The sequence below is a fragment of the Puma concolor genome, chromosome E1 (genome assembly GCF_028749965.1).
Source record: "Puma concolor isolate L17-30 chromosome E1, mPumCon1.1.hap2, whole genome shotgun sequence".
NCBI classification, from domain to species: Eukaryota; Metazoa; Chordata; class Mammalia; order Carnivora; family Felidae; genus Puma; species Puma concolor.
The window spans coordinates 12,270,994-12,331,941 of NC_141680.1; the positions used below are offsets into that span (position 1 = coordinate 12,270,994).

Sequence of the window (60,948 nt, forward strand, 5' to 3'; positions counted from 1 at the left end):
CTCTCTCTCTCTCTCTCTGCCCCTTCCCCCACTCTCAAAAATAAATAAATAAGCAAACAAAAAGAATTTCTGATTCCAGAGCTCTAGGGCTGGGCCTGAGAATATGAATTTCTAAAGCATCGCCAAGCGATGCCGATACTGCTGCTCCAGGGAACCCACTCTGAAAACCACTGCCTCTGGGGTTTAGGAAGGTGCACCTGCCAGTCTCCCAGGCCCATATGGGTGGCTAACCACACAAGAGAGCAGGGATAGGACGGGCCTTAGGTACTGCATGTGGAAGTACCCGGGGAACGTTTACTGTGCCCACTCTAGGGCGCCAATCCACACAAACTGACGAGAATCTCAGGGTGGGGCCCGGGCATCAGCATTTGGAAAACTCGCCTGGTGACTTCCGGGTGCAGCCAGGGGTGAGCTGCTCCGGTGCTGCCTAGAGGGGAGTGAGCAAAGGGAAAGGAACCCAAGGCACAGGGGAGTGATCAGTGTCCCACACTCATGCTTGATCCAGGCCTGGGCCCCGGACGGCCCCTTTCCCTGGACCAGGGATTACCAGGCCTGACCTCCCTGTGCACAGGCAGAGATGAAACTCAGCTCACTGTGCACCCTTTCTGGTTCCAAATATGTAAGAGACTGGGGGAAGGCAGAGGCCCTGGAACAGAGTGAAATAGAACAGGCTGAATTGAAATTGACGACCTCCTCCACTCTCCCTGCAGAGCTTTTCAAAGGCCCTGGCCCCCGCTGGTTCTCCAACCCACCTATTACCAACTCCCACTAGGAACTGCTCTGTTGCCTGGATTGTTGGGATTTTTTTTTCTCTTTACAGAACAATTTATACTAAGCTGCCTCTAAATAGAGCTCTTTAAGGTAGGATTTGGTTAAAGTCGTCCTGTGTTTAATGGGCTTGGGGCTGGATGGGGGCACTCTGGTGCTAATTGCCTATTATTCCCCCTCTGCGTCCAGGGTCAGTATTTCTGCAGCCGCCCACGACTGGTTTCTCCTGGGCCTGCCCACTCACTCACTGCTGTCTGCCCCCATTTATCCGGGAGATCAGTGGCTCTGGTGCTCAGGCTTACCAGAGACTTTCTTGGAAGCCCTGTCCCTGCCGGTTTCTGCAGGCCTCTCTCAAGCTAGAGTACTTCCTTGGGGAGCTGCTGGCTTCCTGGAAGGCAGAGAGGAACTAATGAAAAGAGAGGTACTCGAGGGGGCTGGGAGGCAGGACATAGGCAGGAGCATGGAGTATACTGTATGAATGAATAAAAACTGGGTTTGGGGGTAGAGCCTTAAGGAACCATTAACTCACACAGCCCCTTTGAGCAAATTAGGAAAAATACCTCTTTCTCTTGGAGCATAGCTTGGTGGGAAGGTCACGGACTGATCTGGGCTCCACTTGTTTCCTGGGCCAGGCAACTTCTGCAGTGCACAACCTGAACAACTGCACAAGGGAGCCTGTGGATACTCTTGCCTCTTCTCCTGGCACCAGGACCGTACTGCACACAGGCAAATAGGACCATTAATTCATCAAATGTTCATCAAATGTGCTGAACTCTGTGCTAAGCTCTGGGCACACAGCTGAGAAAGGCCTTTGCATTTCAGATCCAGTCTGTTCACAGAAACAGGGAAAAGTAATGAGTTGAAATGAGGCGAGCCAGGCACTGTGCTGAGAGTATCATCATGAGTCTTCTCATTTTATCCTCTCGACAGCTCTGGGCTATAGAAACAGAATTCACCCCTGGCTCCACAGAGACCTATTACAGAGTGACTACAGTGCCTTAGACAGAAATGGCCCAAGACAAGGAAGGGGCTAGGAAGCGACTCCCTGACGCCTCCGGCTCCGTTCTCTTGAGCTCAGATGGCACCTCCCACTGAAGTCAGGGGACAATGCAGCCTGAAGGGTGAGCTTAGGGCCGCAGACAGAGCAGAAAAGGGTGGAAGCTGAATCTGGAGTAGCAAATATCACTAACTGTATTTTGCAGATGAAGAAACAGGGACACTAAGGCCCAGACAGATTCAGTAACTTGCCCGAGGGCACATAGCTCAGAAGTGGCTAGGCATGAGCGGGGAACCAACCACGCAGAGCCTCCCAAAGCACAGGGGCTACAAAGGTCCAAGTGAGAGATGTCTCTCCCTGAGGGGAAGGCTCAAAAATGACTTCCCCAGGGGGCGCCTGGGTGCCTCAGACGGTTAAACGTTTGACTTCAGCTCAGGTCATGATCTCTCAGTTCGTGGGTTCGAGCCCTGCGCTGGGCTTCGCTGTTGTCAGCACAGAGCCTGCTTCGGATCCTGTCTCCCTCTTCTCTGCCCCTCCCCTGCCCTCGCTCTCATGCTCTCTCTCTCCCTCTCAAAAATAAATAAACATTTTTTTTTTAAATGACTCCCCCAGAAGCTAAGACTAAAGGCAAAGTCAGGGCAGGGGTTAGGAAAGGGTGGAATAAAGCTATTGGTAGATGAAGTGCATGTGCAACAGCCCTGGGTCTAGGAGAAGCGATCGTAGCTTCGAGAACGAGAGGGGCAGAGCCAGCACTGGGGTAGGAAAGCTTAGGGTGGTCCCCCGAGGAAAGGCTCCCCAGCAAAATTCACAAGCCGGGGAAACAGGCACCGGAGAGCTTCAGTGAGGGGCCATCTGACCTAGTCTGCCTCCCAGGAAGATCACTCCAGAGCGAGCGTGGGAACTTCAGGAACGGTCTAAAGCCGGCTGGCCATAGGAGTGGTGAACTGGACAGCCTCGAGCTTTGTAGGAAGCGGAATTGTCGGTAAGACCCAGGCACTGGGATGGAGGGGGAGGGAGGACACCAGGGTCGCTGCTGGACTGGAGGCATGGACAGCCGGAGGGGCCTTGTTGCCCTCTATTGTAAAGGGGGTCGGGGAGCGAGCCTGGGGAGGGGCGTGTTTCTCAGTTCCAGACGATAGAATCCAGCTCGCAGGCTCTTCGGGAGGGGCCGGAAGAACTCAGCACCTGTGCCCGGGCCAGACGGTTGCAGGTGGCACCAGACGTTACCACTGGTGCCACTAGCCCCTGGGCGTCCTGGTGGCCACCGTCACCAGAGTGGCTCCTAGACCCTCTGTAGCACCTCACCCAGGCTCGTGTGACTGGCCAAGCCCAGACCACATACGGATGCCTGGTTGCCAGGGCCTCTGGGAAGCATGCTTCTGTCTCACTGTGTGGGAAATTCCCCCAACCTAGGAAGGATGTGAGTCACCAAAAGGTATGACCAGTGTTGGCCAGACACAGGCAGATGTGAGTTCCATTTGGCTCATGCTGAGATCGAGGGGTCTGTGAGGCCTGCAGTGGGGGTTATCAGCAGTTTTGGGTGCCTATGCTGGCTGGAGCTCATGGGGAGGTGTGGGCCATGTCATTTAAGCCATTTTCCCCTCAGAGATTTTAAGCACCCTTGAAGTGTTGTTTACAAATTGTGTGATGACTTTTAACCCTCACTTAGGTTATAGTTAAAAAGTATTACGATACTCAGGTTCTATGGACTTAAGAAATTGTGTTTTCAGTTGATATATTGACTTGTTTACTTATAAAAGAAAAAGTCACTGGGGCGCCTGGGTGGCGCTGTCGGTTAAGTGTCTGACTTCAGCCAGGTCACGATCTCGCGGTCCGTGAGTTCGAGCCCCGCGTCAGGCTCTGGGCTGATGGCTCGGAGCCTGGAGCCTGTTTCCGATTCTGTGTCTCCCTCTCTCTCTGCCCCTCCCCCGTTCATGCTCTGTCTCTCTCTGTCCCAAAAATAAATAAAAAACGTTGAAAAAAAAATTAAAAAAAAAAAAAAAGAAAAGAAAAAGTCAGGATTCACTAATATTTGCACTAGGGTGGGGCTGGATAAATTCGAATCTTGAATTTGAATTTGGGAGTCGTAGAATTTCTTATCTGGAAAGATCCTCAGAGGGTTGCAGCCATAGGCACGGGTTTCCCCATGTCAGGTCTGGACCGAGAATGAAGCGGGTGCAGCTTGGCCTTCAGAGAGCCCTGGCCTCAGGCCTGGCTCCACCTCTGTAAAATGAGGATAAGATAGCCCTGTGTCCAAGGGCTGTTAAGGAGTAGATGGGAAAATATGAACGGTACTTGGTTCCAGGCCTGCCTGCACATACCAGGCAATAAATCAGTGACCAGCCCTCTGCTCTACCTAAAAGCCCTTCAGGTATTTGAAGACAAGTATCCAAATGAAAAAATTTTAACTATATCATAGCATCAAAAACAACAACAAAAACCCTTATGAATAAATCTACTGAAAGGCACATAAGACCTCTACACTAAAAATTATGAAATGTTATTGAGAGAAATTTTTTAAATAGAGAAATATACTATGTTTTTTGGAATGGAAGATTCAACGTTTTAAAGATGTCAGATCTACTCCAACTGCTCTGTAACTCAGCTCAACATAAACTCAATAAAAATCCCAACAGGTTTTTTTGTTTTGTTTTTTTAGAAACTGATAGGCAATTATAAATTCATACAAAAAATACAAACGGCCAAGAACAATCAAGGCAATGTTTAAAAAGAAGAACAGGGGGTGCCTAGATGGCTCATTCGGTTAAACGTCTGACTTCAGCTCAGGTCATGATCTCACTGTTTCCAAGTTCGAGCCCCGTGTCGGGCTCTGTGCTGACAGCTCAGAGCCTGGAGCCTGCTTCAGATTCTGTGTCTCCCTGTCTCTCTGCCCCCTCCCCCGCTCTCTCTCTCTCTCTCTGTCTCTCTCTCTTCAAAATAAACATTAAAAAAAAACTAAAAAGAAGAACAAAATGGGAGGACTTAGATAAGCTAATATCGAGACTTGCTGTAAAGTTCTATTCAGGGAGAATGCCGTGGGGTTGACATCAGGATGGCCAGATAGCCTGAAAGAATAGAACTGAGTCCAAAAAATACAAAACAAAACAAAACAACAAATAATTGAGTCCAGAAACAAGCACGCATGTAGGTTACCTAATTTATGATAGAGTGTAATGGGAAAAGGTCGTCTTTTCAGTGAATGGTGCTAAGTCAATTGGATATCCTTATGGAGGAGACACTATCTTGACCCCGACCTCATACCAGACCCAAAAGACAGCTTCCAGATGGACTGTAGATACTGACAGAAAGTAAAACATTAAAGCTTTAAAAAGAAACCATGGGAAACATATGTCTATGCAGAAATTTTTACATAAGTGTTCACAGAAGCACTACGTATAACACATACAAAGCAGAAGCAACCCAAGTGTCCATTGAATGACGAATGGATACGCAACATGTGGTGATGCAATGGCATATTATTTGGCCATTAATTTGGATGAGATTCTGACTCATGCTACCACATGGACGAACCTTGAAAACATTATGCTATGTCAAAGAAGCCAGATACAAAAGCCTGCATATTGTAGGATTCCATTTACATGTAATGTGCAGAATAGGGAAATCTATTGAGACAGAAAGTAGACGAGTGGTTGCTTAGGCCTGGGAGTCGGGGAGGGATGAGGATAAGGGTATGATAGCCAAAGGACACGGGATTTCTTTTTGAGGTGATGCAAATGTCCTTAGATTGCTGATGGTGGCACATCTCTGAATATCTTACCAGCATTGAATTGTACCCTTCCGATGGGTGGATTGTATGGTATGTGAATTATCTCTCAATAAAGCCGTTAAAAAAAAAAAAGGAGAGTATCTCATGATCTTGGTAGAGGTTTCTTAGGAAACTAAGAATGCTAACCATAAAGAGAAAAGTGATAAATTGAACTATGCTAAGTCAAGAACGTTTGTTCGTCAAAGACACTATTAAGAAAGCAAAAAGGTGACCCATGGACTGGGAGAAGATGCTGCAACCCATATCCAGAATGTAGAACGTCTACTAATTTTTAGGCTATTTTTTTAGTCCCTTCACCGAGTCCAGATATGTCTTGATTTTGAATCCCTTCACCACCCTGGTTGTTTGTGGGAGACACTGCTGATGGCTACCCCCAAAACCCACCATCACCCCCTCCTCCTTTGCAGCCTTCTACCGTAGAGCCTGGGAAGCCCCACGTTCGCTTCCCCAGCCCTCTTCCCGTTAGGGTGACCAGCTTATCTGGTTTGCCCAGGATTTGTCCAGTCTTAGCACCAAAAGTCCCCGGACCTCCCTCAGTCTCAGGCAAACCAAGATGGTTGGTCAGCCTATCTGCAAGTATGAGTGGCCATAGGACCCAGCTAAATGGGACGTAGACCTAAATGGACCCAGACCTAAATGAAAGTCTCTTCAGAAGCATCTGGACAGGCTCCGGCATCCCAATAAGAAGGATGATGTGGGAAGGGAGCCTGCAGATTTGATCTGTCCCCCATCCCCCTGCCTTGAACGCGGGTATTCTTTCTGGGGCTATGGCAGTCATCATGCGAGTAAAGAATAAAAGTGAGCACGCCAAGAGTGGAGAAGCGAGCGTGTGGATGGAGCCTGGCTCTTTGGGGGAACGATGCCGCCCAGTTCAATCAGTGCTGGCCACCGCGGAACCCCGGGCTTCTATTCATTTAACTCGTTGTTGGTTGCATTTTCTGTTGCAGCCAGAGGCACTTCTAATAACTATATCATTCTTTTCCAGTTGTTGTGATATCTCTTAACATTGAGCACTCAGAATTGATCTCAACATCCATTTCTCTCCTCTTCCTTCCCAGGAATCCCTGATTCCGACTGGGATCCCTACGGTTCTGGGGCATTTAATCCCACACCTGGAACCTGGAGTAAAGCTAATTACAGGACTCCGTCCAAGCTAATTAGAACATTCCATCCCTGGCCGGGGTCAGGTTTGTCTACTTGCAGTCGCTCTTCTGAGCCTGCGCGTGGGGCACGTATCCCTGGCAACTGCCAGCACCCACCCCAGGGCCAGGAGGATCGCCTCCCCAGGATAAGTCTCCACCGCAGAAGGAAGAGCAGAGAGACAGCGGGACCTCAGAGACCTCCCCGAGCCCGGAGCAAGTGCTGCCTGCAGCAACACTCTTTGGGAATTGTCTTTTTTAATTTTCAGATACCTGAGCCAATGAATTCCCTTTCTTGTTACTTGAAAGTAACACATCAGACACAGCAGCTCCACCGGCCTCGCTGCTATGGATAAAATACCTGTGATACCCAGCTACGGTTGCGTTAGAGTTTTAGCGGTTATGTTTCCTTGTTGCATTATCTCCTGGCGCTTCCCCCCGACTCCAGACCCCCGGTTCCTCCCGTGTGCAAGAAGGAGGCCGGATTAAGCCTTCCTCTCCAGCAAACTGCTCAGGGAGGCTCACCAGGGCCCCGAGCCCCAGGAGTGAGCAGGGAAGCCCGAGGATTGATGAGAGCAGGGGAGGCCCACCTTCCCCTGGATTGCCCTTCTCCCGGGTCCTGATACCAGTCACAGCAGACCCGGGACAGCCCTCACCTCCCTCCAGGACTTGCCTAGGCAGTGCATAGCCTGTAAGGCCCTCTCCACCCCGCCTTCCTGGGACGTCCAGCTCAAATGAAGCTTTCAGTCCCTCTGTGACAAGCATATCCTCCCCACCCCGGCTGCCCATGGCGTTTCGCTCAACCCCTCCTAGGACCACATTCATCAATACCTTGTCATGGTGTCGCTACAACTCATTACGGGTGTAAGATCTCCCCAACACCGCGGGCTCGTAGGTCACAGCTCGTTATTTTTATTTTACGAACTTTACGTATACGTTCTTACTGTGGAAAAGTACGCACAACACAAATTTTACTATTTTAACCATTTTTTACCTGCCGCACTTCCGACCTGGGGAGGTCCAGCCCTCCTGGCACAACCTGTTGCTTCTGGGCTCAAGCGATCCCCCCACCTCAGCCTCCTGAACTGCTGGGGCCACAGTTGTACGGAAGCGTGCTTAGCGTAACCGTTTTTAAGTGTACAGGTCAGTGGCATGACATATTTTCACATTTTTCTGCAACCGTTTTTATCATCCATCCATAGAACTTTTCCATCTTCCCAAACTGAAACTCTGTCCCCATTCAACACTCACTCTCGGGGCACCTGGGTGGCTCAGTCAGTTCGGTATCTGACTTCAGCTCAGGTCATGATCTCATGGTTCGTGGGTTCCAGCCCCACGGCGGGCTCTATGGTGACAGCTCAGAACCTGGAGCCCGCTTCGGATTCTGTATCTGCCTCTCTCTCTGTCCCTCCCCCACTGGCACTCTGTCTGTCTCTCTCAAAAATAAACGAACATTAGAACAAATCAAAAAACAAACGAACCCTAACTCTCCATCCCCTTTCCTTCTGCCTCTGGCGACCACCGTTCCGCTGTCTCCATGAAGTCGACGACTCCACGTGTCTCGTGTAAGTGGAGTCACACAGTATTTGTCTTTTTGTGACTGGCTTTTTTCACTTGGCCTAATGTCTTCAAGGTTCAGTCACGCTGTAGTGTGTCAGAATTTCCTTCCCTTTTTAAGGCTGACTAATATTCCGTTGGATGTGTAGACCATATTTTGTTGATCTGTTTCTCCATCAATGGAGGCTTACGTCGTTCCCACCTTTTGATTATTGTGCGCATGGGTGTACAAATATCCGTCTGAGTGCCTGCAAGCAATTCTTGTGGGATTTTTTTCCTTGGTCCCGTGAATGTGGTATATTAGGCGAACAGATGTTTGTATATCGAACCATCCTTGCTTTCCAGGAATACATCCCATTTGCTCATGGTGTACAATCCTTTTAATATGCTGCTAAATTGAGTTTGCTAGCATTTTGCTGAGGATTCTTGCATCAATATTCGTAAAGGGTATTGGTCTGTAGCTCCTTTTCTTGTAGTTTCTTCCTCTGCCTTTCGTTTCAGGGTAATGCCGGCCTTGTAGAATGAGTTGCAAAGTGTTGTCTTCAATTTTTTGGAAAGGTTTGGGCGAGATTGGTGTTAGTCTTTCTTTAAATTTTGGGGGAGAATTCACCAGTGAGGTCGTCAGGTTTAGGGCTTTTCTTTGTCAGAAGGTTTTTGATTACTGAATGAATCACCTATTCAGGTTTTCAGTGATTCAGTATCGATAGGTCGTGTGTTTCTAGAAGTTTGTCCATTTCAAGTAGGTTGTTGGTGTGCAACCTTCTTATAATCAGTTTTCTTCCTGTAGAATCAGTAGTGATGTCCTCACTTTCATTTCTGATTTTAATAACTTGAGTCCCCCGCCCCCTTATCCTGGTCTCTCTCAGTCCATCTAACTAATGGCTTATCGGTTTTGCTAACTTTGTCATGTTCTGAAGAGGCAAATGTGGTTTCACTGACTTTCTCCCTTGTTTCCTGTTTTCTATTTTATTGATCGCTGCTCTAATCTTATTTGCTTCTTTCTGCTAGCTTTGGGCTTAATTTATTCTTCTTTTTCTAGTTCCTTCAGTGGTAAAGGTAGGTTGATGATTTGGGATCGTCCTTCTTTTCGGTTTTTTTAAATGTTTATTTTACCTATTTTGAGAGAGAGAGAAAGAGTGGGAAAGGGACAGAAAGAGAGAGGGAGAGACAGAATCCCAAGCAGGCCCCGCATTTTCAGCGCAGAGCCCGACGTAGGGCTCAGTCTCACGAGTCATGAGATCGTGACCTGACCCGACATCAGAGTCGACACTCAACCAACTGAGCCACCCAGGCGCCCCCCTCCTTCTTTTGGAACGTGGTCTTTTACAGCTATGAGCTTCCCTGTTAGCACTGCTTTCGCTGCATCCTGTAAATTTTGGTCTGTTGTGTTTTTATTTACATTCACACATCTTTAAAGTCATTTGAAACTTCATTTGAGCAGCCGCTTGCCCACAGATGGGGAGAAGTCAGAACCAACTGATGCTGGGGTCTCTTCGCGCTCGGGCCCACGGGACAAACGAGAACTTGGCTACTCCAGGCAAGCCCTGACTGTCGGGGAGAGGGACTCCCCTTGGCATTACCCGTTGCTCAGGCCACACTGAATGTCTGGCAGCCTCACCTGTTCTTTTCCAGCCCTAGAATCCGAACATCTTTTGCTGCTCCTGGGAGTCAGAAGGGTGCAGACTCTTGTCCCAGGTGAGGTGTCCCCTTCTGGACGCAGGACCCGCCCTCTCTCCTTTGGGAGGCTTTTATAGCATGATACAATGCGGGAGCAATTTCTCAGTGTGGCGCCACACTCCAAAATTTCAATACGCCTCTGGGTCTTGAGTTACTTGTTTGCACATGTTTCACCCCAATTCAACTACACGTACCTTTGTCTTGAATCCTCCTTCTCCAGAGGCCTGGAAGTTGCTGAGTGTGTCCAAAGGATGGATGAGTAGATGATGGATGCCTGGAGTTGATTTTTTTTTTTTTTCTAATCAGAAGGGGGGTGGGAGTGGTGGAGCGTGTCCCCAGGGATCACCTGCCGGGAGGGGGGTCTATACTGTCCACGTCACGTTCTCCCCATGGATCGTAATGCTCACGGCCGATCCTCGTTCTTTCCTCATTGGCCCTCATCCCTCACATCACACCCAGCACCCCATCTGTCTGTGCAAATATCTGGGCAAAGCAGGGTCGGATACTACAACCAGAGAGGTCCCGTATTTTTCTCAGGGTCCCACAGCGAGGGCGGAAGACCTTCCCGGTTATCCGTGACGCTGAGAATACCGGGTGATACAGCGGCAGGTGTGACAGCTGGCCCGTGACCACCACGATCTGAGTCTTCCCAACAGACGAGGAAACTGGGGCTTGACGAGAGGCCGTCTCCCGCCCAAGATCAGGCAACCAGCAAGCAGCAGCCTCAGGATTTGCACCCGGGGTCTGGCAGGCTCCTTCGCCAGCCCCCCTAACACAAGACTCTCGCAGTTCGGTTCAGCCCAAGCCTGTCCTTTTAGAGACGAGAACTGAAGAGGTAAGCCTGAGCCGTGAAGTGTCCTGCCCGAGGTCACGCAGCTGAGGAAGGCAGAGCCGGGGTTAGAAGTTGCCTGCTGCTTCATCCAAAGCTCTTTCTGGACACCCACCCCCCCCAAGGTCCACGATGAGCAGTGTCAAGTTTCTTCTCCCATTTCCTGAAAAGCCGAAAGGGCCCCCCCCAGCCCCCCGCAAGGTGCAGGGCTGGTATGAGAAGCGGCCCCTCCGCCAGCCCCCCCCTCCCCCGGTGTCGCCGCCTCTCTCCGATCTCTCCGAGGCCGCCCTGCTCTCCCGCCCCCACGGGGCGGCAGGCAGCACGGGGGCGGCGGGACCCCCGTGCAGACCGGGCGGGCACCGCGGTGGAGGGAGGCTGGGCGGCCGGGCCGCAGGTGCGCACCCGGCTCGCTCGCAGTCCGCACGGTCACTCAGGCAGGTGCAGCGCCAATGCTCCCAGCACGCCAAGCTGTCCCTTCGGCGCAGAGCTCGGTTTTGGACGCCAGGGCCCACCCTGAGCGCGCACGGTCCAGGCCGGCCGGGAAGTCAGGGGACTGGGATCGAGCTTGGGTCTGGGAGAGCACCCAGCTGCCGGAGCCCCCCTCCTGGCTGCGAAAGCAGATGCCTCTCCACCCCCACCCCCCCATCCTGTGTGTAGGCACCGGCGCCCAGAGCAAGCTGGTGTTGGGCCCCGGGATTGGGAGCTAACTGCTCCCTCCCCCCACCAGCCGCCCTCAGCTCGAGACCCATGGGCGCTGAGGGGCAGATCTGCAGCTCCCTCACCTTCCGGGTGGGGACAACCTGGTGCATGCTGACCGCTGTCCCAGAGGTCCCCGGCAGAGCTGAACCCCAGCTGCCCACAGCAGTAACCGGGTCCTCCCTACACCCTACTACTGAACCTCCTTTTCTGCCCCACCTCGTTTTCACTCCCTTGTCCATGCTCCTTGGAATCGCTTTCTGGATACACTCCTTGCATTCAGAGCTTGGCCTCGGCATCTCTTTCCGGGGAAAACTCACCCGAGAAACGGGAATTGGCATTGTAATAAGAGCCAGGGCTTGATTGCCTGCGATCGCCCAGATGCTCAACAATTAGATGAGAAATCCGTAGTTGTGATTGTTTTCCGCATCGCATCACTCAGGCCAGTTATCTCAGGCTGCAGTAACAACCCCCAATCTCAGTGGCTTAATACCACAAAGGTTGGGTTTAGGGGGATGAGGCCTCTCTCCTCACAGATCTTCAGGAACCAGGCCACGGGGTGCTCAGTGCCTTGTGACACCATCTCAACGTGAGGCCTTAGCGGCTGCCAAGTCAAAGACAAGATCGTGGAGAACCAGCCATTGGCCTCTCTTCCAGGATGTAGCATCTACTAACTACTATGGTGTGGTTTCCCTGACGTCGAGTCACGGGTACCACGCCTCCTTGGGGGAGTGGGGGTGCGGGGCTGGGGGTGGGGGTGGGGTGAGAATGGAATGCATACCTCCTGGTGCCCAGCGGAGGGGAGGACTAGCAGCTCTGGGAGCACCAGTACAGCTGATCACTTGACATCATCCCATCCGTCACTTGACAGAAGAGGCTCCCAGGCCCAGAGGAGCCAGCTCAGCAAAGCGTCCATGGCTACCCTCTGTTAAAGCCGCCACTGCAGCTCTGGACCCCGGTCCTTGCCCGAGATTTCTGAAGGACCGCCCGCGCTCCACTCTTCACTCACCGGGTCTGCGCCGGCTACTGTCGTACCCCGAATCTTAGTGGCTAGGACAGCAACCCTACTGCTTCTCCCCCTTCCTCAGGAATTCTGGGAGCTCTCCTGGATGCAAGCGCAGTCCAGAGCCCCTCGGAGTCTCAGCTTGGCATGAGCTCAGGGCTTGTCCCTGGGCTTCCTCACAGCATGACAATGACCTCAGACATCAGCACTGCCTGAGGGACATCGCGGCAAACCAAGCGGAAACTGCATTGTCTTTTCTGTCCTAAGCCTCAGGGTGCTTTGCACGTGCTGTTGCCCCTGCGTGAGTTCACCTTCTCCCGGATTCCGGGGGCGAGGCGAGGTCACATTGCAGAGACCCTGCGGGACAGATATTGGTGTGGACACCGCATCATGGGGGTGCACCCGCGCCGCATCCTGGCGACTCTGCCCCCACACGGGGAACCGAGAGATACGGAAACTGAGAGCCGGAAGGTCACGGTAAAAGTGAGTTGCAGAGTCAAGACTAGGACTCAGGGATGCCGACCCCTGTCCCCACAACCTCCCAGCCCGCTGCAAGGGTCCTGGCCGGACCCTTCCTTCAGGTTAAAAAGTGGAGCTTTTTTAAAGGAATTAGTCAAAGGGATGGAGAAGGAGGGGGTGTTGAAACAGGGAAGGGAAGCGACCTCCTCCCGTCACACCCCTCTCCTGCATGGAGAAAGTTCTTGAACCACCCAAATTCAAACGCGAATCCACTTGTCCGAACTTCTCTTTGTCACATTGTGGAAACTGAGGCACAGGACAGGAAGAGGGTTGGGTAAGGTCACGCAGAGGGTGAGTGGCAAAGTGGGGGCTTGAGCCAGGTTTCCTAAGCCCCTGGGCCATCGGGTGGGGGGGGGTGGATGTGGGGACAGCATGCAGCTCAATGAGACAGAACACAGATGTCAGCCTGCTTTCCAAACAGAACAGCTGGCACCGGACTTTTAAATTTTTTAATTTTTGTGTCTTTTTAAATGTTTTCGTCAGCCCTCCCCGGGGCTGTAAAAATAGAGCAGCACAGACGCAGGCAGAGCTAAGCCAGGAGCCAGCCTGAATATGCAGCTGAAGGCTGCAGAGCTGCGGAAAGCAGCAAAGCCTGATGAATCAACCAGTGTCCTGAACAGGTCGTCTGCCTCCTTCCCCACTCCGTTGCTCCCTCCCTCCAGGCCTGCAAACCAGAGGAGAGGAGCCCCCTGCCGGAAAGGGAATGGGCGGGGCCTCTGGGTTCCAGGGACAGTGGGTCAGAAGCCCAGGGCGATGGGAGGAGCCGGCTGCCTTGGGATCACCTCTTCCAGGGAGCCTTCCAAGTTTTCAAGAAGGTGCTTCACCTCCCAGGAGAGGTGTGGAGACCTGTTTTCTCTTTCTCCCAGTCTGGCTTCTTTAAACACACCCTTTGCCTTCCGGAAGCCCCACCCGGGGGGCTGCCCCACCCCTCCCAGGAGTTCAGGGTTACCACACGGACACAGGTCCCTCAACCTCACCTAACCCCGGTTTCTATCTCTCTGTGAGATCGGTTTAATTCGAACATCTATTTATTTATGGGTCCCGCAGACACCCACCAGGCGCCGACCAGTCCCTGGGCCGGGTACAGATGAGGCTAAGACAGTCTGACCTAGAAGACATTTACAGTCACCCAGGAGGCTGGGGTGTGGGGAGGTCACTGTAACGGGAGGCTGATGGCTAAAGGTGCCATAACAAGCTAAGGCCACCAGGCAGGTGCAGAGTGGAGTCTCTGCCCACCTCTGTCTCCTCCCCTCACCCCTGCTTCCTGTCCCCATCTACGCTAGCAGCCACATGGGCTTGTTTCAGCCCCCCAAGGCCCTGTCCCTCCTACCCTGGGGTCTTCACACATTATCCCGTTGTGTATCACCCTTACCACCTCCCCTGCCTAGCTAATTCCCGCTCCTCCTTCTTGTCCCAGTTTAAATGCCCCTCTCTGCCATGGAATTCACAGAGCAGCGGGTACCTACGAGGTGTCCGCCATCAGGGACCCGATCCTCGGCTTCCTGGATCTGGAAATCGTTTTCCAGAGGCTCCAGGGAGAGGAGGCTCAGGGGGCTGGAACCGGGAGACCACCGTATCCACGGGAGAGCCGAGGTCCCCTAGCTAGCTGGATTGCCCAGGGGCGAGCTCCTGGCGTCCACTCGGTGCTGGCTCATGTGCCCGGGGCTCCCCGGGCCTCCTGAGGTGGCCACCCCTACTCGGAATCCCTGCAGGGGAGAGAGTGAGGGCGTCCTCATGGCTCACTGTCACCTTCTCCTTTGCTTGTGTGGCCTGTGCTCAGGAAGGCAACCACGGGGCCCGCCTTCCCCGGTGTGATCTTGCACCTAGGGCAGGGCCCCGCACGCTGATGACCGCCCCCCCTTTGCCTTTGGCCCTCAGGGATCAGCTGGAACCTGAGCGTGAGCCCAGGCTGGGGAGACAGCACGAGACCTGGCTCAGGTCTAATGCAGCCGCAGATGATCACCCAGACTTCCTGCCAAGACATTGCTGCAGAAGGAGGCCCACCTAGAGGCCAGTCGCTGCCCTAGGGGGTGGGGGCCACCCCTGCCAGGCCCTGGTGGCTGGCTCTTCATCTGGGGGAAGGGTCTGTGGAATGGCCCCCGGCTGGGGTGTTGTGCTCAGACTCTGGCACGTGGACGTGTGGGCACGTGGGCACCGCCACCCCCCCCCCGCCCCCGCCGCCTGCCGCCTGGGTTCTTGATGGAGCTGAGGGTTATGTTCCGCGTCGGCGCGTACTCACCCCTGCGCTCGCAGCCTGCCGGCAGTGACACAAACCATCTCACCGAAAAATCGCATGTTGTGTGCCGGTCGCACCGGAGCAAAATCATCATCTCTCAGCTACCTGTCACCTCCAACGTGCTTTCTGCCACGAGGTTCTGCCAACTCCCCAGGGCTCAGCGGGCCCTTGAGGGCCACAGTAGCTGGTAAACGCAGGACCTGATGACAGCCACCCCCGGGAGGACCCTCACTGTGACCTCAGCCCCCTGAGAGAGGCATGTCTCCCAAGAGCCACCCTCTCTCCCACATCTGTCTGTTATAGAGCCCATGTCCTAATCTCTGACCTTCTTCTCTGCAAGTCAGAGAGGTTTTCTGTTGTTCCCGGGAGCCCCGCGATCTGTCTCAACCCTGAGGAGACAGCCTGCCTGTTTCTTTTTTTTTTCTTTAATTTTTTTTTTCTCAACGTTTTAATTTATTTTTGGGACAGAGAGTGACAGAGCATGATAGGGGGAGGGGCAGAGAGAGAGGGAGACACAGAATCGGAAACAGGCTCCAGGCTCTGAGCCATCAGCCCAGAGCCTGACGCGGGGCTCGAACTCACGGACCGCGAGATCGTGACCTGGCTGAAGTCGGACGCTTAACCGACTGCGCCACCCAGGCGCCCCAAGCCTGCCTGTTTCAAGCCCACACGCCACCGCTTACTAGCTGTGTGGTCTTGGGCAAGTGGCTGAACCTCTCTGAGCCTTGGTTTCCACATCCACAAATGGAGACAATACTGGTATCTGCCTCAAGGGCTCGCTGTGAGGACCACATGGGAAAACAGGTATAGTTAGACCAGCAGCACACGGTAGGCACGCCACCCTTACCCCCGTGACCTACGGCTCACATGCCAGCCTGAGGCTGGGGCCTGTCACCTGCTGGGGCCCATGCTGCAGGGCCACTGGGCAGAGGGCATGTCAATGTCGGAGGAAAGGGGCAAGTGCCGGTGGAGCAGACTTGAGAAGGACAACGCACGGGGACGTCCGAGAGGTCGAGCAAGCATGGGCAGTGGGCCTGGAGCCCAGGAGCGCAGGGGGGCTGCAGGGGGTGGTGGGGAGCTGCCTGGGAAGGGGCGGGGGTTGCTGCATGCGGAGAGGAAGGGCCAGGGAAAATTCCAGCCTGTTGTGGAGATCGGTTTGTTGGTTCCTCAGCAAGCTAAGCATAGAATGACCATATGACTCAGCCGTTTCACTCCTAGGTATACACGCAAAAAAAAAACGGAGAGCAGGTGTTCAAACAAAACCTTGCACATCGCTGTTCACAGCAGCGCTATTCACGGTCGTCAAAAGATGGAAACAACCCAGGTGTCCTTCAACAGGCGAATGGTAAACATCAACGTGTAATCTACCCACACAAAGGAATACTATGTGGTCATAAAAAAGGAGGCCCTGATGCATGCCACAGCACGGATGGACCTTGGAGATACGGTAAGTGAAAGAAGACAGACACAGGAGGCCATTGTTTGGTTCTGTTCATACGAAATCTCCAGAGTAGGCAAATGCACAGACGGAGAGTGGACGGTGGTTTCCAGGGGCCGAGGGAGGGGAGAATGGAGAGTGACTGCAAATGGGTTTGGGGTGATGAGAAAGTTCTGGCACTAACTAGACAGTAGGGCCGGTCGCACAGCATGGCGAATGTACTTAATGCTATTGAATTGTGCATTTGTTAGTGGTTACAATGAGAAGTTTTATGCCATCTGTATTTTACCACAATTTAAAAAATAAATCAACGAAGTCACACCATTTGGCCACAGGCTGACGTCCTCTTCTGGTCTCTTTGTTGCCACATAGGCTCCCTGGAGAACTGGGCTCTTCCTTTGGCCCTGAACATCACACCGCGGGAGGAGAGGCTGGATCATCGAGGTCAGGGCAGTGAGATGGGAGGGTGCTGACCACTTCCTGGCTCTGGCCGTTGGCCACCAACCGGCTGTAGGACCATGGGTGACTGGGGCAACCTCTCTGGGCTCCAGGGGCCCTATCTGTGACCGCAGGGTTGGATTATCGCTGACGGCAGAGGTGATCTCAGAGAGTCTGTCTCTTCTTTCTCTAAGAGCCTGGATGGAACCACGTGTCCTGTACTGACTCATGGGAGCATCAGAACAGCCAGCACGGTCTATCCCAGGACCTCTTGTCCAGGCTTCCGATGGCCCCAGGGGCTGTGGGGGCCAGCACCCTCCCCCCTGCCAAGCTCTCAGAGTCCCTCCTTTCCAATTCTGGAAAGTAGCCCAACATGTGAGTCAGGGATTCTATTTTTTTTTAACTTTTTTATTATTTATTATTATTAATATTTTGAGAGAGAGAGAGTGAGGGAAGGGCAGAGAGAGAGGGAGAGAGAAAGTCTCAGGCAGGCTCCAAGCCCAGCGCAGAGCCCAACGTGGGGCTCCATCCCACAACCCCGAGATCATGACCTGAGCCAAAATCAAGAGTGGGACACTTAACAGACTGAGCCACCCCAGGGATTCTTAATATTTCCTGGATCAGTCTTCTTTGAGAGCCAGATAAAACTGATAGACTGTCTCCCTAGAGCGGTACCCAGAGTAGGGTTAAGAGCACCTGTTTATGGTGATTTATGTTCCTACGGTTTAGAGATTAATAGCAGCGTCGGCATCAGATGGACCCAAGTCCAAATTTCAAGCCTGCTATGATTCACTATCCCTGTGTACATCCGGGTTTTCCATCTGCAGAATGGATGTATTAATAGCACTCACTTCAAGGATCGGATGATTCATACAAAACACTTGGGAGATGCTTGGCACTCAGTAACTGTTGGCAAGCTCAGACTCAGCTGCGCTTGGAGACTATCACCTCCCAGCTCTCACCTCCTCAGCCAAAAGAGGTCTCCCTTTGTCATCTTGTCCTCACTCTCCCAGCCCTCTTGCCCTGCCTTCCAAATGTCATTTCTCACAGCTGTCCTGCTCTTCCCCGCCCCCAATGCCAGGGGAACAATGGTTCTTGCACTTGGTCTCACAATCCAACAGCTCTGCCATTGGCCTTTCTCCCTTTTCTAAGGAGATGATCCTATTGCTACAAAATAATTTCTCTCTTCATTTTCAAGACTCCAATCTCATGACCAGTCCATGTATCTTTGAAAGCAGTGTAATTTCTTTTTTGAACGGTATGTATAAATACAAGTATAATACACGTGTTTAAACACACATATATAATACGTGTGTTCCTTATTTTTGCTCCTTTGATCTGTCAGTTTCCGAGAAAAATCTATGAAAGGCTCCTGCTCTAATCGTGACACTGGCCACTTCTCCTTCTAGCTCTATCTATCAGTCTTTGTTACAAGCATCGTGAAACCATGTTGTCGGGGCATAAAATTTCATAACTCTCATTTTGTTGGTAAACTGTCTCTTTTAGCAACATGAATCCAACTCTGTCCTCTGTTAATGGTCTTTGGATTCTGTCTTGTCTGATATTGAGGTTTACTCACTGATATCCTTTTGCTAGGACTTACGTAGTACGTCTCTTTCTACTCTCCTATTTAGAAACTTCCTGGGTTGATACCATTTATATGTATCTCTTGAAGGCAGGATCTTATTCTTTGTGGAGATTTTTCTTGTGATTTTGACGCATTCACATTTATTGCAATTAATGGAAGGTTTGAACTTATTCCTGATATTATTTCTGTATCGTATTTCTTATGTTTTGTGTTTTTTCCCTCTTTCCGCGTACTTGTTAGATTGATTTCATTTCTTCCATTTCAGTGTTTCCTTCTAATAGTTTACAAGTGATACATTCTACTTCTACTTTTGTGCAGATTTCCCTTAACATTTTCACACACACACTTAGTCTTACCCTACAATTACTAGAATTAATCAGAATCTATATCCACCTTCCCACAAGTTTTAACATACGTTTATTCTCCTCTGTTCCACAAACTCTTTAACTCCTTTGTTGATTAATATCTGTGGTTTTAGCTTCAGACTGTTAATTCTTATGCAATAACACTTAGATTTAATAAATTTTATCGGTTCTCGGCTAGTCATTGTTTCTTGTATTTCATTTCTCCACTTAATTTTCCTTCTTGCTAGAGCACTTCGGTTAGTATTATTTTCAAAAGGGAATTTTTTTTCAATGCAAAACATTCCAAGAAATCATGTGTCTTCAGGATGTGGTTTTATTCTTACATTTAGCTGGGTATAGAATTCTGAGTCTGAAATTATTTTCCATTAGATTTTGAAGCTAATTACTTCATTTTCTTCTTGCTTCTAGCATTATGTTGTTTGCAGGTAGCCTGGTTTTTGTCTGGAAATATTTAGAAATGTTTATCCCCAGTGTTCTAAAATTTCAATACTCTTCCCAGTAGTGAATCTCTATTCATTCATCCTGCCTGGCACTGGTGACCTATTATAATCAGAGTTCTGAGACGGTGTCAGCCTCCACAACAAAACTCTGTTCTTTGTATCTCCCTCCTTTTATTTTGTACCTTCTATCTCTTCGTCCTTTTGTGCTGCATTTTAGGACTCCTTAATCTTCCAACTCACTGTTTGCTCTCCAGCTGTGCCCACTCTGCTATTCAGCTGATCGATGGAGGGCTTTTTTCCATGACTAGCTTTTAATTTTCCAAAATCTCTCGTTGGTCTTTTTGAGGGTCCAATATTCTACCACATCTAAGGATACTGATCACACTAGTTCTAAATCGTTGCTCTGGTTACGTAAGTCCCTGACCTTGGGCATCCATCCTCTTGTTTAGGAGTGGGACTTATCCTTGCGCCCGAGGTTTGCTCTAACTGCAAGCACCTCGTCGATTTCCTGCAGCCTGCCTTCATTCGTTCTAGGGGAATGGACGGTACCACCACCCAATCCTTAGTGTTCTGTGCTTAGGGCTCTCTAGTCTCCCTGGGTGTCACCATCTTTCTGGGACACTGCGTATCTCTCCAACTGTAGCACCCATGCTCCCTCCTCCCCACTCCTCCAAAACACAGATACCTGCATTCTCTGCCTGGCCCAGGTGTGTGTGTGTGTGTGTGTGTGTGTGTGTGCGTGCGCACACGCGTCACATGCATGTGGGTGGTAGGGAAGAAAGTTCAACTCACCCGGTGGCTTCCACGGAGGTACCCTAAACAGTTATTCTGCCAGGAGCCCAGGACCCTCTTGAGTCCCCATATCCACCCCTCCAGAACCTCTGGGCCCCCTCACGTTTTGCAGCAGCCACCCCTCCCCCATGGCTCCCTCCCTCCATCCGCCCCAGCCGCCTTCCCATGAAGGTGTTAGGCGCAGTTCCTGACCTCTGCATGCCTGCAGGTGTTTTCTCCCTACTGGGAGCAGCAGCTCTGGATGGCGGGAATGGCATGGCCTTTGGAGCTGGACGGAACCCAGGCATCACAGTCTCAGCTTCAATTTTCACAAAATCGAAACCAGATTATCCTTGCCTTACTTCATAAGCCATGTGGAGAGATTAGTGACGTGAGAAAGGGTCTGGAATATACTCAGTAAATGTTGGATCCTCTCCCCCTTCAGCCTCTTTCATCCACAAGACAGGAAATTCTTTCCCTAGAGCCCAAGTTTGAAGCCAGGGGTTCAGGCAGTTAGTGCTGAGGTCAGAAGAGGGAGGTGTCCCGGGAGACTGGGGCAGTCTGCGAGAACTTTCCTGGGGGTGGCAGGGGCAAGCAGGGGTGAGCTAAATGGGGAGGAGAAGGGGGCGCTTGCGGGTTGCGGGGGTGGGGCGGGATGGGAGAACAGAACAAGGTCGAGCGGGAAATGTTGAGCAAACAGTGGTAAGCCTTGTTTAGAGTCAGAGGCCAGGCGCTCAAATGCCACCAGGGCCCGGGAGATGACTGAAACATGTGGGCAGGCCGGGGTCATGGAGGGAGCGGAGACAAATCCCCCAGCACACGCGAAGGAGTGAGCACTCCTGCGCACCGGACAGGCTGGACACGGGCCCTCGGCGGGTCTGACAGCAGGGCCCCGCCTTGCAAAAGCCCCGCTCAGCACTGCCCCACCAGGAGAGCCACCAACTGTCCCAGCCAGACTCCAGGGCACGTGAGTGGCAGGGTGTAAAAGCTGCCCTGAGAAAACACTCTTGGCCGATAACACGAGCCTCAGGGCTCGGCACCTCTGGTTTGTGTGGACCATCTAGTGAAGGAGGGGAGACAGGAAGCATGGATGGAACCCTGCGACAGCGGAGTTTCCGTGAGGACAGGGACCCATAAGGTCTCTCAGCACCTACATTCTCCCCTAGCCGGGCCCACCCAGGACTACAGTCTCCCTCCTGGTGTCTCCCTGGAGCCTGAACTGCCCCCCACAGCCCTGGGCTGTTTTAGGGGAGGGTTACAGCAGGTGGGATTCATCCATCTACTTAGTCATCAGTGGCTGAGGTCCCCTCTGTGCGCAGATCAGGCTCCGCCCACAGGAGTTTCCAGAGCTTACACGGGGTCAGAAAGAGATGTTGGTGGTCGGGAACACCAGTATGGGACCAGAATATAGGGCAGATCGACTACCAGCTCCAGAGCCCCAGGGAGGCACCGAGCAGCCAGAGGTGGTCCTCTGGCGCCACCCTGTGGCCATAGTTGACAACTGCAGGTCCCGCGCTACAACCTGCGTCGCCAGTTCCCTGTCCTTTCACATAAGAGGATCCTAGCCTGGGAGGTCACGGCAGAATCAGGTAAGAACACTGTTCGCATCACAGGCTGGGTCTCCTTGGCCCCACTTCTCTCCGGCCTTCTAAGTTTTAATACCCGGATCATTTCTGGCCTCTTCTATGCCCCAGCCTATGCGTCTGACCCAGCTTCGTGCAATCTAATCAAGGATTTTAAAAATTTCAGCCAAATTGCGTTCATGGGACAGCCGATCGGGTTCCTGTTTCTATGCGTTTCAATCCTTGAGTCGGTTTGTCACAGCCCCAGCTTCGTCTATAAAGGGCTGGAGGCAAGGTTTCCTGCCCAGCAGCCAGGCTGGACACGGGCCATCGGCGAGTCTGACAGCAGGGCCCCACCTTGTCCACAGCAGCCCGGGAGGAAGGAGAAAGGGGCAAGAAGACCTGGTCCAGGGGGGCCAGAATGGAGCTTAGGGAATTTGCTCCTTCCTTCTTCTTTCCCTGCAGTTGCGTGTGCACTCACTCATCACTAGTGTCGCAGTCCGCCCCGCTCCTCACACACAAAACACACCCGCGATTTCAAGAATGCGCTGTGCTGCCACCTGCTGGCCAAGTCAGGACAAGCACCCCTGGTTCCCATCAGAGCCTCCAGAGGTCCCCCACCAAGCTGGTGGCAAGTCCACTCTCCAGACTCCCTGTTCCCAGTCCCTCCCATTGCCAGGCGGCCTCCTGGCTCTTCCCTGCAGGCTCTGGGGGCCCCACGTCTCCTCACTGGGTGGCCCAGGGCTTGTCAACTAACCTCTCGGTGCCCGAATTCCTGGGCAGGTTGTGGGAAAAACCAAATACATGTGAGTTAAAACGCTACAGATATGCAGATAGATGTCTGTTATTGACTATAACTGGTGACAATTTTTTTTTAATTGCCAGTTAAAGCTAACTCAGTCTCTTTCCACCTAAAATGGTCTTCTTTGGTCTCTCAGGCTCTTTCTAGAAGCATCTAACTCTTAAGTCCCCACTCATTGGAGGGGCTGCTATCCCCTCTTGCTCTTCATAGGGTCTCCCTCATTTCCTCCCCGGTGAGAGGACATCTGGATGCAGGAGCCGGCCTCTGCTTGGGGCACTGGCCACGTCTCATGTCTCCTGGTTTCAGGCCGTGAGCCTCACCCTACCTGCTTGCACTACTGAGCCCCTGCTTCAGGGGTAACAAGGGTCTGCTCTCGGCCCAGCCAGATTGGGTGGTCCCCCTGCAACCCTCAGCCCCAGGACCACCTTGCCCCTCCTTGGTGGCCACTAATGAGCTCCCAGGATGGTCCTTCTCATGCAGGGATTCTGAATTCGTTCCTTTCTGTGCTAAAGGGAGAGCCAGGATCTTGAGGACCATCTCGGTCCCACCTGCTCAGTAGCTCCTCTGCTTGTGAAACTGGCCTCCTCAACCAGCTGGGGTTGCTGCTGGAATTTCTATCATCTCTCTCACACCCCTGACACCCACGCTTTGGAGAGGATGGGGATCCTCCCGCCCAGGAACCTGCTCGTTCTCGCTCTAGCTGATTCACTCATCACAGTACCAGTGGGCCACTTTCTCCCTAGGGGGGACTTACCCAAGCCATCTCCCCCTTCTTGCTCACCCCGCGGGCCTCCTGTCCTAGACAACAGGTGCCTGCCAGGACACTGGTAAATCGAGGGGACAGGAGGTTGTATACCAAGTGTCACGCATGCTCTGTTACATTTGTCCCTCTGCCTGGCCTGCAGGAGAATCAGTGAGCTTCCCTCTCCTCCTTCTCCCTTTCACCTCCTCCTCCTCCCCCCTCCCCATACCCCTTTCCTCGGGCTTGTCACTGAGGGCCAACCCAGCCAACTCCTCTGGCTGCTAGGAATTGCAGTTCTGACCTGACCCTTATCTGCCCTCGGGCCTGCTGCAGGCCGAGTGCCTGAATACTCTCCTCTTCAGACGGAGGCCCATCCCTTGAGCACTGACTTGGCTTTAACCATGGACACCTGAGCCCTTAGGGAATTCTGGATTGGAGGACAGTGTTATGTAGAGGTCGCAAGCCCCAGAACATAGCTACGTGGGCTAAAATAGCTACGTGGGCTAAAATAGCTACGTGGGCTAAAATCTTGGTGGCACCACCGACCTGGCACACCCTCGGTCGGGACAGCTGGCTCTGCTGAGACCACAGCCCCATCAGTAAGTGGGAGTGACCACAAGAGGGTGGTTATGAGGCCACAGAACGTGCTCCTCAGCATCTGGAATGCAGAAGTACTAAGGAAATGACCATTAGTGAGGTTATGATGTCGGAATGGGTCCCAGTGGGGAAACCGTGACCCAGAAGAGTGGAATAACTATACTAAATCTTTCTGCCTCAGACCCCTGGCTAACCTGGAGGCCATGGCTCCCTCCAAGGGCTCTGGTCTTATTTCCAACATCATCAAAGGGGTAGATCTCCACTCCTGACAGGAGCTGAGCCTGTTGAGGCCAGCCAGTGAAGAAGGCAAGGGACCACGCTGATGGGCCACCTCATCTCGGGTCAGGACAAGCCTGGCTTTGCTACCAGGAGGTGGACTCCCTTTTCTGCAACTCATTAAACGGTGCTGAAGCCAAACACATACTTCGTGGGCTTTGAAGAAAGTCACCTTCATTTCACTTGTGTGTATCCTGTTGAAAGGAAGGAAGGAAGGAAGGAAGGAAGGGGGGAGAGAGGGGAGAGAGTATGGAAGGGAGGAAGGTTGGGAGGGAGGAAGGGAGGGAGGGAGGGAGGGAAGCAGGAAGGGAGGGAGGGAGAGAGGAAGGGAAGAAAATCATAAAGCCGAGAAGTCCTGGCCTCTGTCATCAACTGCTGCAGGTGTCCCTCCCTCCCAGCACAATGAGGGCAATGATGGGACCCGGCAAAGTGGGTGCCACAGGACAGGCAGCACCTCCATGCCGGTTCTCTGCCCAGGCTCCACCTCCGACCTGACCTCCCCATCTCTTGTCCAGGTTCGTTCTGCTGCTGCTTCCCTCCTACACTCTTCAGCAACCCCCTCCAGCCCCAGGCCCTCTGCACAGCCTTCCCTCAGCCAGGAGGGCTCTCCCCTCCTCTACCCAGACCTCAGCCAGTGCCGCCTGCTGGAAGGGGCCTGTCCGGGCCCGAGGCTGGCCACGGCCCCACTCCAGTTGCTTCCGCAGCCCCAGACCTCTCCTGTAGCTCAGGGAATCACAGTGAGTTCTGGATGGCTCGTCTGCTCGTCCGGTGGGGCCGCATTCCGAGGCACTGACTAAAACATCTTTGCCGCTACAATTCTTTTTTTTTCCTTTAAATGAATTAGGCGGCTGAGGCCGCTGCCGCCTCAGGGTGAGGGATCCTGGATGAGCAAAGAACAAGCTCAGCAATCCGTAGCTTCGGAGTTTGTACACTCAGGCTGCCAATCAGTCCCGAAGGAGAGGCTGTGGGAGAGCCAGCCTGCTGAAGCCAGCACAGCACCCACGCCGTAGGTCTGTAAGAAGCAGACCTAGAATCGGGCCCGCGCGGGCTGGGAGCGGACAGCAAGGGCTGGCAGAGACGAGGGACAGAGTGCCTGCGAGGGGGCTCTGTGTCCTGGCCCCCCCACCCCACCCCAGCTTTTGCCCGTGGCCCTGGCGCTCCCTGCGGGTCACCAGGGGCCAGGAGCATGGGGAGGAGGCAAGCAGGCAAAGGGGTCGCACCGCCCCCCAGCGGGGCACAGTCTGGAGCAACTCTCTCCCTGTGGCCAAAGGCCCCCCCCTGTCCACCAGACGTGGGGGGGAAAGGCTATCCCAGCAGTGTCGGCACCCACTGGTCCGGCGACACCAGCGTGAGGATGAGGAAGGGGGTTCCCTTCCCCAGGGCCGTCGACATGAAGAAAGGAGGCCCCTGCATCCGCACACCCCACCTCCCCACCACATATCCCAACACCCCTCCCACCCCGTGCTTGGGACACTCCCCGGGAGGAACCAGATGTGGCTGAGAAAAACCTGATGGGATTAAGTCTCCGTCAGGAGCAGAATGAGGCCCCAGGAGAGAAATGAGCTAAGTGGCTTGTTTTTTCAGAGAGCCAGGCTGGGTGGGTCTGGTTCACTGCTGTGGCCTTGGGCTAGCACCAACCCCTCGAGCAGCGGGTACTCCGTCCGTGGGCCCTCCTGCCGGCCAGAAGGTCAAGTCGGGCGAGGGTGCGGTTCTCACCAGGCCAGAGGCTGCGATGCCCTGCCAGTCCCAAGCTAGGGCGTCCCGGTGGATCTACACACCGTGACTACACAGGGCCGGCTCTAGGAAGAAGGCTTGCGGGCCCGGTGGGCAGGAAATGGGCCCAGGAAGAAAGTATATCATGCAGGTGAAATGGTCTCCTGGCCCTTAGACAGTGGCCATGTCCTCGAGTGGGCAGCCACAGAGGGTCTCTGGGGAGCAGCTGGGGGGCCAGCCCTCCAGGGTCTCACTTCGTCCAGAGCCACAGGCTGGGAGGGCCAGGACTCCTCTGGACACTGCCCTGCTTGGACCAGGTGACTCAACCCCAAATACACTCCCTGTCAGGACGGACGTACAGAGCCCCCACCCCAGCCCCGGAGGGATACAGCTGCCGAGGTGGGGACAGCACAGTGGAAAACTGCCCTTGCCTGAGCAGAGTCCTTCCTTCCTCATCTGGATGCCCGAGCTGGTGAGGCCCTGAGAGCCAGAAAGTCAAGAAGCTCAGGCTGGCTGAGCTTCAGCAACTTTCCCTCACCTTGTCTCCTACTTGACCGTACCTCCTGGGGCAGCCCTAGTGTACCTGTCACAGGGGGCCTGGCAGGAAGACCCCAGAGGTGGGACAATCAGGGGTTCCCTGCAAGGGCAGTGGAGGGGGGAGGCCTTCAAGAAAGCCTGGGGACGTGATGGCTGGTTCGCGTCACCCTTCCCAGCAGACCGAAAAGAACAAAAGTGGAGACTCTGACATCACCCCGCCCCCTCCCCACTTGGCTGCTGGGATCTCGGGGACGTGGGGTGAGAGCAGCACAGAGTGGGGGACACTGCTCTGAACTGTGCAGGACAGGAGGGGCTGGAGACCTGGGGGCACAAGGAGGGGACCAGTCAGCGCGGTGGAGGGTCTACTCAGGGGACCACTATGGCCGCCAGCTTCTCCACCTGCCCATCCCTCCTTGGTCCCACGTAGCACCTGCAGCACCCATGGCGATGAACGGGGAGGCTCCTCAGCCCCCCTCATCAGTGTGGGGGGCAACCCCCCAAGATGTGCAGCTGGGCTCCCAGGGGCCAGACGCCGGAGGACCTCAGGGCAAGGGCTAGAGGTGGCCACTCCTTGAGTGACACGTGAACAGCATTTATTTTCCAGGCCTTCAGCAGACGTTCCAGCCTGCTGACTGTGCTGTGCCCCGAGCAGGGCCCCAGGGCCGGAGGTACAAGAAATCTCGGAGCCGGTCACAGGCAGGATGGCGTGCGGTGCCTGGAGACGGGCGTGCCCTGGAATTCGGGGTGTCTGCTGAATCCATGGTGGGTCCCTAGGGGAGCGGGGACCAGGCGGGCAGGCAGGGAAGGGGCTGCAGCTCAGAATGAGGGCTCGGGGCCCTCTCACTCCAGAAGCACCTCACTGCTGGCACCCTCGCCGATGGGCCGCAGACCCGGGAGTGGGGACTTCCCTGAGGGGTGGGGGAGGCCTGCTGGACCCTCGGCTCCTTCCGGTCTGGAGCCCCAAGCCCTGAGCAGCCCGGCCGTGGCCTGAGGTCAGCCTGCATCCCCCGGGGGGGCACGTGTCTTGTCCAGGGCCCCTGGGCCAGCCCTGCCCCGAGATCAGTTTAAGGCCTGGCAGGGCTGGGGAAAGGGGGGAGACATGCAGTGGGCCCGGAACATCGGAGAGGGAGCCCCGGGCCAGAACACTAGCTCTCCCCGCCGCCACCCCTCACAGGCCCTGAGGTGGGAGCCCTGAGGCCAGGGGCCCTGCGGAGAAGCCCGGACGGAGCACAGTCCAGCTCAGCGGGGCCGCTTGCTGTCCAGAATGGCCTTCCAGTCGTCTGCCCACGAGTGCAGCCTGCGGCTGGGAGGCTGCAGCTGCAGGTGCCGATTGTGACAGGCCGTGAAGAGGATGTGCTCCCAGCTGGGGGTCGGCTCAGCCCCTGTGGGCAGGAAAGCAGCACTTGAGGCCGGCTCCAGGAGGCCTGGGGCGTCCTCAGCAACAGCGGGCCTCTCTGAGACCCGGCTTCCCCGTCGGTCAAGTGCTGACTGCGCCAGCACCGGCTCACTGGGGGGTTGCAAGGGTTAAATGAGATGGGCCACGAGGAGGAGCACCTGGGACGGCCCCCAGGGGACCCAAAGCAAACGGTGGCTTCCGTGGTGGTGGTGATGGTGGTGGTCGTTCTCACCACGGCCGCCCTCAGAGCTGAGCCCTGCTGACGCCCTGCCCTTCCCCTCCCTCGTGCTTGGCCTTCCCTCACTGGCCAGTGCCGGCTTCGCAGCTTCCCACCTGTTGACCGTGGATAACCTTCGATCCCTCAGGTCCACCTGCCCACACCAGCACTCTGGTGCCGATCCTGCCCCCCGGGTTACAGCCTGACTCCCCAGCTCCTCCTGCACAGGCCTCCCCCCTGCTCCCCGTGGTCGGAGACAGAAGCTGGGCGGGGCTCCATGCCCCCCATGTGCCCTGACTCTCCTGTGGAAGCACGTGGCTTGGGAGGTCAGGGGTGGGCACACGCATGAAGCCCACTCTCTGGACACACTGTGACCCGTGTGGAGATAGATGGGTGTGTTTCCCGAGCCAGCTCCAGAGGCCATTAGGGAAGCGATATTCTGTATTCTCCCACTGAGATGACCAAAAGAATAGGCGTTAACTCTGAAAGCCCCGATGGCTACCAATGGCTACCAGGGGAGCCTGACCGAGTACAAAGGCAAAGCAGAGCAGTCAGGAGATAAAAGAAACCGAATTCTGACTGGTGTTTGAGTTCCTAGATTTACCGCAGCAGAAGCCTTCCTACCCAGATAGGTGCACTGATGAATTTCCCCTCTCCCCTGGAAGGTGGTATAGGGTTTGTTTGTTTGGAGGGAGGGAGGGAGGGAGGGAGGGAGTCACCCATCAGCAAAAGGGACAAATACAGCTCCTTCAACTAGACACATTATGCTCTTCTGTTTTCCAGCAGGTTCAGTCCACATTGCCCTTGGGGGAAAAAATGGCTTTGGTGCTAAAAACAAATGTTTGGAGGCCGGCCTGGTCCTCGTTTTACATGAGGTAAAAAGGGACTCATCCGACGAGTTACCCCAGGAGCTGAGACCTGCTTCTCCCGACTCCTAGGGGCACCCCTTCCAAGGCCAGATGCTGCCGGATGCTGAGAATAACCTTGCCTTCCCGGTAGGGGAGCATTGGAGGCTGAAGGCCTGATACACATCTGGTGATTAAGTGGGGACCACTCAGGACAGGGGCCGTGAGGCCAGCCCTGCATGCTGTCGGTCCCAGTGGCTCCCAGCTCTCCACACTTGCTCCTCACCTGCGGCAGGCCACTTGCCTGTGATGTCTGGCCGGTCATCTATGAGAAGGTCGGCAGAGACCACGGTCTTGTCTGTGGCCAGCACAATCTGATCCAGAAAGTCGGGGCCAAAGTGCTTCTCCACCCAGGCATACTGGAACACAAACAGGGAGGGGGAGAGGAAGGGACCGTCAGGCCTGGGCACAGACACGGCTGGGGCACAGCCAGGCTTCTTCCAGGAGGAAGGGCCGCCATCAAGATGTGATGATCCCAGTGGCAGCAGAGGAAACATACTCAAGGAGATGGTGGGACTTGTCCATGTCCCCATAGCTAGAAAGCGGCAGAACCCTGGCTCAAACCCAGGCCGCCCTCACCCCAGCTCCAAGCCCGCACATGCCTGGCCTACTCAACCCAACACGCATGCTATGAAGGCCTCCTGCACCTTTTATTTTTAATGTTTATTTATTTTTGAGGGGGCGGTGCAGAGAGAGAGGGAGACAGAGGATTCGAAGCAGGCTCTGTGCTGACAGCAGGGAGCCCAACGCAGGGCTCGAACTCATGAACCATGAGATCATGACCTGAGCCGAAGTCGGACACTCAACCGACTGAGTCACCCAGACGGCCTGTCACCACCCATCATCTTTTAAAAAAAAATTTTTTTAATGTTTATTTATTTCTGAGAGAGAGAGCATGAGCAGGGGAGATGGGAAACTCCTTTGGGGATTAAATGGGACAATGTATGTAAAAGTCTTAGCACAGTGCCTGGCACACAGAAAGTGCTCGTACAAGGCCGCTGGACAAAGGGTGCCACTGCTGGTCTCATCTCTCCTCTCCTGTGGTTCTGATGTGTCTGAGCTGCGGGACTTAAACCATTTAACCTTCTAAGACCTGTGTCTTTGCAGTGTGGTTATGATCACATTAAATCTGCGTAGGACACAGAGTAATGCCTGACACGTAGTAAGTAGTTAATAGATGTTACTTTAGTTAAACGTTGAGAGCCCTGCATTATATGTAAAAAAAGCTACTAGAATAAAGAAGTTTAGCAAGATGGCAGGATACTAGGTCAACACGCAAAAATCACTTGTATTTCTATACCTTTGGATATTGAAACAAAAGAAACAATACCTTTACAATAGCGCCAAAAAGAAACATGAAACAGATTGACTCTACTCTTAGAAATAGTTTAGATGGTAAATTTTTTTTTAATTTTTTTTTTTTTAATTTTTGAGACAGAGAGAGACGGAGCACGAGCAGGGGAGGGGCAGAGAGAGAGGGAGACACAGAATCAGAAGCAGGCTCCAGGCTTCGAGTTGTCAGCACAGAGCCTGACGCGGGGCTCGAACTCATGGACCGTGAGATCGTGACCTGAGCCGAAGTCGGACGCTTAACCGACTGAGCCACCCAGGCGCCCCTCAGATGGTAAATTTTATGTTATGTGCACTTTACCACAATCTCCAAACATTTTTATTTTATTTTTTTTATTATTTTTTTTTTCAACGTTTATTTATTTTGGGGACAGAGAGAGACAGAGCATGAACGGGGGAGGGGCAGAGAGAGAGGGAGACACAGAATTGGAAACAGGCTCCAGGCTCCGAGCCATCAGCCCAGAGCCTGACGCGGGGCTCGAACTCACGGACCGCGAGATCGTGACCTGGCTGAAGTCGGACGCTTAACCGACTGCGCCACCCAGGCGCCCCTCTCCAAACATTTTTAAAAAAATACTTTAAAAATAAGGACAGGCTTGGGCGCCTGGGTGGCTCAGTCGGTTAAGCGTCCGACTTCGGCTCAGGTCACGATCTCACGGTCCATGAGTTCGAGCCCCGTGTCAGGCTCTGTGCTGACAGCATGGAGCCTGGAGCCTGCTTCGGATTCTGTGTCTCCCTCTCTCTCTGCCCCTCCCCTGCTTGTGCTCTGTCTCTGTCTCTGTCTCTCTCAAAAATAAATAAACATTTAAAAAATCTTTAAAAAAATAAGGGCAGGCTTTATGCAAAAAAAAAAAAAAGCACAAAAACGAAAAAAGCAAAATAGGAATAAATTTAACAAAATGTGTGCAAGACCTATATGCTGAAAAAATACAAAATATTCCTGAAGGAAATTTCAAAGATCTAAAGAAATTGTCATTTTGTATGAATGACATAGGTATGAATGTTCATGGCTCAGCAGATTCAATGTCATTAGCCTTCACTGATAAGATGCAATTCAATCAAATTCCCACCAGGCTTTTTGTAGAAATTGACAGCTGGTTCTAAAATGTATAGAGAAACACAAAGGACCTAGAACAGCCGACAGTTTTTTAAATGAATAAAGTTGGAGAACTCACATCGTTTTCAAGAGTTACTCTAAAACGACAGTAACCAAGAGTGATATTCACATGAGGATAGACATTTAGATCAAAGAGACAGAATATATTTAAGAAACACACCCAAAGGTACCAGGGTAATTCAACAGAGGAACAGCTGGGCATCCACGGGCCAAAAAAAGAAAAAAACAAAACAAAAAACAACCCGACACACAAAAACTTTTATTTTTAACTCCTACCATATATAAAAAGTAACTTGACATGGGCCATAACCTAAATATAAAACCTAAAATTATAAACACTGCTCTTCCAAAGCCACAGTTAAGGAAAGGAAAAGACAAGCCACACACTGGCAGAAAATATTTGTAAAATCCGCTATCTGATAAAGGACTTGTATGTAGAATATACAAAGAATTTTCACAACTCAGACGAAGACACAAACAGCCCAAGAAAAATCAGTCACTTGGAGTGCCTGGGTGGCTCAGTTGGTTGAGTGTCCGACTTCGGCTCAGGTCATGATCTCACAGTCCGTGAGTTCGAGCCCCGTGTCGGGCTCTGTGCTGATGGCTCAGAGCCTGGAGCCTGCTTGGGATTCTGTGTCTCCCTCTGTCTGCCCCTCCCCCCTCATGCTCTGTCTCCCTCTCTCTCTCTGTCAAAAATAAATAAACATTAAAAAAATTTTTTTTAAATGTAGACACTTTATCAAAGAAGGTATACAGAGGTCAAATAAGCACAGAAGAGATGCTCAACATCGTTAGTCATTAGGGAAACACAGATCCAGACTGCAGAGACAGATAACTAGGAACCTACTAAAACAGCTGAAATTTAAAAATATTGAGGGGTTCCTGGGTGGCTTGGTCGGTTAAGCCTCTGACCCTTGGTTTCGGCTCAGGTCACGATCTCATGGTTTGTGGGTTCGAGCCCCACATTGGGCTCTGTGCTGACAGCACAGAGCCTGCTTGGGATTCTCTCTCTCCCTCTCTACCTGCCCCTCCCTGGCTCATGTTCATGTTCTTTAAATAAATAAGTAAACACACAAACTTTAAAGAAGTGAAACACACACCCACCATACAACCCAGCCAATCCTACTCTCGGTATCTGCCCTGGAGAAATGAAAGCATATGTCCACCCAAAGATGTGGACATGAATGTTTACAGGAAATTTATTCACAACAGCCAAAAGCTACGAATATCCCAAATGTCCATCAACTGGCACATGGATAAACAAATGACGATCCAGCCATAGAGCAGAAATATGTTCAGCAACAGACAGGAATAAAGTCCTGATGCATGCAACAGCATCAGTGAATCTCAGAAGTATTATGCCTTTACTTTTTTTAAATGTTTATTTTTGTTTTTGAGAGAGAGAGAGAGAGAGACAAAGTGTGAGTGGGGGAGGGCCAGAGAGAGAGGGAGACACAGAATCCCAAGCAGGCTCCAGGCTCCGAGCTGTTAGCACAGAACCCGAGGCGTGGCTCAAACTCATAAACCTCAAGATCACGACCTGAGCCGAAGTTGGATGCTTAACCAGCTGAGCCACCCAGGCGCCCTTCAAAAGTATTATGCCTTCAAATGAAAGCCAGACACAAACTGTATGAGTCCCTACTATACGACTTTCCATAAAAGGCAAAACTGTAGGAACGGACACATCAGTAGTTCACTCCTACCAACAATACCCAGAGAGGGAAAGGGCAGGGAAAAGGGACTGACTGAAAGGGACACAAAGACACACTATTTTTTTTTTTAATTTATTTTTTAGAGCACTTTTAGGTTCACGGAAAAATTGAGCACAAAGTACAGAGAGTTCCCATATAATTCCTGTCCCCAAATATGCACAACTTCCCCCATTGTTCACATCCTGCAACAGAGGGGGGCATTTGTTATATTCAGTGAACCTATGTTGACACATCGCTATCACCCAAAGTCCATATTTTATGTGAGGGTTCCCTCTTGGTGTTGTACATTGTATGGACTTGGACAGATATATAATGACCTGTACCTGCCATGAATAATTTCACTGCCTGAAAATCTGCTCTCCATCTATTCATCCCTCCCTCCCCACTGATCTTTTTACTGCTTCCATAATTGTGCCTTTTCCAGAATGTCATATAATTGGAATCCTCTGCTATTTCGGCCTCTTCAGATTGGCTTCTTTCACTCGTAACATGCATTTAGGTTCCTCCATGTCTTTTCATGGCTTGACGGTTCATTTCTTTTCAGGGCTGAAAATATTTCATTGCCTGGGTGTACCGTAGCTTATTATCCATTCACCTACTGTAGGATATCTTGGTGGCTTCCAAGTTTTGGCTATCACGGATAAGGCTTCTATACACATCTGCACACAGGTGTTTCCGTGGACTTAAGTTTTTAACTTGTTTAGACAAATACCGCAGAGTGTGATTAGTGGATCATACAGTGAGAGTGTGTTTACTTGTGTAAGGATGTGCCCGACTGTGTTCTCCAAGTGGCTGCCCCATTTTGTATTCCCACCAGCAATGAACGAGAGCTGCTGCTGTTCCACATCTCCTCCAGCATTTGGTGTTGTCAGCGTCCTGGATTTTGGCCATTCTAACAGGTGCATAGTAGCATCTCACTGTTGTTTTAATGTGCAGTTCCCTAATGGCAAAGGATATTGAGCACACTTTCATGTGCTTATTTGCTGAGTGTAAATCCTCTTTGATGTGGTGTCTGTTTAGGTCTTAAACCCATTTTTTAAAGTTTTCTTTTTTAAAAAAATGTTTATTTATTTATCTTGAGAGAGAGAGAGAGAGAGAGCGTGCTAGTGGGGGGAGAGGAGCGCAGAGAGGGGAACAGAAAATTCCAAGCAGGCTCCACGCTCAGCACAGAGTCAGATGCAGGGCTCGATCCCACAACCCTGGGATCATGACCTGAGCTGAAATCAAGAGTCAGATGCTTAACCGACTGAGCCACCCAGGTGCCCCAAGACCATTTTTTAATCAGGCTACCCACTTGCTTATTGTTGAGTTTTCAGAATGCTTTATGTATCTTAGAGAACAGACCCATATCAGTTATGTCTTCTGCAAATATTTTCTCTCAGTCTGTGGCCTGTCTTCTCATTCTCTTGACAATATCTTTTGCAGAGCAGAAGTCTTTCATTTTAACGAAGCTCAGCTTAACCAACCATTTCTTTCATGAATCGTTCCTTCGGTGTTGTATTTAAAAAGTCCAAGGTTGTATTTCAAAAGACCTATCCAAGGTCGTCTAGATTTTCTCCGAGGTTATTTATATTCCAAGAGTTTTGCAGATTTAAATTCTACATTTAGAGCTCTAATCTATTCTGATTTCTGTGAAGGGTGTAAAGTCTAGGTACAGCTTTCTTCCCCCTGTGGGTGTCCAGCTGTTCCCGCACCATTTGCTGAAACGTCTACCTTTGCACCACAGTACTGCCTTTGCTGTTTTGACAAAAATCAGTTGGCTACATTCATGGCTCTATTTCTGGGCTCTCCGTTCTGTTCCACTGATCTATGTGTCTCTCCTTCCATCAATACCATTTTGTCTCAATTCCTGTATCTTCATAGTAAATCTTTTAAAAATTTTTTTTAACGGGTATTCATTTTTGATGAGTGAGAGAGACAGAGCGGGAGTAGGGGAGGGGCAGAGAGAGAGGGAGACACAGGATCCAAAGCAGGCTCCAGGCTCTGAGCTGTCAGCGCAGGGCCTGACGCGGGGCTCGAACTCAGGAGTTCATGACCGGAGCTGAGGTCAGACACTTAACCAATGGAGCCACCCAGGAGCCCCCCTTTAAAAAAATTTTTTTTAAACATTAGCTTTTTAAATTTTATTTGTTTGCACTAAAACAAACAGTTCACCCATTTCTCCCATCCCCCACCTCTTACAACCACTGACTTGCTCTCTGCATTTATGAGCTTGGGTTGTTTTGTTTGTTTGTTTGTTTTCAGATTCCACATATGAGACAGATCATACAGTATTTGTTTCTGTCTGTCTGACTTATTTCTCTCAGCATAATGCCCCCAAGGTCCATCCATGTTGTCACAAATGGCAAGATTTTCTATGACTGAGTCATTTCATTGTGTATAATAACTAAATTTCTTTATCCGTTCATCCATCAACGGACACTTAGGTTGTTTCCACATCTCGGCTATTGTAAATAATACTGCAATGAACAAAGGGGTGCGTATATCTTTTCAAATTACTGTTTTTGTTTTCTCTGAATAAATACCCGGAAGTAAAATTGCAGGATCATTCGGTAGTTTTGTTTTTCATCTCTTGAGGAATCTTCATTCTGCTTTCCTGAGTGGTTGTACCAATTTGCATTCCCACCAACTGTGCACAAGGGCTCCCTTTTCTCCACATTTCTCGTCAACACTTACTATTGCTGGTCTTTTTGGCAACAGCCAATGTAGCAGGTGTGAGATGACACCTCATTGCGCTTTTGATTTGCATTCCCCTGATAATTAATCATGTTGAGCATCTTTGCACGTACCTGTTGGCCATGTGTGTATCTTCTTTGGAAAATGCCTTTTCAGATCTTTTGCCCATTTTTTAATCAGATTGTTTGGTTTGGGGGTTGTTTTTTCTTATGGAGTTGTATGAGTTCTTTATATATTTTAGATATCATTTTTGCAATTATTTTCTTTCATTCAGGAGGTTGCCTTTTCATTTTGTTGATGGTTTCCTTTGTTGTGCAGAAGCTTTTTAGTTTGATGTAGTTATCACTTGTTTATTTTTGCTTTTGTTGCCTTTGTCTTGGTGCCAGATTCAAATCACTGCCAAGATGTATGTCAAGGGGTTAACCGCCTATTTTTCTTCTGTTTTAAGGTTTCAAGTCATATAGTATGGTCTTTAATCCATTTTGAGTTAATTTTGTGTGTGCTGTAAGACAGTGGTCTAGTTTCATTCTTTTGCACGTGGCTGTCCAACTTTCCCACCATTTCTTGGAGGCTGTCCTTTCTCCATTATCTATCCTTGACTCCTTTGTCCTAAATTAATTGACCACACATGCATGGGTTTATTTCTGGGCTCTTTATTCTGTTTCATTGATCTAGGTGTCAGTTTTATGTCAAGACTATACTGTTTTGATTACTATAGCTTTGCAACATCGCTTGAAATCAGGGAGCGTGACACTTCCAGCTTTGTTCTTCTTTCTCAAGAGTGCCGTGGCCATTGGGGTCATTTGTGGGTCCAAATTTTTGGATTGTTTGTTCTAGTTCTGTGGAAAAATACCAATGGTTTTTTTTTTTTTTTTATAGCAATTGTACTGAATCTGTAGATTATTTTTGGATAGTTTGAATATATATTTTTTAAGTTTATTCATTTATTTTGAGAGAGATAGCATGAGTGGGGGAGGGGCAGAGAGAGAAGGAGAGAGAATGCCAAGTAGGCCCCACACTGCCAGCACAGAGCCTGCTGTAGGGCTCGAACACACAAAACCATGAGATCATGACCTAAAGGCCCAAACCAAGAGTCAGACGCTTAACCAACTGAGCCACCCAGTGCCCCTGGATAATATGAAAAAAAAATTTTTTTAAAGGAAATTCTTTTTTTTTTTTTAATGTTTATTTATTTTTGAGACAGAGAGAGACAGAATGCAAGTGGGGGAGGGGCAGAGAGAGAGGGAGACACAGAATCTGAAACAGGCTCCAGGCTCTGAGTGCTCAGCACAGAGCCTGACGCGGGGCTCTAACCCATGAACTGTGAGATCATGACCTGAGCCGAAGTCGGACGCTCAACCGACTGAGCCACCCAGGCGCCCCAATATGAAAATTTTTTAAATATGAATTCTTCCAATTCATGAGTACAAAATATCTTGACATTTATTTGTATCTTCTTCAATTTCTTTCATTAAGGTCTTATAGTTTTTAATATACAGGTCTTTCACCTCCTTGGATCAATTTATTCCAAGGTATTTTATTATTTTTGATGCAATTATGAATGAAATTTTCTTAATTTCTCTGACAGTTCATTACTAATGTAAAGAAATACAACAGACTTTTGTGTAGGATTTTGTATCCTGTAACTTTACTAAATTTGTTTATTAGTTCCAACAGTTTTTTGGTGGAGTCTTTAAGGTTTTCTATATATAATATCATGTCATCTACAAACAGTGACAGTTTTACTTCTTTCTTTCCAATTTTTTTTTCTTGCCTAATTGCTGTGGCTAGGACATCCAATATTATGTTGAATAAAAATCCTGTCTTGTTCCTGCTCTTAGAGGAAAAGCTTTCAGCTGTTCACCATTGAGTACAGTATTTGCCGTGAATTTGTCATAATGACCTTTATTATATTAAAGTACATTCCCTCTATATCTGCTTTGTTGAGAGTTTTTATTAAAATGGATATTGAATTTTGTCAAATGCTTTTCTGCATCTAGTGGGATGATCATATAATTTTTATCTATTTTGTTAATGTAGCACATCACTTAGTTGATTTGCATACATTGAGCCATCCTTACACTCCTGGAACAAATCCCACTTGATCATGGCATACGATCCTTTAAATGTATTGTTGAAATCAGTTTGCTAGTATTTTATTGAGGAATTCTGCATCTGCATTAATCAGGGATATTGACCTCAAATTTTCTTTTGTGTGGCATTCTTGTCTGGTTTTGGGATCAGCGTAATGCTGGTCTCATAAATGTGTTTCAGAGTCCCTCCACTCCCCTTCCATTTTGGGGAAGAATTTGAGAAGGGTTGGGATTAATTTTTCTTTGAATGTTCGGCAAGATTCACCAGTGAAGTCGTCTGGTCATGGACATTTGTTCACTGGCAGGTTTTTGGTTACTGACTCATTCTCCTTGGTAGTAACTGAGCTGTTCGGATTTTCTATTTCATCGTGATTTAGTCTTGGAAGGTTGTGTTTCTCAGAATCTATCCATTTCTTCTACTGTTGTCCAATTTGCTGGCATATAATCATTCTCAGTGGTCTCTTATCCTTTCTATTTCTGTGGTATCAGTTGTGACAACTCTTTCATTTCTGGTTTTATTTGAGACCTCTCTTTTTTCTAGCACATTATTTTCTGTATTGTAAAAGGCTGTGTCCTTTTTATTTTGCTTCACAGTCATTTTTATGTATAATTTACATACCATAAAATTCAGCAATTTTGAGTATACATTTCAGTGGGTTTGCTTTAGTAATCCACTATGTTGTGCGACCATTGCCCATGTAATTCCAGAATGTTTCCATCATCCTCCCAAAAAAACCCTATGCCAATTACCATGAACAGCCAATTTTTTTATAAATAGTAGCTGGGGCCAAAACATAGCATGAGCCCCAGTTTGAGACTCTCCTAGGTAGCACAGGAGGTGGGAGGTACCACCAGAGAAAGTTCCTGAAATGTTGGCAGTATGACTCTCACTGCTCCTAAAAGAAATTATGGTTTATTTTGGCGGCAAATGATGTGCTTTTAGTGTAAGTCTTACAGGAGGTTTAAGTTCTGGGAGCAGTTGGACAATTTTGGTGTGAAATATGTGAAGAAATTTCATTCATTACCTTCTGAAGTTCAAAACTTGGCCGACATTTTTTATTTGAGTTCAAGTGAAGAGGCTCACTTATGGGGTGGAAATGTTTAACATTTATTCTTAAAATCAAACACAGAATCTAGCAGACATATCAGCTGGAGACCAGACTTCACATGAAAAGCACGTGTCCCATTGTTACGTCCAAGCATCTCACTTAATCCCACTTGTGATCGGAATACGGAAAAGTAACAGTAAAATATCATGCTTGAGCATGAAGCATTTACCATAGATTGTTTTTAAATCTCTTCGGGGGGGAAAAAAAAACCCTAGTAATATCGTGCTAAGTTCTGAATCAGGTGGAATTAGAAAAGGGGGTCAGCATAGCACAGGTACAGAGCACAGGCCCTGGAGTCAGACTGCCCAAACCTGACTCGCCATTTCTCGATGCTGACCTTGGGCAGGTGACTTAACCTCTCTGTGCCTCAGTTCCCTCATCTGTAGAATGGGGATAATAACAATACCTACTTCAAAAGGCTATTATGAAGGTTAATGGGTATTGCAGGTGAAGCCCTTGCCTTGCATGTACATCTGGGTGTAAAATGTCAGCACGGTCGAGCCAGAAAGAAGGTTCTGGTTCTGATAACCTGAATGGCACCTAACTCTGACGCCCTAAGTATGATAAAGAAGCTGACCTCTTAGCAATTGGGTTTCCTTCCTTTGATTGGGTCTCGAGGGGAATCAACTAAGGAGAAAAACTCCCACTTCTGCTGCCAAAGGCTGATGCTGTCTGGGGGCAGGTGCGGAGGGAAAAACTCTGTGAGAGGTCCAGGTCGTGGGCACCCAGCGGGGCTGCCATGAGGGCAAAACATCCGTCCTCAGTTGACGTCCTGAGACAGGACATCACTCCACCGCAGGCACCAGCAGAAGAATCAGCAGCAGCCACCTGCCCCCAGCCTCAGCTGGCCAAGGACAGAGGGTCCGTCTACTAGGGATGGGAGGGCACACGGACGGTGGGAGGGGAGGTGGCTACAGCTACTTTCATCTCTTTGCAAGACACAGTCAGTCCGCCTTCCCCTCTGGCTTCCGGTGGGGGCGGGGCGGGGGGGGGGGAGGAGGTGACAATGTAGCTGAATGGTGACAGACGGCTGGGAGATGAGCTTGCACCCCAGCCTGATCCCAAGCCCACATCCCAGCCAGGCCCCAAGGCCACCAGCCAACACAACTCACCCAAAGTTCCTCAAACATACCCTGCATTTTCCTGTCTTCATGTCTTTGTTCAGTACTCCACTCCCTCCACTGACCGACCCTCTGTGGCCCGGCCTGGCCCCTGCCTGACACCAGCACAGCGCCAACCGTGTGACCCTCCCTCCCTGTAGTGCAGGTCATGGTAGACCCTCCTTGTGGGAGCCAGGAATTCTATCTCCTGGAATCTATCCTGTGGACACAATCATGTGAAGATTTATTTACAAGATGACTTTGGCTATTAGCAATCATGTTTTTCCAAGAATACTTGGTGACAGAACAAAGGCTAAAACTACATTAAGTGGAAAGAGGATGATAAACCACAGGAGATTTAAGTTTTGTTAAAATACATGTATTATATTTAATATGCATCAAAGAGAGGGCGCCTGGGTGGCTCAGTTGGTTAAGCATTTGACCTCGACTCAGGTCATGATCTCACGGTTTGTGGGTTCGAGCCCCGCGTCAGGCTCTGTGCTGATAGCTGGGAGCCTGGAGCCTGTTTTGGATTCTGTGTCTCCCTCTCTCTGCCCCACCCCTGCTCTCGCTCTCTCTCTCTCTCTCAAAAATAAACGTAAAAAAATTAATACGCATCAAAGAGAAACTAGAAAGAAACACCTCAACATATTAATAGTGTTTTTATCACAGGTAGCAGTTTTATAGCCAGGGTTTTGTTATTTTTTCCCTTTGTTTGGTCAGGGCATCCGCTGCCCACTATTACTGAGCCCCTTCCTCTGATAACAGCACCTCACTTTTTCTCTTCAAAGACCCCTGGCCTTGATGGGATGTCAGTCAGGATGCCCACCGTCCCCTGACCAAGGGCGGGGAGCGTGACCTGAGCTCAGCCGGTAAGCCTCCCTCCTGGGAACGTGAATCTTGGGCAAACACACCCACGGACGGAGAACGAATGGGGCTGTGGTCTTTGCGAGCACAACTGCTTGGAGAGACCCCCTGCTGGCTCTGGCTCCCCAGTGGCTTGTCGACGGGCTGCTCCTTCAGATCCTCCGGTGGTTCTCTGAGCAAAGCAACAGCCTCCTAATAAACCCTATTTTTCTTCAAGTTAGTGGCACACCGTTGATGTCACTTGCAACGAAGGAGCCCCAAGTGGTATCATCTGTGTTCACTGGACTCTGAGCCCTCTGCAGTGCGCAGGCGCTGCGGGTGGGAGCAGCTAAGGGCGCGGGCTCTGGGACGCACGGCTCTGGACCAAGCCCCGCTGCCTGTGCGATCACCAGGCTCAGGGACGAGCTGCCTCGCCTCTCTCAGCCTCCCTCTTTGTCCCTCACATCAGAGGAGCACCCTGTTTCACAGGGAGCTGCCGTACTGATAATAAAAGTACAGTGCCTGGCATAGCTAAGGCATCAGATAAATGGCAAACATGGTTACTGGAATGTGTTTGATGCCTGTTGAATCCATGCATCCGACAACAAACACTGAGTGCTGTCAGCGTGCCAGGCACTGGGACCAAAAGTGAGCAAGACAGACACGGTCGCTGCCCTCATGGGGCTTGCAGTCTAACGGGGAGACAGATAACAAGACACAGACGAAGACGTAAACCCCTTGCAAGTGTCTATACAGGAAACAAGGGGCTGAGGGACGGAACAGCAAGGCAGGGAAAGAACAAACTTTTAGATACGGGCAGGAAACGGGGTTGGGGGGGCGGCTGAGTGAGGCCTCAGGGAGGAGGAAGAACCAGGCACGCAGACGGCCCAGCATGTTTAAGGGCACGCGCCAAGAACACCGGGCCTGCTTGAGAAATAGGAACACGGAGCATCCATTGAGAACGGAGGATCAGGAACTTAGGATGGCAGGAGAGACGGCTCGGGGGGCCTTGCAGGTTATGATGAGGAGTTTGTGTGTGTGCGTGCGTGTATTTTAAAATTCCATTTTAAGTGCGGTGGAAAACTACTGAAAGGTTTTACCGCGTGGGACTCACGTGATCTACTTTGTAGAACCGGGTGGAACTGAAACGAGCAGGCAGTACGGACGGCTCTTTTGGCGGTTCTGGGAAGAGAAGCTAAGGTGGTGTGACGGAGAGAGAAGCAGGCGGATGCCAGGACCCCGAACAGGAAATGCAACTTGCTGATGCCCTGGGCGTGGGGGGTAAGAAGGGCATCACCAAGATGGCTCTGTGGCTCTCAGACTCAGAAGCTGGCGGACGATGCCAGTTTACTGAGAGGGACAGACAAACATGAAATGGGGACATCAGGAGCCCGGGGGCATCAGGTTTGAGTTATCCAGAGCTCAGAGGGCGGTCTTGGGCTGAAGCCGTAAGGTGGGAGGGTGGGCACCAAGATGGAGCTTGAGTCCACAGGAACGCAGGAATGGCTGCCATTTTCTCAGTCTTACTCCACTAAGCACCAGGCAATCACCCTGACCACCCACTACAAGCACAGTTGAAATAGTTACTCTGGCCCAGGGACTCACCCCCGCGGGTGCACCTGGTGGACTTGTTAAAACACCCTGGGTCCTCCCAGAGCTTCCGACTCAGAAGGTCACAGGAAGGGCTGGAAAACGTCCACTTCTACCAAACGTCTGGGGGATGCAGATCCCGCTGGTCTGGGGACCTGACTTCGGATCATTGCTCTGCTAGAAGCAGCGGGCCAGGCCTTCAGTCCTAACTCCACACTTACTGATGGCAGGTCCTTAGCTCCCTTGAGTTTAGCGCAACTCATGTTAAAAGTCGGAGGGTATGGGGCGCCTGGGTGGCGCAGTCGGTTAAGCGTCCGACTTCAGCCAGGTCACGATCTCGCGGTCCGTGAGTTCGAGCCCCGCGTCGGGCTCTGGGCTGATGGCTCAGAGCCTGGAGCCTGTTTCCGATTCTGTGTCTCCCTCTCTCTCTGCCCCTCCCCCGTTCATGCTCTGTCTCTCTCTGTCCCAAAAATAAATAAAAACGTTGAAAAAAAAAATTAAAAAAAAAAAAAAAAAGTCGGAGGGTAACCAGGGAATGGGTGAGGAGCACGGAATGCAATGGTGACCGCCAAGTGCCTCGCCTAATGCTACCGTTCCCTGCTCAGCAAGGGTGAGTTCCCATTGCACTTAACGCACACCCAAGGCACTCAATGTCGTGCGGACTGTGTATGTTTGGTTCCTAACACGGAGTTGGAGAGAGGAGAGACTGTGTGAGACACTTGAGAAAATTCCGTGCCGAGCAATCCCCCTGGGGGGGGGGGGCAGTGTTCTGGGCGCCCAGTCCCGCCTTCCTGGACTTGGGAGGCTGCCCCCACTTCCCGTGAACCCACCTGTGGGAGGAGTGCCCACCTCCCGGGCAACACACCTTTCCTGTGGGTTTGGTACCACAGGTTCTCAATTTCCAGAAAAGCCCCAGCGTTACGTCATTCCAGTTCTTTCCATTAAAGACGACATGAGCATGTGTAGCAAGACGCCATGTAACCGCCTCACCTTTGTAAGACTTTTGTGTGAACAGAGTCAGGCGCCCCAGTATTTGGGTGGGGGTTGCCTCCACGGCCTCCCCTGGCACGTTTCTCTCTCTCACCCTTCACAAATGATGCTTCCCTAACATGGGGGTGGTCGGCCTCCCCAGAGAACCTGGCACCCTCCCCAGGGTCCACGCAGAGAACGTGCTGGAATTTCAGACTGGTGCTAGAGAAGATCTTTGGGAGAGGAGACGCTGGCACGGACAGGAGGGAGGGATGGGAGAAGAGGCAGACACGAGGCCGCCCGAGCTCCCGAAGGCGGTGCGGTGAGGGCCGTGCCTTCCCCCGGGGGGTACTGAGTGCCAGCACCCCTTACCCGCGGCACCATGGGGTAAAGGTGAGAAGAGGCAAAGCACCAGGCCCTCCAAGCAAGCTGCACATCTTACCTTCTCGTAGGGACAGTACTTGTACATCTTGATGGGGCTCGTGCAGATGAAGACATCAGTGCTGCGACAAGAGGAAGGAGAGTCAGCCTGAGCACCCACGTCTCTGCGGCCTTTGTCACCCCCGCCCTCCTGCTCTGCGGGCGTCAGGCCCTCACGGGTCTGCACCCGTCACCTGGAACCGGAAAACCCACTGCCCTGCATTGCTGTCCAAGCCAGAGACATCTGCTCTGTCCCACAGCCCTGAACACCCACGTGCGACATCACCTCCGGCCCCGCGACCAGCTCGGGGACGGGCATCCCACGGACTGTGTATGTTTGGTTCCTAACACGGAGTTGGAGAGAGGAGAGACTGTGTGAGACACTTGAGAAAGCAGTTCTGCATGTGGCCGGAGCCAGTTAGCTGGTGAATCTCTTGCCCTCTCGGGGGATCTGAATGGGGAGATGCCGAGAGGAGGAAGCATGAGCGACGAGAGGCCTTAAAAGGATGCAGAGCAAGTTACCTGAGGGAGAATCAGGGCCTCATGCCATGCAAAGCAAAGAACCCCGTGAGGGAGGAGCCTTCCGAGGGAGTGTGCCCGCCAAGCCCTCCGTCAGAGGCGACAGAGAGCAGCGGCCCCATCCTCTGGGTCAGGCTAAGCGGCCGGACGATGGCAGGGAGGCCCCTCAAGACGGGCACGGGCTCTGCTGAGGAACACCGCCTCCCCACCGTCTGGCTCTGCTCTGGTGACAGTGGGGAACTGACAGGAAGGGCCTCGTCCCCACGGCCCAGGGGCCCCGACACAGCCATCTGGTCCCAAACAGCCACATAAAGCCGGCATCGAACGAGCCTGGGAAGACTAGGTTTCCTGGCTCCTTTTCTCTTTGGCAAATTAGTCCCCCGAGAGTCCGACCAACATCAGACTGCCAGGTCCCCAGGCAAGAATGCCTGTGCCGTCCAGCGACCCCCGAGGCTCGGCTCTCGTAGCGCTGCCCCTGCCACCCTCACTGTCCCCGCCCGCGTGCAGGGTCCGTCCCGTAGGCACTCAGCCTCTCCTCGAGGTGCGCTCTCACCCCCTGCCCGCACTGAAACCTGGCCTCCCGCGAGGAACCTGCCTCCCCTGCGTGCCTTGCAGCAAAAACTGTTTTTCCCTCACACCCCACGTGCTTCAGAGACACAAGATGAGGAGGCTCTTCCTCGCTTCCAGACCTTTCCTCCTGTTAGAGTGGATGGTCGGTCAGGTTCTAACAGGAGGCCTAGAGGCCAGCAGAGAGGAAGTGCCGGTCAACTGTGAGGAAAAGTCACAGGCGCCGTCCAGGCAGCACCCCGAAGCAAAACCACAAGAAACCGGATCAAACCAGACAGGCCCAAGATGGCTGACAGAGTATCACTAAAATCTCCTCCCTAAGGGAGCCTTGACAGGACCCCCCCCCACCCCCACCCCTGACCAAATCAGGAAGAAAAAGCAAGTAACCCACAGTCCTGGAAGGGACCGCCCCCTGCTTCCAAGAAATCCCCGACTCAAGGAATGACTATTCCACCCTGCTGCTAACACCTGCCGGTGAAAGGCAGAGACTCAAACCCCCGTGGGCACAGCTCTCTCTTGAGCTCGCCGGGCCTCACCCCTCGAGAGTGTACTTCCGCTTTAATACACCCCCTGGCCTGTACTGCTCATCCGTTGCGTTGTGTCTGTCCTTGAAATCTTTCGGGAGACCAAGAGCCTCCTGCGACACCTTTGGACAGGCTGGGCCGAGGCCTCGGGGCCCCGGGCCTCCCCCGTCCACACAGCAACACTCCTTCAAAATCCCTGACTCGGTGAAGCCTGTGCCCCACGCCTGCTGCCCTTCCCAGCTGCCGTCACCTGCCCAGGGGCCGTCCCTCATCCCCCCCCCACTGCCCGAGGGCTCACCGACGTGCCTCCATCCCGCCCCATCAGCCTCCTCAGTGGCCACAACGTGGACACGTGCACTGCGCACACACAGTGGACCCAACCCCACCTCCCAGGTCCAGCCTGCACGCCTCCAAAATCCTCCTCTGCCCCACCTCCGACACCCTTCCCACGGCCACACCTGGATTGTGTCCTCACTCTGCCCGCCCCCTGCTGTCCTCCTGGCGGAGGCATCTTCACTCAATGGCAAGACAACAACCCCGAGGCTCAGCACGCTTCTGTCATCCCTGGCCACCGCCCTCCCTCAGATCCCTGTGGCCCCCCTGCCATCTCCCCGCTCGTCCTTCTCTCTCTCCACCAAGGCCCTGAAAGAACCCAACTCTCCGGCTTCTACCTGCACCCAAGGAGCCCAATGTTGCACCTAATCAGTTTGGCCGTTTTAACCTTAAATTCATGACCACAACCCCAAGGCAGTGGTGCAGGAGCCTGGCAGCCTTTCCCCGCGAGGCCCCGCCGTGTGCTCGTGATTCCGCTCCCCAGGACAGCCATGGCACCACCCCCCTTTCCTCAGACTTCTCGGCCGCAAGACCCCCTGTCTTCCCATCGTGGATTCTAGAAACGTGCCTGTTCCTGAACTTCCTTCTCTCGCTCAACGGCACGGGAGGAACAGGCCTGCCTCCCTCCCTCCTCTCAAGGCAAGCCCTTCATTGGTGTCCTGGATTCCATCCCTTTATCTTCACAAGGAGATACTTGCAGGGGCGACACTTTGCAGGGGCCCTGCGACACCCCCTTTCCCTGCGCTCCTCTTCCATACAACTCATTCGAGCGTGTTCTGTTCTCTCCTGTCTTGTAACATACATACACACACACGCGACCTTGACCTCACACCCGCCCCTGTGACCTCCCATCTCTCTGACCCAATACATCTGCCAGGCGGCCTGCACTTGGTGACCCCACTTCCTCACCTCCGGAGCCTGCTTCAACCCACCCAGCCCGGAGCCCACCCCCTCTGCTCCACGGAAAGTGCCTGTTGTCACCAAGGACCCTCATGTCACCATACTCCACGCACACCCCACTCTCCTCTTGCTCACCAGCGTCCGAGCGGCCGTGCCCTCCTCTGTGACAGCTCCTGCATTGGCATGCCTGCCCCTCGCCGGCCGCCCCAGCATAATCTCCCAGCCTCTCTGCTGGTTCTGACCCTCAGGGGCTCTTTGCCTACACTCCCTGCTCAGTGACGTCATCCAAGGCTTTACACGCCATGTTTATGCTGGTGCCCCCCCACTTTAACTTCATAGTCCAGCCCTCTCCCCCGCGTGCCAGGCTCACATCCTTAATGGTCTACTGAATATCTCCATGTGGACATCTCGTCAGCATCGCAAACTCGGTTCTTCAAAATGGAACATGTGGTCCTCCCCGCTCCCCAGACCTGTTCCTTCCCTAGTTAATGGCACTATTATATTCATCTAGCTGCTCAAGAAAAAAATGAAAAATCACGCCTTTTCCTACCCTTCCCCCAGCTCCAATATCCATCCCCAGACCTATGGGGTCTACCTCCAACGCGTGTTTCATTCCACCGACTTCCCTCCACGGTCCTCACCCCAGTCCCGAGCCCCGACACCTCTTACTAAGTTACCACAACCACCTCTGATGGTTCCTCAGTTTCCAATTCTGCCCCTGCCAAGCCTTCCTACCCCCATGCCCCGGCCAAGCATCCAGACTGACCTTTTTTTTTCCCCCCCTGAGGGAGACTGTGAGCAGGGCAGGGGGCAGAGGGACGGAGACAGAATCTGAAGCAGGATCCAGTCAGCACAGAGCCCAACGCAGGGCTCAATCCCATGACCCTGGGATCATGACTTGAGTCAAAATCGAGTTGGACGCTTACCCCACTGAGCCATCCAGGTGCCCCCACAGTTAACATTTTGAGGAAACGTTTTCTCTAGTGTTTTCCACAGCAGCTGCACGCCTTTACAATCTGACCAGCGGTGATAAGCGTTCCAAATTCTCCACATCCTCGGCCACACTTATGATTGTCCTATTTTTTTTTTATTATTACGGTCATTCTCGTGGATACGAAGTGGTATCTCATTACGGTTTTGATTTGCATTTTCCTACAGACGAATGATGTCGGGGCCAATTTTCAGGCCCTCGTTGGCCATTTGCATATCTTCTTTGGAAAACTGCCTGTCCAAACTTAGCGCTCCAAGCCCATGTTTTTAAAATCTAAGTTAAATCCCATCATTGTCTCTTCGACCTGCTCCTCTGCCAGTGTGCCATCCCTCCCACCCACACCACGCTCCCTGAATTCTAGCCACACTGGTCTCCTCTGAGATGTCACTCAAATAAGCAGAATCCTTGCCCATCTCAGGGCCTTTGTACCCTGGCTCCTTACTAAGTAGCTCATTCTTACCACTTAACTCTGAAGTCAAATGTCACCTCCCCAGAGAAACCTTTCCACCCCACCTGAAGCAGTTCCTTCCCCATTTACTCTCAAATATATCGCCTGTTTATTGCCTTCACAAAGCTTATTGCAAACTGAAATTATTTTTCTTTATACTTGTCATCTTCCCCACCATACTGAAAACTCCTTGAGACCTGAGACCTTAGGTTGGGTGTCTTATTTCGTGCTGGCACGGTGCCAGGCACATATGAAGTGACACACAAAATACGTGTTTAGTGAGTGAATGAATACATTGCCTCCTATGCCGGGCTCCGCGATCGTAGGCATGCTCACAACACCGACTCCACCTTTGGTGTCCTCCATCTTGCTCGTGGGCAAGCAATGGCCTCCCTTGGGGGTACGTGTTCCAGGCCCCTTGGAGGTTAATGTATGCCCTAACCGGAATGTAGAAAGGCTTGCTCTCATCTCTGAGATGTTGAGATACCTAGTAGAGATAACATAGTTTCTTCCCCCGTCTTCTGGTACCCAGATGGCGCCATGAGGTCTGTCAAGCGTTAGTCCCTCTGACCTCACCACAGTGCTCTCTGCCATCTCTTCCCTCTAGAAAATCTACGGCCTCACGTCAGGACTTGGCAGAGAATGGTTGTGCAGTTCTGGATCACTGCTCACCTGATCGCCCCATCAGAGTCATCCTGAATTGAAACTGTGTAAACTGTACAGAGTCCCCAGAAAACTGTATGTTTTCTGGTCTCAAAGCGCCTTCTCAGTTTGGAGGACGCTTTACTGTCCCTCTTTCACCTTCTAACAATAGGTATTGAAAGTCATGGCTAAACACAGGCGCGAGCAGGGCACCTGGGTGGCTCAGTCGGTTAAGTGTCCGACTTCGGCTCAGGTCATAAGCTCATGGTTCATGGGTTCATGGGTTCGAGCCCCGCATCAGGCTCTGTGCTGACAGCTCGGAGCCTGGAGCCTGCTTCAGATTCTGTGTCTCCCTCTCTCTCTGCCCCTCCCCTGCTCGTGCTCTGTCTCTCTCTCTTTCTCAAAAATAAACATTAAAAAAAAAAAACACAGGTGTGAGCACAACTAAACTTATCCTTATAAATGAGTGGTGCTAAGTAGTCCCCCTAGGATGTCAAATACTTGTTTTGGCAAACACTGCTACCGTTTCATACATGTTTGAAGTTACACGTATTATAATGACAACTACGGGGAAAAGATCTGTATGCAAGAAAACTCCAGCAAAAACACCAAAATATAAGTGGTTGTTTCAATGTGATGAGGTTCTAAATGACTTTTTATCCTATATTTTAATTTTCCAAATTAACCATTGTTTTTTTTTTTTTAATTTTTTTTTTCAATGTTTTTAATTTATTTTTGGGACAGAGAGAGACAGAGCATGAACGGGGGAGGGGCAGAGAGAGAGGGAGACACAGAATCGGAAACAGGCTCCAGGCTCCGAGCCATCAGCCTAGAGCCTGACGCAGGGCTCGAACTCACAGACCGCGAGATCGTGACCTGGCTGAAGTCGGACGCTTAACCGACTGCGCCACCCAGGCGCCCCACCATTGTTTTTTTAAAACAAACATTTTTCAGCCTTCTCTTAGGGACTGACCTTTGAAGCCAATTATAATCCCGATAGAAAGTGCTCATTGCTTTAGACATCATGAGTTCCTTTTATTCATCACATACTAAAATCCATCATATTCTAGGGGTGCCTGGGTGGCTCAGTCAATTAAGCGTCCAGCTCTGGATTTCAGCTCAGGTCATGATCTCATGGGTTTGTGAGTTTGAGCCCCATGTTGGGCTCTGTGCTGGCAGCATGGAGCCTGCTTGGGATTCTCTCTCTCTCTCTCTCTCTCTCTCTCTCCCCGCCCCTCCCCTGCTCATTCTCTCTCTCTCTCAATAAATAAATAAACTTAAAGAAATCCATCATACTCTAAGCACTAGGGAGATTCAGCTATGACTCATTCATTTGCCGGCAGTGACTCCAAATCAGTTTTGGCTATTTTCACACGTCAAATGCCCCTTTCAAGGATAAGTCATGCTGACTAATGGCACTTTATATGGAATATACTGTGCTGGTTGTTCTGGGGGAACATCTGCAGGAAGAATAGCATTTAAGTATCACTTAGTGTGTATCAAATTTAAATACAGAGCACAGACAAGAGGTGGGTGGGGGGATGGCTGAAACAGATAAAGGAGATTAAGAGTGCACTCACTATGATCAGCACTGAGTAATGTACATGATTGTTGAATCATTATATGGTACACTTGAAACTAACGTAACACTGTATGCTAACTATATTTCAATAAAAATTGTTTTTAGATGCATATGGAGGGGCGCCTGGGTGGCTCAGTCTCTTGATTTTGGATCGGGTCATGATACCAGGATCGTGAGATCAAGCCCCATGTCGGGCTCAGCACTGAGGGTGGAACCTGCTTAAGATTCTCTCTGGGCGCCTGTGTGGCTCAGTCATTTAGGCGTCCAACTTCAGCTCAGGTCATGATCTCATGGTTTGTGAGTTCGAGCCCCCTGTCGGGCTCTGTGCTGACAGCTTGGACCCTGGAGTCTGTTTCGGATTCTGCATTTCCCTCTCTCTCTCTGCTCCTCCCCTGTTTGTGGTCTGTCTGTCTGTCTGTCTGTCTCTCTCTCTCAAAAATAAATAACCATTAAAATTTTTTGAAAAAAAGATTCTCTCTCTCCCTCTGCCCTTCCTCTGCTCGTGCTCTCTCTAAAATTAAAAAAATAATAATAAAATAAAAATGCATATGGCTTTGATCCAGCTGGTCCACTCTTGCACAGAAATACTTGCATGTGTACTCATTGTAGCCCTGATAAACAAGGAGCAATGAGAACCAACTTAAATGTCTATATGGAACGCATTAAATACATGATGGACTATGTATACAATAAAACACGATGCAGTAGTTACAAAGAATAAGATAGTTCGATAGTGTTGTTGGGGAAAGGTAGCTAACACACATTGTCAAGTACAAAAGAGAAAGCAATAGAATAATATAGAAGACCACATCCTATTTTATAAACAACAACTATTCTGTGAATGTTTATTCAGCAAATACCTCAGCCTGTACCCTGAGCCAGGTAGCACCCTAGGGACCAGGAATATAGCTCCCTGACCCCAGGGAGCTGACATTTGAGAGAGGAAGGGACAACACAGACACACAACATCAGCTTAGAGAACATACCCGGGGGGGATGGGGAGGAATAGCTGGGTGGGGACAGTGGCCTCTTTAGCTACAGCAGCATGGCCACTTTGAAGAGGGGACACGAAAGCGACTCAGAGCTAAAGGATTAAAATCAACGTGGCCACCCCAAGTTCTAGCAGGGAAATATTCCAAGAGGGTATGTTAAGAGTTCTGTAAGATCAGAAACAAGCTTGGTGCATCCCCGGGGCAGAAAATAAGCCAGCGTGCCTGGAGCAGGTGAAAAGAGGTTGGAGGGCGACACAGCGGGTAGCAGACCACCTCACGGGCCTGGCGGACTTAGGGTGGGAAGCCAAGAGGGAGAGGGGGAGGGGCAGAGAGGGAGGCAGACAGAGAATCCAAAGCAGGCTCCACACTGACGGCACAGGGCCCTACGCGGGGTTCAAACGCACAAACTGTGAGATCGTGACCTGAGCAGAAGTCAGACGCTTAACCGACTGAGCCACCCAGGTGCCCCCCAAGAGGTAGTTTTAAGAGGGGACCAACATCATCAGAATTTGGTTTAAAAATCTCTCTCTGGCTGCTGGGTAGAACATACAAATTTATATACAGATAAACCTGTATTTGTAAACCATACAAATATGTACATAAATGCATTTTAAAAGGTCTGTAAGCATACACCCCAAATTGTTAACGAGGATAGAAAGAGTGGGGTTGAGGGAGATGTACATGGGAGAGTGGAGAAAATGGGCAACTCACATTTTTTCACATATGTACACACTGCATTTTTAATAAGAATATACTCATGTATTACTGAATAATAATAGTAATAGTAATAGTAATAATAATAATAATAATAATAATAATAATAATAATAAAGGGTAGGGGGCACCTGGGTGGCTCAGTCAGTTGAGCGTCCGACTTTGGCTCAGGTCACAATCTCGAGGTTTGTGAGTTCAAGCCCCGCTTCGGGCTCTCTGCTGTCAGCACAGAGCCTGCTTTGGATCCTCTGTCCCCCTCTCTCTCTGCCCCTCCCCCACCAAAAAATAAAAATAAACACTAAGAAAAAAAGGGTAGTTGCCACTGAAGATAGTCCAAGGAAGCACAGCCCCTGCTCAGTGCTGGTGGAGGAAGGACACAGCATGCCAGGGAGGCTGTTTTAGGACAGTCGGCAGATAAAGTATTCGCTCACTGTTCCCCTCCTACCTGACACCCCCTTGCCTTCTGCACCTGCCAGATCCCTTTTCATTTTTCAAGATGACAGCTCAAGTGTCGCCACCTCCTCTGGGGAGTATTAGCCCCTGGCTTCTGTATTCATACATCTACTACACCACTTCTAGAACTATGTTCTAGTCATCTGTTTACTAGTGAACTCTTTGAAGGCAAGATCTCTGACCTACTTCTGTATCTGCAGCATCTTCTAGGAAGCCTAGCATGTAACAGATGCCTGACAAATATTCCTTAAGTAACATTTTAAACCTTGGCCTCTGTCTACTTCGGTACGAGATACAAAGCTATCCACTTAGTTACTGACTAGATCCCTCTCTCTCTCTGTCCAAACTTTGGGCGCTGACTGACCTTAGGAATCTACCCTGTTAGGAGCCAAATGGAAGTACAAGACCTGTGGTATGGTCTAGACTTGCATTTTCACAAAAGCGTTAACAGGGAAGCTGTGGGGGGAAAAGTGTTCTAGGCTAGAATACATATGAAGAATGCTATATCCTCTGCTACCCCAGTGAAGGGTCATGATGCACACACCAGCAATCTGGAAGCCCTTAGAAGTCTGATCTTAATCCAATACCCCCCATACTGTTTTGGTTAAAGAATACTTTTTTGTTGCGTATCTATTAAATCTTGCAGGATAGTAACCACAGCAGCTAACATCTACTGAGCACTTACCATGTGCCAGGAGCTATATATACTGAGGACTTTCTCATAACCCTCCTTCTACACTTGAAGAAACTGAGACCCAGAAAGTTTAATAATTTGCCCAACATCTGAAAGTTAGATTCAGGAAAAGCCCGGGTGTGAGCCTGGGCAGCCCAACTCCAGTTAGGATATAGCCTTAACCACTATGCCATCTAGCACCCCAGAATACAGTTGGCTGAATGCGGTCCAGGAAACGCTGATCCAAACCCAAATAGAATTTTGAACAGCTTCAGTGCAGATACGCATACACTTTGCCCCTCTAGGCTCTTCCTGTAGGTGGAAGAAGTCATACAACAGTATTCCACCATAAATCAAGTTCAAATCATAAACCAGAATGAAACACAGTACTCTGCAGGACCTGACTCAAGTCTAAAACTAAACTGCCAACCAAATGAGTCTGAAAAACTCTAACTCAAAGTTCTAATGGTGGAACTTTGAACACTGATGATTTGGGGAGGCATTTATATGGCACAGTAAAGACCAAATCATACCTTATGTTTGATTGGTCATGCAGGCTGGTAAATTCAAGCAAAACTGTGACCAATAAAAGTTTATGCAAGTCTAGAAATAAATCTTAAACACTTATGGTCAGTTGATATTTGTCAAGGAAGCCAAGACCATTCAATAGAAGGAAAAAAGAGTCTTTTCAACAAATGGTTCTGAGAACTGGATTTTCACTGACAAAAGATTGAGGTGGGACCCCTTCCTTACACTTTATGCAAAAATTAACTCAAAATGGATCAAAGACCTACATGGAAGAGCTAAAACTATAAAGTTCTTAGAAGAAAACACAGGAGCAAGTCTTTGTGACCTTGGCTAAGGCAAATGATACTTAGACACGACAGCAAAAACACAGGGGCAAAAGAGAAAAGCAGGTAAAGTGAACTATATCTAAATAAAAACTTTGGGTTTCAAAGGACACCACCAAGAAAGTAAAGCAACAATCCACATGGGATGAGAGAATATATTTGCAAATCATATATCCGATAAGGGACTTGTTATCTAAAATAAAGAACTCTCAAAAATTAGCAATAAAAAAGATCGATAACCCAATTGAAAAAAAGTAGGAAAGGATCTGAACAAACATTTCTCCAAAAAGGATAAACATATGGTTAAAAATCACGCAAGAAGATGCTCAAAGCATAAGCCCTCAGAGAAATGGCAAATCAAAAGGACGATGAGATATCTCTTCACACCCACTAGGACGGCTACAATAAAAAAGACCACACGGGGAGCCTGAGTGGCTCGGTTGGTTATAAGTATTCAACTTTGCATCTCAGCTTGGGTCTTGATCTCAGAGCATGAGTTCAAGCCCTGCACTGGGCTCCATGCTGTGTGTGAAGCCTCCTTTAAAAAAAAAAAAAAAAACAAAGCCCACAAGTGTTAGCAAGGGTGTGATGGAATCCTCATCCATTGCTAACGGGAATGTCAAATGGTACTGTCACTTTGGAAAAGTTTGGCAGTCCCCAAAATGTTACACATGGATTTACCGCAAGACCCAGCAATTCTGCTCCTAGGTATATATACACCTAAGAAAAATGAAAACATATGACTACAAAAAAAACCAAAACTTGGGGCGCCTGGGTGGCTCAGTCGGTTGGGCGGCCGACTTCGGCTCAGGTCATGATCTCGCGGTCCGTGAGTTTGAGCCCCACGTCGGGCTCTGTGCTGACAGCTCGGAGCCTGGAGCCTGTTTCAGATTCTGAGTCTCCCTCTCTCTGACCCTCCCCCGTTCATGCTCTGTCTCTCTCTGTCTCAAAAATAAATAAACGTTCAAAAAAAAACAAAAAAAAACAAAACTTGTACATGAGTGTCCATGGCAGTATTATTCTTAATACCTAAAAAGCAGAAACAACCCAAGTGTCTACTAACTGATGGACAGATGAACAAAACGTGGCATATCCGTACCGTGGAATATTACCCAGCCATGAAGTACTGATTTGTGCTAGGAAGCAGATGAACCCTGAAAACACAAGACGGCATAAAAGAAGCCAATCACAAAAGACCACACAGTGTATGTACATGAAGTGCACATGAAATGTCTCGCACGGGCAAATCTACAGAGACTTAGAGTAGACGGTGGCTGCCTAGGGTTGCAAGGGAATGAGAAGAAGGGGTGGTGACTGCTGATGGGTTTAGGGTTTCTTTTGGGGGTGATGAAAGTGTTCTGAAGTTGACCATGGTCATGAGTGCACAACTCTGCGAACACACCCGTTGAATTAGACACTTTAAATGGCTGTACGGCACGCGAACTACATCTCAGGATGGCTTTTGTGTTTTCTGTTTTAAGTCCTCAGGGAAGGCCATCATCTGTAACTGCTGATGGATTTTAGTGGGTGGTTATGGAGCGGGAGCTTCAGCTCACAGAAGCAACTGCTCCACCAGAAGCAAACAGAAACACCTCACACAATACTGCTTCCTCACCACCTTTCTCATTAGGTCTCCCGTTAGGCCCCTTCGTACCCCCTACTCTGTTCCTTTTCAGCACTGATCACAGCCCGTGATTATCTCTGCTTGTGAGATTCTTTAACGTCAGCACCCACTCTCCGGCAGGGCTGTGAGCTCCAAGATGGCGGGACGATGTGTTGTTTGTCTCTGTATCACTGGTGTCCAGGAGCATCTAACAGAGTCGGTTCTCAGATATTTGCTGAATACGGGCTCATCCAGCACCCAGTCACCCAGGTCCCATTAGACTCAATATTTTCTCCTGTTACTGGATCAAAACACCTTACTAGCCTACAGGCCGAGTGTGTGTCACTCAGGGTGTTACCATGTCCAGGGCTGAAGAAACAAGCATGGAGGCCTGTGCAGGGACGAGGGAGAGAGAAGGCAGGGCGGCAGAGGGTGGGGCAGCAGGGGAGAAGGGAAGGCGCCGGCAGGGGGAAGGTGCAAATACTCAGGCGGGAAGACAAACTTACTTTTCTAGGTTGGCCATCTGCTTCACAGCTTCCACAGCCCCCGGGAGAGGCTCCAGGTCAAGAAAGAAATTTTCCGATTCCCATATGCTAATGGCCTTCTCCTAAGAAGACGAGAGAGAAACATGCGACTTACAGGGTACTCAGCACCTTGCCTCACCACAAGGATGGCACAGCTGGGAAGAGCTGCTGACAATAAGAGTGTGAGCCTTCCACGCTCCCCTTACCCCCCAACACACACACACACACACACACACACACACACACACACACACACACAAGGACACATCCCAGGGGGAGGGCAGGTCACATGGAGTATGTGTGTTCCAGCCCCTCTCCAGGGGCTCCGACTTCAGCAAGGATCCAGCAGAGACCAGCTAAGGTGTCAGGGGCCATGAATTCTGAAGCCTGCTCTGCTAGAGGCACGGCTAGGGCCACCTGGGACCCAAGGTAGGTCATGAATCATATGCACTTGCTTGATTAGAACGGCCAGAGGCATTGTAGAAGCTCTGAGGGTGGACCAGGTCTTGCCATGGCACTAGAGTCCTTGAATTCAAGAGCTGGAGGAACTTAGAGATTTTTCAGCCCACCTCTGTGCAGTGTAGGTTAAGGGGGGGCTGGTGGAGAGCAGGTGGAAGGCCAGTTGAGCAGAACTCCAGGCTCCTCACTCATACCAACTACGACAGCCCTTTTGTCTGCTTTGTGCATTGATATGTCAGTAAGTACTTTGTGTAAAACGTATTCTGCAGCTTTTAAAGTTTGAAAGCCATGGGGCGCCTGTATGGCTCAGGCGGTTGAGCGTCCGACTTCGGCCCAGGTCATGATCTCACGGTTTGTGAGTTCGAGCCCCACGTCGGGCTCTGTGCTGACAGCTCAGAGCCTGAAGCCTGCTTCGGATTCTGTGTCTCCCTCTCTCTGCCCCTCCCCCGCTCATGCTCTGTCTCTCTCTCTCTCTCTCTCTCTGTCAAAAATAAACATTAAAAAAATTGTTAAAAAAAATAAATAAAGTTTGAAGGCCAAAAATCCAGACCTGCATCTGTCATACGAGAAAATCAAGGCTCTGAATAGGGAAGGGTTTTTCTGAAATGTCACCCAGCAGAACGGTGGCATTGCTGAGAGCTGAACACCACCTCCCAAGTCCCAGGCTAGAAGTTTCTACCTCGTGTTACGGGGCCAAAACCAAGTGTGCAGAATGCCACAGTTCTCCAGGCCTGGGACAAGGGGAAGGAAGACAGACCCAGGCCTCTGAGGAGCAGGAACCTGAACCCCATGTATGTGGTGCGGCAAGGGTCTCTGCCAGGCCAGAGGCCACACGCTCCAGAACCACCGTGTCATACGGGCGGGGAGAACCCTGAGATCACACTGGCCATATTCTTGCAAACTGTGTGGGATTAAGCAAACGAGTAACTCTTGCTAATGTCTGTTCTCTCTTGTTTGAGCCTCACATCCCACAAGGGGCAAGAATTGCTATCCTTGGCTTACTGATAAGGAAACTGACGTTTACAGAGGATTTCTTTTTCAAGGCCACTTATGGGTGATACTGTCAGAACATGACTTACGGCTTCTGACTCACACAGAGGCAGCATAGGCTGGTGGAAAGCACACTCGACAGAGGGGTAAGAGGTCCTGGCCCCTTACTGTGTGACCCCGGGCTAACCACCTCACCTCAGTAATCGCGTCCCAGCCACCTCTCCCTCCTTCCATCACTAACTGGGCTCTGAAACCCTGGTCAAGGCACTTCCTGTCTCTGGGCTCAGTTCCTCAACTGTTCTGACCACGCGGGATTCCAAGTCAGTTAAAATGAGCACTGCCTTCCACCTCAGCCCCGGTGACCCCTCAGAGCACCATGGAGACCAAAGGGGATACAGATAGAGCAGTGTTTTGTAAAGCAGATGTGCCTACATAATTAAGCTGGGTTGACTGATTGGTTGTCTTTAACTGTAGATGCTGGGCCAGCTCAGCCCAGGTGAGACCCGGGGATGTCCTGCTGTGAGCTGTGCTGGGGATAAAGGGCACGTGTTCATTTATTAAAATCCCATTTCCTGCAATGTTCCCAGAAGCAGAACTCAGCATGTCACTCCCAGAACACCCCTTCCTTCGTGTCCCAGGAGCTCTGTTCCTTTGCCTCGTCCTTAGAAAATGGTAATTCATCTCCTTAGTCCTGGGGCCTGCACACTTGTACAAAGGACTACAAAAACCACTGTCCTTTCCAGGATCGGGGACGGGCTTTATTTTATTGCCCTAATACACTTCTGGAAGGAAACAAGGTACCCAGACTGTCAATACCGTGCACCGTCTATAAACGAACACACACACAGAGCAGGGGGGTATGTTACTGAGGCCGCAAAAAAATTACTAGGGTATTCTCTCCACTTCGAAGTTGGTAATCAGCCATTAGAGCTGGGAGGAGTGAGCACACAGAACTCTGGGAAAGTCACCTTCTGAAGTGCATGGTGTTAAGAGGGACATGGTGCTTGATTTTCTTTTCAACCTGCCTCTCAACAAACCAATTATTGTCAAGTAACCTTTTCTAAGTCGAAAGAAAAGTTACTTGTTAGAGCAGGACAGAGAAGAGGACTTTGGGGTGGCGAAAGCTAAATGTGCTTGGGAGGCAGACGGACTTGGGTTCCAATCCTGGCTGAGCCCCTTACTGTCTATCTGACTTAGGACAAGTTTCCTCGCCTGCATGATAAGAGATATAATGTCTATCTCACATGGGAGATAATGCAGTCAACCTACGGATACAAAATAGGCTCTAATAATACCATCAGCAGCATCATCATCAAACTTCTGGTGACCTAGGTGACCCTAGGTGGCCAACCAAGGGATGCCAGAAAACATCCAGCCTCTTTAAGCGGGCAAGGCAAAATCCTGTTCCTTTCACCAAACAGTTTAAGCTCACAAACCAAGCCATCTGTCTATAAACGTGCCTGGATATTTCCCCTCCATGCATCGCGGACTCAGAGAGCAGAGCACATCAGGAGTCAAGGGGATGTGGCGGGCTCAGGTTCAGCAGGGCCGCCAGAGCAAGGGGATAAACCAAGGAGTTGATCCCACCCCATCTTGACCACTGACGCATTGTGTGATGTGCAGCGCTGCACTTCTCTGGACCTCAAATACCACTGGGAGCTAATGCATTCATGGAAAAGGGCAAAAAAAAAAGAATGGTAAAGACACTCAGCAAATTCGCGAGGACGAAGAAGTGGGCACGTGACTGTGGCAGGGGTCAAAGAGGACTTTACCTGTAACGTTTATCTCATTTAAAAAATTAAAAGACTCGTGGCCAAATGCACCAAAACTTAAGAAGTCTGCTGAAGACAGTATATTACGCTTCCTATTCTCGCTTTGGCGAGGACAGCCACCAGCTCCTGCGCGCCTCGGTCCTCCCCAGGCCCCCCTTTCACACGAGGACTACCCCGAGGCTCGGGGCGATGACCCACCCAAGGTCACGCGGACTCCCGGCCCAGGACCGGGAAGGAGGGCCTCAGTCCCGCCGGGCTGGGCTAGGGGCCCCGGAGCGGGAACGGCGGCCCCGCGGCGGCGGCGCCGAGCGGGGCCGGGGCGGGGGGCGGGGGGTGGTGCTCACGCTCAGGCCGGGCTGCAGGCGGCCGTACTGCTCCGACAACCAGAAGCCGCGCCGGTCCTCCAGCGCGACGTAGGGCTGGTCGGGGAACCGCGCGCGGAACTTCCTGAGGAAGCCGCCCTCGAAGTCGGCCAGCACGCCGTCCATGTCCACCAGCACCCGCAGGGAGCGGCCGCCCGCCCGGCCCGCCGGCCCGCCCGACCCCCAGCGCCGCCCCGCGGGGAACGCCGCGCCGCGGGGCCGCCGCGCACACCAGCAGCCTAGCCGGATCATGGTCCCTGGCGGTCGCTCGCCGCAGGCGCCGGGGCCTGGGCCGCGCCACCCCGCCGGGCCGGACCCGGAGACATGACCGCGATGGGGGAGAGAAACCCCTGCCGGCTCGGGCGCGCGGGCAGCGCGGGGCGCAGGGCGCGGGGCGCTGGGCGCGCGGGGCGCAGCGCGCAGGCTCTGGCCCCAGAGCGAGGCTGCGGCACGCGCCCCGGCGGAGGCGGAGCTCAGGGGGCGGGGCTTTGGGGACAGGCCACAGTCCCCTGCTCTCCACTCGCATCTTCTCCCGGGACCCCGGGCCTGGACTGCCTCCTCCCACAGCCGCAGCGTGACTGCAGGAGCAGTGCGCGCTGATGGAGCGAGGCTGTGTCACTGAGCATTCACTGTATGGGGCTGTGGACAAAACTGACCAGGTCCCTGCCATCCATCCTGGAATTTACCTCTTAGAAGGCAGACAGATGAAAAGCAAACAAACGTACAAAACGGGCAAAAAATTTTTCAGAGAGTGACAACAGTATGAAGGAACCAAAACAGGATGATGTGCCCCCGGAGAGCCTCCCTGCTTTACAGCGAATATCTGGGGAGAGGCTGATATAAGTAGGACAAACAAACACCTTGCAAACATTACAAAGCCTTCATAAAACTGATGGTTTTCAAATAAATCTGTAAGTATATATTATTTTGTACCCTGGTATAGGTTTGGTTTTTTTTTAGCAAAAAAAAAAAAAAAAAAAAAAAAAAAACCAAAACACAAAAAACAAAAAACAAAAACAAACCAAAAAGCAGACGATGATGCAAAAAGCACCCGATGATGGAGAGGTGGGGAG

The 60,948-nt window shown here is 51.0% G+C and overlaps 1 protein-coding gene across 3 annotated transcripts; it reads right to left on the minus strand.

The window, feature by feature from the left end:
* Nucleotides 1-27,032: 27,032 nt before the first annotated feature.
* NT5M (5',3'-nucleotidase, mitochondrial) lies at nt 27,033-60,272 on the minus strand. Of its 3 annotated transcripts, XM_025920427.2 has the most exons (5): nt 59,858-60,272; nt 56,275-56,375; nt 44,000-44,060; nt 29,222-29,354; nt 27,033-27,859 (listed from the first exon to the last, which is right to left on the minus strand). In XM_025920427.2, the coding sequence occupies exons 1-5, from the start codon at nt 60,125-60,127 to the stop codon at nt 27,717-27,719; spliced, it is 708 nt and encodes a 235-aa protein (XP_025776212.1). In that variant the 5' UTR covers nt 60,128-60,272; the 3' UTR covers nt 27,033-27,716. The 3 variants fall into 3 exon arrangements, with proteins under 3 accessions (XP_025776212.1, XP_086542345.1, XP_086542344.1); XM_086686219.1 differs by lacking the exons at nt 27,033-27,859; nt 29,222-29,354 and adding an exon at nt 39,028-40,372; XM_086686218.1 differs by lacking the exons at nt 27,033-27,859; nt 29,222-29,354 and adding an exon at nt 40,785-42,266.
* Nucleotides 60,273-60,948: the final 676 nt, after the last annotated feature.

Excerpts from the sequence above, each read along its gene's own strand:
- NT5M (XM_025920427.2), bottom strand. The coding sequence starts at position 60,127 with ATGATCCGGCTAGGCTGCTGGTGTGCGCGGCGGCCCCGCGGCGCGGCG. Across the intron at positions 44,061-56,274 it reads CAGATGGCCAACCTAGAAAA|CACTGATGTCTTCATCTGCA; the intron begins GTAAGTTTGTCT and ends CTCTTGTCGCAG. Across the intron at positions 29,355-43,999 it reads AGTACTGTCCCTACGAGAAG|TATGCCTGGGTGGAGAAGCA; the intron begins GTAAGATGTGCA and ends TTTGTGTTCCAG.